The 56,293-nt window shown below is 38.5% G+C and overlaps 1 protein-coding gene across 4 annotated transcripts; it reads right to left on the bottom strand.

Moving 5' to 3' along the window:
* Positions 1 to 4,791: 4,791 nt before the first annotated feature.
* On the bottom strand, positions 4,792 to 35,922 carry RAP1B (RAP1B, member of RAS oncogene family). Of its 4 annotated transcripts, none has more exons than XM_085569594.1 (9): positions 35,827 to 35,922; positions 31,187 to 31,282; positions 16,952 to 17,036; positions 15,500 to 15,568; positions 12,651 to 12,707; positions 11,415 to 11,555; positions 9,354 to 9,497; positions 7,475 to 7,590; positions 4,792 to 6,028 (listed from the first exon to the last, which is right to left on the bottom strand). In XM_085569594.1, the coding sequence occupies exons 3-8, from the start codon at positions 17,006 to 17,008 to the stop codon at positions 7,504 to 7,506; spliced, it is 555 nt and encodes a 184-aa protein (XP_085425720.1). In that variant the 5' UTR covers positions 17,009 to 17,036; positions 31,187 to 31,282; positions 35,827 to 35,922; the 3' UTR covers positions 4,792 to 6,028; positions 7,475 to 7,503. The 4 variants fall into 4 exon arrangements, with proteins under 4 accessions (XP_085425720.1, XP_085425718.1, XP_085425719.1 ...); XM_085569592.1 differs by lacking the exon at positions 31,187 to 31,282 and adding an exon at positions 28,528 to 28,720; XM_085569593.1 differs by lacking the exon at positions 31,187 to 31,282 and adding an exon at positions 28,528 to 28,667.
* Between the last annotated feature and the right edge of the window lie 20,371 nt (positions 35,923 to 56,293).

Genomic DNA, 56,293 nt, shown 5'->3' with positions numbered 1-56,293 from the left:
GAAAACACCTTAGAGGCTCCAGTAAGGGGGCAATGCAGGGGGAACTGGATAAAAACCTGGAGGTGTATTTCAGTACTTTTTGACTGGCATCCCACTTCATATTTAGCTACCAAGACGGAAATAGGAGGAAAAAATAAAGCAAAAAATAACTGAAAATCTCATTAAAGCATCTTATACTTCCAAGAAGCAAAAGAGAATGCATTTTTTTTTCAGTCAGTGATATAAAGGACTCTAAATTCAAATTTATAATTAAAATTCTTACATCTGACCTGAAGTTTCACATATTTGGATCAGATACACTGATCTCAACTCCAGTTGTTACCATAATATCAGGGGAGATAGCAATGTTCCTTACTTACAGGCAGGACACGCAAAGATGACCCTGCAGCTAGAACAACTAACACCAAAACCAGGTATATTTATTGCCAATGCCTAAGGTTTCTCTGCTTCCTAGTACCTTTCTGCAAAGTTAACAGAGCATACAGGATGTACTAGGTTAATTTTGATCTAGTATATTCTGAACTTTAAACAAGTAAACTAACTCAAAACTCCAATTACCCTTTATAAAATACATTTTAAGACTGCTCATAAATTAAATAAATTTTCTTAATGCCCTGCTAAGCTGCATATATACAATCTGCATATCCAAAATCGTGAATTCAGAATTACCAAAAGCAAGAGCTCAACAAAATTCAAGTGCAATGTGTGACAGCAGCACAACTTCACTCAATACAAAGAAAACTGAAAACTACACTATACCTTGCCTTTATGTAAGAGAAACAAAAAAGTACATGTTTTAGCCCATCTTTTCTTAGCTGAAACCCATTCCTGGAAGTATTTTTCCTGGAAGTAAATTTTAATTTTTTCATTTAAATACATGGAAACTTTTTAAAAACCAATCTCAAGAATTTAAGTAAAGCGTTCATGTATTGCTTAGTATTTAAATACATATTGACTCTCAAAATGTTTGCTCAGGTTCTTACCAAACAAATTGATTCTCATGCTCTTTCTATTGAGGCAACTTAGTTAAAAACATTTTTTTATTAAACAGGAAAAAGAAAGAGACAAATTTGTAGCTCATTTTATTTGTGTCTGAAAATCATGACAGTACTGCCAAGGGTCTTTGTTGCTATTGGGTGCATTACAAGCAGTAAACCCAGCTGATGAGAGCTAGGATTTCATACGTAGAGGATTTTTTTTGTATGCAGTATGGGAGTGAAGATACCAAGTCCTCCCTACTAGATTTGGAAGGTTAAAATGCCATATAGTATGAAAAGTTAAAGTATACCAACAAAAGAAGGAACTGTAACATCCACCAGGATTTCACTCAGTATTCAAGACTACAGAAATGGCCCACGCCTCCAAGTTCATGGTAAGCAAAAGACATTACATGAATTAATTAGAAATTACAATGATTCTCAGGTGAAGTTCACCCCAGTCACAACTTCAAAGAAAAAAAATCCTGGTAGTAGTAAACTTTCTTAAAACAATGAAGCTGTAGCACTTGTTGTTTGGCAGAATTAAGATCTCTTGAGACAGGAGTACAGTGGAAGTGCAAAGATATTCTCTTCTCCATTCACAAATCTCTCGCTAAAGAACAACTGTTTGAAAACATGAAGTCACTCTCTGCTTTATGACTCAAACTTCTGAAAATATATGGTTTTGGAGGTTATTTAAAACAAACAAACAACCCCCCCAAAAACCCTAAACACAGAAAACACAGCAAAATCCACATTTATATGTTGTTTGAAGCCCAGATATTGAAATACTGTGAACAAAATCAAGACTACAAAACAACTTTGCTTGTCTTTCAGTTCAAGACTCAGAATGTAAAGTTTTCCACAAATATAATTCCAGATACTTTATAAAATGGAAAATATAGATGAGGTTTTAAAAATCTTCAAGCTGCTAAATAAGCTTTTGGGGAAAAAAAAAGCTTAACATGCTTGAGATTCAGAAAACCTAACTTAATAACTCTGGTACTAATGCTACCTTAGAAAACAACTTGCAACTGCATTTTGTTATATACTTAATCAACTTTTTATTTGTCTTTATCCTCCTCCCCACACACAGGCAAAATAAATGCAATAAATTGAAATGTAGCCTAATGCTGTTGGGACAGCAGTATAAAATTGAACACAAAGTTTTTTGTCTACCCTTGGCTGCATAATCAGATTACAATTGAAAAAGTGCTACATAGCTGTACATAGACTACTTTTGACCATTCACATCCAGTATAACTTTCTACTGCTGATACGTCTGTCTAGAGCTGGTACAGTATTGTGGCCAAATGACTTCCCAGCTAAGCTATTTTCAAAACTGGCTAAGATTAGAAAACTTGGAAAAAAAATTCATGACGTTTAATTCATCCAGTTTGTTGACACCATTTTAAAAGCAGAAAAATTCTCATCTTTACTGTTGACCCATAAGAAAACAGCAATTTTACTTTGTAATTATTACTTTGTAATTGTAATCCCAATTTCAAACTCCTGCCAGCTTTCATTTCTACTATCACAGAATCAGTACATCTTATGAAAAACCTAGTATCTAACTCCACAATACTTTTTTAGAATTTAAGTCTCTTACGTAGGAGAACAGTAGTAGTTTGAGCTTACACTTATTTGGACATCTGAAAACATCTTGCAGTCTCAAAATAGTCTTCTAAGTTGGGCAAGTAACATTCATTTCACAGACTAATTTGAGGATGAAAAAGGGCACTAGGATAAGGTAAGATATAAGAGAAATTTATATTGCAAGGCAGGAGTCCTAATATGATGAGTGCAATTCATATTTCTTGTATTTCAGTATTTCTGGACACAAATAATACTTTTCCCATAGAAGGCTCAGACTTTAAATACTGACATTTATCAGCTTCAGATTAGAGAGGAAATAAAGCATTGTGCACGGTAAGCATAAGATAACTTTACAAGCAGTTACACGTGTATTTAACACTGAATTTGCAAAAATGCCTGCATTAGTTCTCAAAATGTTAGTTATGCATGTTTTAATCTAAAGCTTTAGGAGAAGTTTCTGTACAGGCAATTCAAGTGTGAACTTCTTAAGCATTGGTACATAATGGAATTATCTTGAAGATATGTAAAAGTTTGTTCAAAAATCTCAGCAGACAGGATTCTTTTCTACAATTGGTAACTGCTTACATAGTTCCAATTCCCATGGGGAACTGGGTGCTCACTTCCACAGTGGGAACAGCTTCTTACGCCACAATTATTTAGACATGAAGAGAATTTCAATGTGTTTTTCTTTACACTTCATCATTTCATTAGTAACATTTCGTCAAGCATCTTCCCTGTAACAACTGGGACACTGCTCCCTTGAAGCTTGCCTAAATTTTCAAGAATACTGGGGTTCAGGTGTTACACTGGGTTACAGTGTGCTGGCTTTACATATCTGACATAAGTCCTAAATAGGGGACGGGGGAATGTATTTCCCTTCTTTAGCACAATCTTTAGATGTTAAAGCCTAGAGATTCTAAAAATTTTACTTCCTTAAGGGTTTGTTCCAACTGAATACCTCTAATGCTGAAGAACAGAACCACCAAGAATGCTTTAGTACAGAGCTTTTCAGGATAAAGCCTGATCTTCCCTATCTGGACACCAAGACCAGACCATGGCCCCTTCTATGATGTTCTCAAAAGAATTTTCTCTTACTCCCACCCCATGTCATCTGTACAGCTGCCTGGAAAAGAAACACATTAAAAAGACCGATAAAAGGACAGCCAGGACATAAAAGTGTTATAAGCCCTGAATAAGCAGAGGTTGGAAATGAAGGGAAGAAAAATTCTGCTTAGCTCACTAAAGAAGGTAGGTACCCAATAAAAAAAGAACTAGGGCATCTAGTGCTCCAGTCTCCTTTACTCTCGGGACCAAGCAGGATGGGGATTATAACATTTTAAGATTTCTAATGTTAAATGAAAAGGAATTTCAGTCTTAAATCTGTCTCTGCACAGTAGAAGTATATTACCTACATGAAACAATGGTGATGACTGATGAAACTACCAGCAGGAAGGATCAGTCGGGCTTCTCAATTCACTTGGGCAACATAAACTATCTCAATGCTTACCAATATTAGCTAACCTAATCTGATTGAATTTGCAGGAATGAATTAGAACAAGGTCTCTGATAATTCTGTGTCAGAGAAACAGGAGGCACTAAGGATTTGGGCGTGACATCAATTTCCAGCAGCACAGCCAAGCTTAGGAAATCATCTACAGTCCACGCATTCCACTTCTCAGTCCAACACTATTAATAGGTATTTCAAGTTGGCAAAATTCTACACCCCATACTGCAAGAATGCTCTTCTGCAGATTTCCTTAAAACCAAACAAATAAGGTTCAGTTCATGCAGATATCATGCAGAAAAATCATTCTGTCTGCCAAGATAATTTTTTTTTTTTTTGCTGGACCAAGTAAATGTTAACAATTAATTCTCCCTGGAAATAAGGAAAATAACAGCCAATGTATTTTCAAGTTTCCAAAACAGCCACTGATAGTGTAACCTTTGAAGAGAGGTATTTTTCTGTTAGATGTGTCCTTTTGTTAGAGCTTGGCATATTCCAAGTCCAGAAATAAATTGTATTTCATTCAGTCAGAACTTCATTCATACTAACACATGGGATACTATTAGAAAAAATATCTATGGCATGTATTTGTCAGAAAACAAAGACATAGGGGCTCCTCTTCATCCTAAGATGTATGAGTCTATACTGTGCAAGAGATTTAAAAATCAGTATTTACTAGCACTACTAAAACACAAAACATTCAAGTAGTATAACTGTAATGCAAGCCCTTGCATGGCAATCCAAATTTATTGAACTACTGATGCTAAGTCATACAAAATTGCACCACTTTAATTAAGGCTTTTAGTTTACATTTGGCCACCTCAAAGCAGTTGTAACATTAGGTTGGTCAACTTAAATACTGTGGCTCCCTGTTGGATATACACACAATCTTTACACCCAAACGTTAATGCATACAAAGCAACAAGGCATTGTTAAATAAATCAGCAAAAGTTAATTACTGCAACTTAGGCCCTGTGACCAATTACACATGATTAAAATTACTTCCCACATTCACATCCACAGTACTCTTCCACCATTTAACATCTCAACCAAAACGTTACACATGTAAAACAATCACTAACAGGCAAAAGTACTAAACCTGTATATTTGGTATTGCAAATACACTTATGCATGAGCAAGCAAGGGAATTCACAGTGAGAATCTACAGCTGCAGAAGCCCAAAAATGATTTACAAAAAATTGTTAAATCATTAAAAAATTGTTTTAAAATATACACTTCTTGTTGTAGACCCCCACTGTACACACAACTATAAACATTGTTCCCTATGTAAACAAGGAAAAGGAAACATACAATAAAAGGTTGAAAAGTCTGGACATTTCCTTCCCAACAGATATTAAAGGCCATGTCTTTAGTCAGACATTATACTGAAAGGACTCTTAAAGACTAGGTCACTGTCTCCACAGGTTTTTCCTAAAATTAAAAAACTATATAGCCGTTGTGTTAATCAAAGCGCTTTTGTACAATACGATGATGATGATGATCCTGTATTTCTTTAAAAAAGTTACAATAAGCTACAAATACCGATGAAGCAAAGTTATCTGGAGTAGTCTATATAGGAGCTCTTTGGACTTTCTTTTATTATGCTAAAATAGTGGTGCTTTTAGGATTTACATTATTGTACTCTCCAATAGAAAGTGGGGATTGTTGAAGTATACAGTACACAGTTTTCATACATGTACAACATTGGTGGATGAACAATGTCTCTTATCAGTAATACTGGATTGTAGGCTCTGGTTTTACCAGTTGCATACACAGAATATTTAGAAGTAAAAATCTCTCATGACACTGGAAAGTGATAGAATGTGCAAACTGATGTAGCTTTCATCCATTTCTTAAAGGGTACCACCACAGGAAAGTCCATTTAAGATGTTGGTAGGTTTAATAAAGTTGGAATGCTGGCACTGTTGAATTGGGCAACAGTTCTTCAGACCTGTAACAACAAAACAAGGATTAGCATTAGTAACAACTATTTGTCCTTGTTCTTTACTTAAAACAGCTACAGCAGGAACTAGCATAGTTCATAACAAACAGAAAACAACCTTAACACTTCTCTAATCATACACTTCCTATCGTACACATACAAATAACAGACTATCTCAATTACTAAATTACTATCTTAACTGGATTAGGATACATAGAGGAATCCAGGCTGCACTGTGGAAGTAATATTTGATTGATGGAACTAGTTTTGCTTACCACATGACAGTTCCCTTGGCTTTACAAATAAACAAAAATTGAAGGATCAAAGCTCTTGAATCAAAAGTCCTGTTAAAGAAACGGAGCAACCATTTCTGCCACCCTCAGTTAATGCTTTGGGAACCATTTCAGTTTTACTTTTAAGTGATCTAAGTTGTTCAAACTGAGGAGGTTTTAATATACCAAAAAAGAGTTACATATAGCACTACCTGGTTATTAACAAAAGCCTAGAAAGATTTCTGACAGTGAGATGTCCTACTAGGATCCTTCAGTACATCCAATAGGTCTATTGGATGACAAAATAACAGATCACAGCACTGAAGTAACTGCAGCACTACATGGTCAGTAACACTGAAGGAAAGGGAGGTACCAGCCAACTTTGATGATGTCAGGTCAATCGAGACAGACCTCTGCTCATACTAAGGCTTGGAGATGGAAGAGAAAAAACAACCTGCCCACAAACCTCTCCAAAAATTTGCAGAAAAAAAATCCATGCCTCCTGATTAACTTCTGGAAAGGCTTGCTTAAAGAGCAAGCTGGAGCTTGCTTTATCCTACAGCACCATTCTTTTTGCACATATTAAGTCATGTAGAAATTTAGCAAACTGCAAACAAGAAATTGATCTAGTAACCATCAGCTTCAGGTGAAATATTTGGAGAGTTACAATGACCACTTCACCTTTCTCATCCAAATATACTAATTATAATTTGGTCTCCAAAATATCCACAGTCTCAAGAAAGGAAGCTAAATTCCTATGACATCATACAAGCATATGCAGGAGTTCAAAGTAGAAAGAGACACCGGCATACAAACTACAATATTATACTGTGTGCATTCCAGATAACTGAGCTCTTGTGGTGGATTTTATCAGGTTTAAAAGAGAAAACTGTTTTCCAAAAGCTTTGAAGTATCAGAGGAAACACTTTTAATTTGAGCTCTAGCAAAACCTTAAAGCTTGAGAAAAAGCCTCCCAGACTAGTGTGAACAGTGTATCTTGCACATATTTGTAGTTCTGACTTTGAAATGTCAAAAGACCGACCATTAAACATTTCCATGATCATGTAAATCAATAATTTTCAATGCTGTTCTGCATCAACAGCTACCAGAGCTGTTTATGGTTTAGTTGTTGTTTTGTTTATTTTCAATAGGCATAAAGCACAGAAAAATTTAAAGTGTTTACCTGGCTCAGAGCTACAGTACAGCTATTCATTAAAGTAGCTGACATGATGACTTTTTGCGTGCTTTTCCAGGCACCGGAGTTTTTCTGTTAATTTGTCGCACAAGGTCATAAAAGATCTGAAAAGACAGACATCAGTTGATTATGGTTATTAGAAGACTTTTCTTATAACCTTCATCCTTGAAGTTTCACACATAAGGCACTCACATACTCAAGAACCATTGATGATACCTAGTTACCACAAAGCTATAAATTGTATACTTAGTTAATAACTGGGTTTTTTTTGTTTTCTTGCTAAAGATAATCATCTGCCAAAGGTTCTACAATTTCAAGGAAGCAAACTAGAAAGGAATCTATAACCCACTATATCTATTATAGCTATTTAATCTCTGGGTCAAACTCATCTGAACTTATATGAAAAATGCCACAGTGATCAACTCTCTGTAGTACTACTTTGCAGTTTAGCAGTGAGGTCAAGAAACAGCTCACAGCTTTCTTCTAACTCAAATCACTCTTAGGATATTCTTTTAAAGAAAATTCTAGTGAGTTTTAACTACACATTTTTCATGGTAACTCACATATACTACATATTCATTAATTGTCTCTTGTATTTGAATGAGATCATGCTTTTCCAGATACTTAAAAAATACTGAAGTCTAAAGAAATAATTCCACCTCTCTAGACCTACAGCATGACAGAAGCATAAAATTTCCTAGAGAAGTAGCATATTTATGGGACTCTCACATAAATTGAGTCTCCTAGAATTCTAACTAGAACATGATTTTTTTGAAAGGCTGATATAAAACAAATCAACATACAATGTTTCAACAGTATCTGTTTCATTCATAATTGACATTGCTCCAATTACTTCTGCATCTCATAAACTAAGGAAGCCCTCATGCTAAAGGCATCCTGGCACCTTCCTAAGTGCTGGCTGCAAAGCAGCAAATATTCCAAAAAGGGTTTATAGTATTTGCTGGAAGTTCTAGTTTATTCAATGTATGACTTTTATACAGTTACATTGACTAATTCAAATTTTTAAAAATGCCAGTGGCTTCCAGAAATTCCCACCTAATGAAACACACATTACTTATTTTTAAAATCAGCTGTGTTAAAACCACCATAGTGTTTTGATTACTTGCAAGTCTAGCACAGAGGCCCTTTCAACTTGACTGATGCTGCCAACAATGTTTTCCACATGACCTACTGAACTGCAGGATTTATCATAAAATTCAAGCTGTTCCAGAAATGTAAATACTAACACAGCTTCTTTTTCTATTTTTTTTTTTATCTTTCTTTATGCTGGCACCCCCCACTGGATAAAAAGCCATGCATTATGGCAAATCCCCAAAATGCATGCATTTGATTAATTGTCTAGCTTCTGTTAAATAAACAAGCAGATATATAGTAGAGAGGCTTTTACATCCCTTTTACTTTACAGAGCAGCTAATTTTAACAAAACATTTATTAGTTTTTGTACTTACCATCTCAAACAGTGTTAACACCAAGTAACTTAAATCAAGTAGTTTTAGTGACTTAACTCTCGTAAAGGTCTTTAAAAAATGAATTCTAGCACTATAATCTCAACTGATAGAGATTGTAGCAACTAAGGAATGGAACATGAGAGAAATATTTATCCTAAATTATTACAAAGATAATTCAAAAATTAAAGTAATTACACTAAAATCAATGTAATTTGAAAAAAAATTCCATGTCAAAGCTAAATACATCCTTTAACATAAACATCTCACAACAGCAGGGTACAGTTTTGTCCACTGTAGTGAATATCATTCATGATTTTTAGTTTTTCCTTGACAAAGAGTAAAACGGTTATCAGGACAGTGTCCTGATACCTCTCCCCACCACAGGTAAAATGCCTTACCTCGTTAACATTTATCTTTGATTTTGCAGAAGACTCTAAGAATGCACAGTTATTCCATTGCCTTGCTAGGTTCTGACCTTGTTCCTTTCCCACAACTCTTTCATCTTCCAAGTCACACTTATTGCCAACCAAAATCATAGGCACCTAAAATACAATTCAATGCCAGCAAAGAAACAATTAAAATTTTATAGTGGCACAGTGTAAATGCATACCTAAAAGCCATCTGATTCCTTAGAAGATCCTGATTTTTAGAATAATCAAGCTCTGGTAAAACTGAAGCTTAAGTTTAACAGCTGTGTGATATTTCAATCTTCAAATGAATGTGACTGCATTTTGGGAGGGCAGTAGCAGAGATGGTTTGAGGATTCAGTACACTGCCAATTGAGCAAATTTCATGGGTTTTTTTTAGAGAACTTAATGAGATTTCATTTTAGATGTTTGAGGCATCAAGAAGTCTACTGAAGAATTTACCAAATTATTCTTACAAATTCCAAAAACCTGGAAAGAGTGTCCTGTCCTGGATAGCATGATGAAGGATGATAAAGCTCCTTTCACCATTCCTCTACTCTCAGCATATCACACTGCTCTTATTTGCAAGCTACAGTACACAGAGAACAGGAACATGCTACATTACCAGCATTCCCAACTATAGAAAATGCTGAATTGACCTTTGTAGCAAGAAAACATCATCTATTTTTTCCCTTCTTCCTTTCTTTTACTAATTTAAGGACATAGCTGAAGTCCTCACAGATTCAAGTGTTCAAAAAAGGCTTACAATATTTTGACCACTAAGAAAGCAAGTCATGCCTAAGCTTTGGCATAACTTTTTCTGTGAATTCTGATGCAAACTGAAGTTGCAACATGAAGCTTATTATCTTATTCCTGATACCATGGAATGCCTTTCAGGACTGAGGGGTGCCTTCTAAAAAAATACAATTCCAAGGAAATACCTCCAAAATTATACTAATCAGCATAAATAACCCACAAAGTAAGATTTTAAATATCATTACATTTATCTTGATTTCACTGTACAAAACTAATTTAATGCTAAACAAGGTTATAATGTGGTAGGTTGTGGATGGGAAAGGTCCACACAACTTAAATATTAACCTTCTGAGATACATTTATGGTAATGGGCAATCAATTGCTTCAGGAAGATATCTGCTGAACATAGGCAAAACCTGCAAGAGCTTATGGTCAAGTAAGTGCAAAATGGTTTGTATTAAAAAAATCTTAACTCACTTCCCTGAAACTGAAATTATTAATATATTCTGTGTCTGCTGACAGCAGAAGCATATGCAGATACATGCAGTAAGGAATGCAACAAAGTTATCAAACACAGTTTAAATTATACAATCATGCTTAAAAACTGTTCATTGCTTATTTTTTCTTCAAAAAAAATTATTTATTTATTATTATAAAAAATTATTATTTTTTTTCTGCCCGAAGGCTACAAGTTACAAGGTGTTTCTGTTAAAAACACTTATTGCTTTTTTCACATTTGAAATACTTATTTACCTTTATTAGGGGACCAAGCATTCACTTCCTCCAACTGCTCTAAGGTTTTTTTCATAATTGATAAAATATAATGTTTTAGCCTCACTTTATAGCTTTAATAATGCTAAGAGATGCATAATAGAAATTGTGTGGAAATAGGCTGACCAAACTTAGTTGCAAGCAGACAAAATATAAAAGCTACATAACATGCAAATACAACTTAAAATTTTATGTTTTTAAAATACCATAAGCAGTAGGGATATTGAGCGGAAAACTTCACTCATAGTAATTAAGGCAACAATAGTTGTTTGAGAAATGTTTGCTGCAGTCTAATAAATAAAGTTATAACCAGTTTCAATTAAGGTGTTCTAAAGAAAGATTAAACAATTCTCCATATAACACATGGTAAGTTACACTTCTCCAGTTTACCTTAAGAGCTGCATTTCTGTACTATGCATCTACTGGTTCATACATCTTAATTTAAAACTTGGAGACTACCTGACCACAGCACACTGCAACACGCTAATGAAAACTTTAAGTATTAAAAGCTTTTAGAGATCTTACATCATCAGTGTCTTTGACTCGAAGAATCTGTTCTCTTAGATCCTGTAAATCATTAAATGTGGACTGAGCTGTGATGGAATATACTAATGCAAAACCTTGTCCATTTTTCATGTATAGATCTCTCATCGCTGTAAACTGTTCCTGTAATTACAAAAAAGATACAGATGTTGCATTCAATTTGCATTTTACTTGCACAAACTGCTATAACTTTAGGTCTAGTTTAGAGAAACTAGAGGAATTTCACTGGAGAGAAGTACAGTAGAAGGTACACTGTCATCTGTAGATTACAGAAGCTAAATTACTCCTGAATCTCTCCTAACACACTAAAATTTTCTCCATATCCTGATAGTTCCCTAAAATGGATTATAAAGTGAATGCATCCCTTTTCACAACCTATTTTGTAGTTTGGGAAATTTTCTTATGTTAAAGTCTACATTAATTTTCAAGGAGATGGACTAGAGGATAGAGAAACTCAAAAGACTTGCCACATTTCCATAACTTCAGTGCCAACTATGATATTGCATACAAAGACTCGCTGGTGCACTTTTACCAGTACAACTGTAGAATGACATGTGCTTCTTTCTCATTGGTGATTTGGCTACCTGGTGCCTGAGCAATCATTCCCTGTCCCTTACTGTATGTCAGATGAAAAATGCAATTTAATGCTAGAAAACAGCCACTTCATCTTACTGTATATTAACAGAGTATTAATCTAACAGGGAATTTAAATCAGTTATTATTGTACCAGATTATTGCCACATTTCAGAGAACACATGTTAAACTCCAAGAATCTTAAACTCACTGGAATCAATAAAGGAAATTACTGGTTTCAGTAATTTTCAAACTAGTCAGAGAAAAACCTGACCAGTATGCAAAGGGTCAGCATAACCCTTGTGCTTTGAGCTCCTATAAGCTGACAGAAGCAATACTATTTTTATCCCAATGTCACAGTACATCTCACACACAAAAGAAAAAGGACATCAGAAGAAAGCACGTAGTCTCTACAGCAAGAGAAATCAAACCTCAGTGGCCAGTGGGTCCTAATTTTTTTCTGGGCAACAAACATAAAACAAGAGCACAATTTCTTTTTACATGCTATATTTCTTTCCCCTGTTACAGAATAAGAGCTCATGGGAAGCTTGCAATTCATTTTCTGCTGCAATACTCAAGTTTTTTGTTTTTGGTTTTTTTTAATACACTGTAAATCCGTATTTAGCAAAGTTGATTTTTACATACCGTTCCTGCAGTATCTAAGATTTCAAGCATACACTGTTGTGCATCTACTTCAACTTGCTGTCAAGAGAGAAAGATGCGGTTATAATTTTTCCCCTTGCAACTCTCCCCTCCAAAGACATCAGAAATTGTGTGATTTTTTTTTTTATAAGTAAATTCATAATGCATAAAGCAACATAATGGCTTAAAAAATTGTATGGATATACACTTTGAAAACAGCAGGAAAAAGCATTTCAAAGAGCCCCAGTGACATTTTCAAATGCAGTGTCAGCAGCCAGCTACCACTTTGCAAAGTGATTAGGGATTTTTGATTATTTAAAAGGAGGCTGCTAAATTTGTAATGATGGTTATCAGCAACTAGCACAACTAATTTCCACTTGTTTCAGGAATCATCACAGATTGAAAGAAAAGTACAAGTGAAAGCCAGAAAACTGGATTGGCATATTAAGGCTCATATAATAGTAATTCGTATCTACAAGAGAGTAGTTGTACACAGCAAACAATTAAACAGCCAGCACCAAAAGTGGAGTCCCCAAAACAAGCCTTTAGAAACTCCAATTAGAAAACTGATCCAGCTTAAAGAAGTTGGCAAAGAATGGAAGGTTTGAGAACACAGAACAATTTTTGTTTTCATTCCAGAGTTCCTCTATCTATTGGACATACCTCAAAGAAATGGCCCTGAGGGCAGCAAAAGACATGGAAGTGCCCTCAACCTTCTTCAAGCAGACTACCCACATTTTAGGTTTTTTTTTTTTTCTTTCAAGCTATTGGAAAACTTCCCTTGTTTCCATTTGCATGGAAAATTCCTAGTTAATAGATTACCTCTTCTCCATTTATATCACTAGTTTAATTTGCACCTGTTCTTCTGTAACTAGATTTGAGCTGGGGACAGGGAACAGGAGTATTTCCCATCCTCTCACACCTCCCATCTCCTATGGATAGTGATTCCTTAAAAATAATCACTATTTTAACAGGTATTGTTGTTGAAGTTATTCTGCTAATTAGGCAGCATTTATTCACTTTATGAAGAAACCCTTGGGGAGTAAAACAAGGCATAAAGTTTCAAGACCTCAAGCTCAATTATTTAGATGAACAAGTCATATCCTCTCAACTTTAAATATTACAAAATTACATTTAACATAAACAGCATAGAATTTCAACTGCCAAACCAATATATTTTGAATGCAAGAAGCAAGTTAGAATTGTAATTAACAGTGAGAAGGTGAAAATGACTACATGAAGTGTTGTCCAGCCTTTAGTAAGACTTCAACAATCTGGCTAATTTGAAAAGAAGGCTACCCAGGATTATTACTAGTTATTTCAAGAACAAGCCTGAAAGGAGTATTATAAATCTTTATTAGCAACAATGACAAAAATATGTAGTGAGCAAACAGCAAAATTTCTTAGGACAGCATTACTTTTTTAGGCTCTATGGTAACAGTCTTTGGAAAAATTCACCCAGTAAACATCATGATTCTGCTATGACCTAAAGAAGGTAAATATGTAACAAAGGAAACACTTTAGATCAGCCTGTGAATGTTTTTTGGAGTCATTTACTGGGCCTGATCCAGCAATATCCTGCACCAAACACTGAGATATGGTCAAAAATTCCTGCTTCTCTAATACAGAAAAAGTGTCAACATAGAATTTGGTTCTGCTATTGTGTCTTTAATAAGAGTTCTAGCTTTGGCTGGAAGGCCCCATACTTAAGACAGACTTGGGTTTTTCCAACATACAGTTTACATAAGGTCAAAGAAAAAAATTATTAAATTGTTATTTTGTTCTCACTAATTCATCTTCTGTTCAGAAAATATTCTGGTGACTGTAGGCTGCAACAGTTCTTAATGCACCACTTTTGTTCCAATACAAATGTAGCTCGGTGCTAAAGAGGAGGCATTGCAGTTTGCCCATTCTCAGCTAGGGTTTGTGCATCTTGCCTGCCTTGTATGGACACCATCATTTTTGTGGTCAAATGATGAACATCAGGGTATTAATGCATATGAAAAGTAATTCAGCTAAAAAAGACAGATTAAGAAACTGACATAGCCAAAAACTTATCTCTTGCACCAGTTAATGGTAGCAGTTTGGATATAAATTATCTTTGTCTGGAATCTTAATTGTGGTCTCAGGTGAAACTGAAGAGTAAGCAATACGGAGATGCAAGATGATGCAAGCAGAATCAGACCTTTCAGCCTGTCATGCTGAAGACAGAGAGAAACTAACAGGCCACTTGCTGTAAATGCTGTAAATTTATGACAGGTTTGTGTCAACTCATTAATAAAACAACAACCAAAATAATGGAAGCATATCTAGCAATCATTTGAATTGTTATCAGTACAGTATGATAAATGCCTCTAGTGCTCTAAGGGTGTGAAGTTGTTTTTAGCTACTTTTCTAGTAGCAAAGCAACGTAGTACCTCCAAGTCCACATCTACCTAAAATACTAACACACAAACTAATAATAATATTAGTTTAGTTATTATTATTATTATTATTATTATAATATTATTATTAGTAATAATAATATATAATAATAATAATAATTATTATTATAAAATTGAAAAGTGGCAATTTTTAAAGCTTTTTTTTTTTGCAATCCATGTTTTCAACTCTGACAATGAAATAACCATTTTTTTCTGACTTGCCAGGAAGATACTATGCTTAAACTTTAAAAAGTTAGTCTTGAATTATTTCTTTTAAGCAAAGTTTAGGAGAACATTTGTATTTCAAACTTGTTACCTGGATTAATATGGCATTACGACGCATACCCATTTTCAAGCAGTGACTCACATATTTGACAATATGCATTACAGCTTTAAGTGTATAACACTAGACACATCTTTTGTATATACCTTTCTGTAGGAGTCTTCTATCGTAGGATCGTATTTTTCAACAAATATTCCTTGAACAAACTGTACAGTCTGCAACAAAAAAGTTCTTGTAAGATTCTCTTGTATAGGGATGTTTTATAAACATTGTACACAAATCACTGTTCTAGGTATATACTCTGTTATCCATAACATTTTTTAACATTTTTGTAACAAACAGTTGTCATAACTATCATTTTAAGAAACAACAGAAAGTTAGATGTGTATGCCTATTTAACTGTTAGATGAAGCAATATGAAGTTCCTTTATCCACCAGCACATGGAGGGTAAGAATTAAAGCATGCGTTGATTTAAGGTTTGCCTAACTCTTAGAATCAGTATTAGTTTCTAGTTGACCAGGATACAATACAGCTGCACAGCTTTTACATTTGTATTTAGAATTACTTCATCTTCTGCTACTTATCTGCCAGCACAGGATTAGTCAAAAAAAAAACTGCCAGCTTTTACTAGTCTTAACTACACTCAGTAGGCTGTTCCTGTATACCTAGAATGAAGGACGTTTTTAGCACAAGTCAAATGGAACTTAAGACTCAATGGCCAAGTCAGAGCAGGCACATTCAAATCCAGAAATGCTGCAGCGAGATAAAGAATTCAGAGGTGAATGAAAATGTTATTTCACAATCTATCATGATTTGTCATTTAAGTTTTTCTTTATGAACTGCTGTGTAAGAGAATACTCAAGGAGAGAAGACTCAAGGGAGTGCGGAAGCTCTGGAGCTGGAGGTGCACAATCAAACAGAAAGATGCAAAGTTCTTAGGTGGGCTGAGAACATCATATTTTGCAAACTTTTTAAATTCTAATCTAGATCAGACTAAAACATTCTGTAATTGTTTAACTGTAAATAAAAGAGCTCATGCATTTTAATCATCTACCTGCCACAGCTATATACCTACTCTTACAGAAAGGATGCCGAACACACAATAAGCTTCCCACCAACATGCAAATCTGTGTTTCTACCTGCATAAAAATATTAGTGCTAAAGACACTCCTATCAAACACTAAGCAAACAGCATCCTGAATACCGTTCTAGAGACAGGACTTAGTGGGGCAACCTAGTTGACATCTTTTGAGAGATTCACAAAGGAGCTTGATTTCCCATAGACTGGTAGGTGGTTTATCTGTCAAAGCCAGACACCCCCATAGTGCTGTAGCTCTGCACCTCACTGCATGAGACTGATCAAGCACTATCAACCAAACCCACACAAAACCAGCAGCATTTGAGAATGCACCAATGGATGCAGACGTAGCCAGTAAAGTATCTAGCTACTAGCCATGATGTCTCATTGGGCGTTACTAACACTTACATGTATTTGTGCACAGTTACATAAAGAAATACAGTTCAGTAGAGAGTGTATTAGAGAAAAAAAAATACATTAAGCCTAAAAAAACCCATACTTGAACTGCCTCATACTTACCAGTGCAGACTTTCCAACACCTCCAGAACCAAGAACCACTAGCTTGTATTCACGCATGATGCAAGAGATAAATCACCCTCAATACCTAAAACACATAAAACACCAGTCTGATTAAAACTTGACCTATATGCAGGAAGTACAATAATGACACCACAATCCATTTAACTAAGCATGATTTGATAAAAATTCCTTAGTCAACTTCTTTAATACAGCAGGTATTTTCTAACTACCAACTCTTAATGCAGCTACAATAAAATGCTGCAAATCATCAGATAGAGTATTTGCTCTACCTCATTACTGGTTCTTCCATAAGTATCAAATAAACTCTACTATACTAAAGCTAACAGTTACTATTCATAAGAAATAATTAGCCAAGAGGAGGTAGCATAAATTTTATCATTCTGAAACACTTGAGCACTAAACAAGGAAGCACAGAGACTTTTACAAGAAAATTAAGCAACAAACAGTTCTTAAAAAGAACAGCAGGATCCCAGAAATAATTTAAAAAAAAAATCCCTTCCCTAGTCTGAAAAGTGCTTAATGTTCCACTAGATCTATTATGACTTATTTAATGAGTAAGTGGTAGCAACCAAAAGAGTATTTTGAGACTATACCTCTTCTACAAGCTAGATCTGCTTCACTAGCTGATGTTGCTACCAACAACAAACTATAAGATCTGCTTATTCATCTTTGTTGGAAGCTGATCGATGAAACCAAAACAATGCCGCAGATTTTGAGATGTACCTTTGGGTCATACCACTCAAAAACTCACACCACCTCTTGCAGTCTGGATGACAACTGAGCTAGCAGGACTGTTACTGCTTTCCCAAGGAAGGTTTCAGTTCCTTTCCTGCAGGGACTCTAGCACTTATGAGATTGAGTTACCCATTTTCTCCCCTCTCCACCCCCAAAGAAAGATGAAACCCTCCCCAACTAATGAATACTCTACAGGCCAGGGAAAAGGGAAAGTGCAAGGATACAACTCAGGTGCTTGTAAAAGATAAGCAGGGAGGAAAGTAAGGTAAGAAACATCCTTCTCATCAGCAGTAATTTGACAGCATCTGTGAAATCTCTGAAACACCATCTGTTAGGTGTTGAGCACAAAATGCTAAAATGATTTATACAGAAATTAAACCACCATGGTAGAGTCCTGCCTTAACCATCACTGATTAAATCTACCGATTGTCAGAAGACAGAGAAATCAAGAGACCAGGTCCTGTATCTTCTTGCAAATGCATAATCTTTCAATTATCTAAACTGTCCCTCACAAAAGGAACACGAGTAAAGAGTCTTAAGGAAATAATTGACCTGATGTCCAGCAAAAGAGATGTCTCCTCAGGCTTCCATTACCAATACATTTTGAGACTCTTTGGTGATTTTCACACCTAATAGGACATCTTTTCACTCCTGACTTAAACTCTTTCTCTTTGTACAGAATTTTTTGCAAACACAGACGATGTCAACCATTCACACCACAAGTTTCATCTATTTTGCACCACTGTAAATGCTGTTAGATCCACAAATCTGTAAATTGTCCAGTCTTTCCATAAACAGGATTGTTTCCAACTATCCTTAAAGGCACCTCTCAAACTCATAACAAGACTGTAACTATATTATTGTCATTTATTGAAAATAAACATTCAGTTATTGTTTTATTTTTGTAAGGGTATCACTAGAATGATGAATACATCGCAGGTGTAGTGTGAATCCCAGTACAGTAATCTGAGTGAACCGCAGCAATTTCATTGTCTTTAAAAGAAAAGTTTAAATTGAATTTTTCAGTCCTCAGGCTGAAGTTAGCAACTAAATATGAAGATATCAATAATGAAGGCTGACAGTAGTTTAAAAGTAACAGAACTTCAGCAGCAGGCACCACATATCTGTTTTAAGTTATTTCTGACTTTTTCTTACTTGATGATCTACAATTCCAAATCCTGAAGTAAACAAACTTTGTTTTAGTGAGAGACTGCCAATTTCATTTTTAGCTCCGAAACAACAATTCAGGAATTCAATGCAAACTGAAGCATCTTTCAGCATCCAGATTTGAAAGTTCAACCCTAAATATCCAATCACTGTACAACATTCTGTAGCTGATTTTCCTACTTTAAGTTGTGGCACACAAAGCATATATATATATATATATATATATATATATACATATATACACAGTATTACAGCTTGGTTAGGCAATCTTCTCAATCAATGAACACTTAAGTAAAAATCTTTTTAAGATCTTTGAAGACAAAGGCATGCTGCAGTATAGGTTAAACATTTTTCTGACCTTCCCTCCAAACTCGGGTGAGGGAGAATACAAGTACTAACTTCTTTCACCAGGACAATTTTTTGTCTTTTGTACAGTTACTCTTTAACTCACCAAGAGCACAGAGTAATGTTTAATATATGCACACACCCATACAGCGTTGAGGTAGCCTGGCATCCCTGCACTGATGTTATCTGGCCATTACACCTTGGAACGGAGCACAAACTACTGTATCCTCTAAAATAGTTTAAGAAAGCTAACCTGGACATCCCTAGCAGAGCAGGCAGCAGAAGCACCTACTTCCTGCTTATAGTCTGCTGCCACTTACACTACCACCCCACTACTTTTGAGCAACAGTACTGATGTCACTTGACCTTTCTCTTACTGTTCTCTAACAGAAAAGAAAACCTCAAATCCTAGCTAAAAGAACTTTCTTAAGAAAATTTTCCTGCTTGCAAGTCTTTGCCTCCTCATCCAGAAAATCACTGATCACGTAGAATACTGCAGTCTGCCACGCTATTTGACACTGTTAAAGCCTAGCACATGCTTATTCATTGACCACTATGCCTGATGGCTGCAAGCATGCCCCAGACTCAGCTTCAGCTTGATCCTTCCTGAACTTGACTTTCCAGTGATTCCCAGCTAATCTAATCTAGATCAAACCAATTTTTCCAAATCAGATCTTGTAAAAACTGCTGGCATCCTAAATCTCAATCATGCTCATACTTTATTTTTCAGTTGATACAATGATTGACTCTGAAAAGAATAATGTATCCAGATTCATCTAGTGCCAACATGATTTCCTTTTGACTCATTAATGACAGATGAGTGAGGGAAAAAGCAGAAGACAAGTCTAAAAGAGGAGGTTTAAGCCATACAACACCGTGTCTGGCTGGCATTTGTAGAATAAGTTAGGATCAAGTCCAACAACAGTATCTGTCTGTAGTCCCCAGATCCCTTTGGGGATACAAAATGAGTATACTTGAACAGGCACAACAGAAATAAAGATAATAAGATATGGGAACAACAGATAAGCAAGACATCCTCACATTTATTTGATCCTTGAGACATAGCTACCTAACCACCCAACAATTGCATACAATTAAGTTTAAACTTATTCCTAGCAAATATAACAAGTAACTTGTTTGAATCCCCCTCTTAATTTAATGGGAGTTATTTCAAGGGGGAAATTTTGCTTTAAAGGCTGTCTACCTAGGTGACTAATCTGCAAGAAAGGAGAGTAATGCCAACTTCCCTTTGCTTTTTCATTTTTCCATTCCCCTACCTTTAGAAAGGAAAATACTGTCAACTATAGCCTCTATGCAAACGGTAAAGTGCAAGAAGATAAGATGCATGTTAAAAAAAAGACCTTCTTTTTCATTTAGTTGGAGCAGGTCCTACCTTCTAACAGCTGAGTTGAGTATTTATATGCAGAGATCTATCTGACATAACTGAACTGTTGAGATGCCTAATGTAAGATCTAGCTAGAAAAAATAGATAGAAGCTACTCTTTAAAAAACAGCACTATCTCAAACTTGATTTTAATGCTGTCTTAAGTATACAATCTCTCAAACATACAGAGCTCAATTCTAGACTGCCTCCATGCAGTTGCCAGTGACACCCCAAGAACTGCCTTCCATAATTCCCGAGATGCAGCTGTCCATAAAATCACTGTATCTGTGCCTCTCTCACTAGTCTGTTCATATTACCTTTTGTACTTAGTGCATTAGTGCATTGTATTAAGCTAACTGCTTAATTCTACTTCTTCATGATATAATTAAAATTGAAGTACTTGATAAACTAGAAGAGCACATGCACACAGACACTTTTCCCAACAAAGATTCTCTGAAGGATGAGCAGCACATCTTTGAATAAGCCTATCAGAACAGAAGAAAGGTTAACCAGGACAAGTCACTGAAAATGCAGCATTTCAAAAGTTTCACATCTGACAAGGACTGTGAACATGGAATTTGCTTTCTGCTCTGTCCTTCTCAGATAAACCAGAAAAAAGTACCTCCTGGACATTTCCTTCAATAGTTTCTTGAAGCATGTCTCCATGCAAACCAAAATGCAAGCCAAAGATGATGCTAAGGAAGTTGAGGAATAAATAACCTTACTATAGATGTGAATGGAAAAAAACCTTGTAAGGCTTTACTAAAAAGCAAACATGCAATGAAGAATTCAAGGAAATTCATATACCATTAGTAATTGGGCTTGATGTGATAATTGTCAAAGTGGGGTGGTTTTTTTTATTTAGTTTTCCTTAAATTCTTCAGTTTAATTCTTCAGTTCTTTAAATCCTTCTGATTGAACTTTGTTACTGAAGGGATGGGAAAGGTAATAATCCTATTCTTTCAAGTGATATTAAGCCATATGAAACTGTAAGTGGAGCTCAGCCCCAGGCCGAAGACATGAACTAAGTACAGTCACTTACCTGAAGATAGCCCCAAGACTTACTTATATTAACTAGTTGTTCAGGTGTGGAATTAAATAAACTGGCCCTCCCAGAATCCTTATCATTTTCAGAAGGAATCATGATTATTTAGCACTTCATAGACACCACGATTCTTGTTCAGACCCTGACATTTTGGTTGCACTGTATTAATTAAATTTTTCCTAATACTTTTTCCTCAGAGCATTTAGCTCTGTGGAAAAAAGACTTTGTTAGAACCACCTTGAGAACAGCACTCCTAAATCAATCACAAATATTTGCAAGAGAAAAAAAAGAGTCAAACACTAGATTGACAGAGGAAACAAATTAACTGACAGGTTTACCTGCTTATAATTAGAAGTGGTGGGGGAAAAAGCCAAGGGAAAAAAAATCCAATCTTTTTCTCAGAAAGGGGATACTATCCTTGTGACCAAACAAAATAACAATGGTCAGACATTTGGAAAAATAGCACTAGTTCAGTCACGGGAGTAGCCAAGCTCAGAGGATTACGTTTTTTTCAGAGATGTTTCCCATTTCTGCTGCTGGAGTAGTCTCAGATGGCCAAACTATCCCAGATTCCACTATGTTTTTAATCTCCTGGTTTAGAATCTTCTCTTCAGGTAAGCAACTAATTAAGAGATGATGTGCGCTGTTCTTAGTATTCCCCAAACACTGACATGTGAGATGTCCTAATTCTTATCTCTCAACTCTGAGGAGGGCTTCCCCCCTCTGGAATAATTTCAGTGCATAAACAGAACTTTGACAACATAGCCCAAAGTGGAAGCCTGTTCATTTTCACCAACTTTTAGAGGCTTTAGAAATTCAAGCAGTTCAGATAACCCTTACTCATTGGTAAGTATATAACTTATAAAAGAGAAATTAAAATATTCCATAGCTGACTTTGACACATACATAAAAATTCATAAACAACATTATTAATAAATCAATTCTGAAAAGCTGATCAGGGTCTAAAAAAGACTTTCATACTCAAGATTCCTGTAAGTACAGCTATCAACTGTTCAGTAAACAAAGCTAGAGGCAAGTTTTATTTCTAGTTTTTACCTGCTTTTGATAGTTTCTGGTCTTGACAATGTATTTCATCAGTTGAACAGCTAATTCTTCTGGGCACTAATACTGTAATTTTTCTTGGATAAAAATAGCTCTTCAATTATGTTCAAATATTTTAACTGATGTCATACAATCTTCAGAGGACTTTCAAAAACCTGTCTGGGTGGTTAAGCTTATTCAGTGATAGAAAATCATACTGACCACCTGAGGAACAGCTAGGGACCTGCAAACAAGCTACTGCAGCACAAACATGGCACCAAGGTTTAACCCGCTCCTTGAACAGCCCACAAGGACACTTACACAGAGAAAGCTTAAACTTGGTTAAGTTTAAACGTTAAAGGCTGTCTTCCTCCTTCCACTGAAGGGAGCTACCTTGATTAATACTGCACACAGGGACCATTTCTGCAAAAGCAGCTAACAGCATTTGACCTTGTGAGACTAGTTCCACTGTCTATAATTAGTATAGCTGAATAAAATCCAATTTTTTTTTTCTTAAGTCAAAGTTAACTCCCAGCTAGATCTTAAATCCGAACATAAATTTAATGGATGTTATAAGGGTAAAAACTGCCTGCTTAAAGTCACTGATATCTCAAGATGAAAGCTTCCTGATGTGAGAGACTAGCAATCATGTGCAACTTGCAGTAGATTCACACAAAATATAAAAAGCATTTTCAAAGCAAGTGATGTAATGAACATTCTTATGATACTAAGAATATGCTATGCTTCAACACTTACCGAGTTAAAGTTTTGACTTGGTGCAAAAATTCTAATGTGTCAATTCAAATGTGGAATACTTTATAAAGCCTATGCTATAAAATCTATTTAAGTTTCAAATGCAATTTGTAACATTTATCATTATTGTGGCTGTTTGCCACAATCTTGCATTTTCTCCCTTTTCCTGTCAGTCACCATCCTCCAGGAAAGCTGTTTCTGAATGTCCTACCAGCCAGACTTGTAGTTAAAATTATGACCTTGGAATTCCTGAACAAACTGAATTGCAAGTAATTTTTATGCTTGCAAAGAAAATCCAGGCAGGCAATAAACAGAAACAACACAGATTTAAGAAAATACTACAAGTGTACTAAATTCAGAGAATGCTAATTACTATGTTACAGTATCTTGCTATATATAAGCTAGGTATTCAGTCATAACTCAAGTTCTAAGAACTGAGCCAGCAATTTGAGGCTGTGAATTTGGCTCTACTGTCATTACAGAGAAGGATCAGTATTTAGCTCTACAATTTTTCCAAGTTAATGGATTGCCACATTACAATATATACACCATGCTTTACCTGATATGCCTGCTTCTGGTTAAAAGCAGATGTAACTGTTTGTCCCCATAATTGTTACACTAAATTTTATCTTTCAAGCTTCAAAGCAAGGTAAAACCCAGCAGGACTACAAGTAAGGCACTTTAGTTTTTCGAGTTATTTCTTTTGTAAGTGCAGTTTGAAAGTTACTTTAAGCTTGCTAGCTGGCTTAAGATACTCTTCTTTGGAAAAAGGCATCTTAATTTCTCTTTCAGAAGCAAGACCTAGTCTCAAATTCCATCTGGTATCTGCTTAATATCTGGCAATCCTAGCTCTACTTTGATTGTGACACTGGCTGCTGAACTAGTAAAGCCCAGTATCAGGTTTCCTTCTACAGATGTAAGCCAATGCTGGGTTTAACTGCAATTCCAGGATCACCTTTTGTCTCTCCTCTTTATTTTTCTCCATAACATACAATCATATACACCCCTGGCAACACCAGAGCTTGCATGCCAATGTATCATTACTTGCACTATCTTCACTGTAAGAAGTTCCAGTCTTATTCACGTTTGTTTAGATTACTAACACATAATCAAGGCACAGATATAAAGATTTCCTACACTGTATGATGTTTTGTTACTGGCCATTTAAATCCAGCTACTGTACAAAGTATCCTTCTGCAGTACAATTTACAGTATTTCTATTACTAATCAGATTGAGAGCCAGAGAGAAGTCTTACAAATTCCCACATGTAATTTTAATTAAGATTAGAAGTTTTATCTGTTGAAAAGACACAGATTCCATGCAAATTGAGACTACTCACTACTAGCATTCATTAACAGGGATAAAATTATCTCCTTCATGATAACTGAACCATACCAGCAAAGTCCCAAGTAATTCTAACTCATGTCTGTTTTGACTTTCAATACTTCCTAATACTTCCCTAATAGAAACATGGTATTTGGACATGAGCAAACCTCACTGAAAGTCACACAAATTACACCAACGGTTCTTTTGTTACCACTTCAGACATCTTCCCGAGGGTAACCTGAAAAAGGCATACACTGACATCCAGCAACAACCACTGTTTTCTGCCACATGGTTTTTCTACATGTGCAATGATAGAGGTGCAACCTTAACTGTTTCTTTTCACAATTAACTTCATTAGCTGAATCCACTGATGAACGTAAGTTTCGAAAAAGTCTGACATGCTTAACTGAGAAGGGTGAAACTTGGGCAAAAAAATCCTGTTCTCTCTCTGGCAGCAAGGCAGTACCACTTTGAACCTAGCGATGGTTGCTCCGCAGACAACGTCCAACCTACAAGCAAACCTTAACTAGAAGACGACAACTGCAGACATTGACCTTCATACCTCTGCCCATACGGAGATGCACAGACAACTTGGATGTTTCTTAGGCAACTGTTAAGTTGCTACAAGCTTCAGAAGAGGGTATTTAAGAAAAACCCCAAACACAAAAAATGCTCAACTAATTAAAACTAAACCACAAAGAAAAAATCCCACCCACTAAAACAATTCCCCATCTCCATGTCCCCCCCCCAAAAAAACCCAACAAAACAAACTCAACACAAAAAACAAAAGTCCACATAAAAAGTTCTAGCTAGTATTTGCATGCAAAGCTGTGAACTGCCATAGCTCTACACCTGCTCTGTGAGCAGCTGATGCACCTTAGCCCCCCAGAACTCTCATTTAATGTGCCACAAATTTTCAAGAGGTGAAAGATCTGTGAGTTAGGAGCATAACCCCAAAGGCAAACAAATCACACTTGCAAGCCTGAGCTCATGTCCTGTCCCATGAGGACACCTACACAAAAAACTGAATAATTTTAACCAAATGAATTTGAATTGCACTCATCCCCACACCACTTTCAATTACATGGACTAGATCTTTAGTAGAGAGTTACCAAATTAATGAGGATTAACTTGTTTAATCAAGTCTCCACAAGATTCTATTTCAATCTTAAGATCACTAGTTCATGTTTAGGCCATAATTCTCTGAATCTTCAAATCTTGCCATTTTTTATAGAAACCTGTCATACCTCAAGACTCACTTTGCTAAAAGTCAAATTTTATTTGGTTTGCATGGCAATGTTTAGTTAGCTAGATGGCTTCTGTGAGAAGCTGCCAGAAGCTTCCCCCATGTCCAGGCCAGATGGGCTTCAGGACAGACCCATTGCAGGTCAAAGCTGAATCCACTAGCAACAGTAGCACCTCTGCAACAACATATTTAAGAACGGGGTTGGAGAGGTCAACTGCTGGGCGAAAAACAGCAGCAGAGAAAGGAGCGAGAATATGCAAGAGCAACAACTCTGCAGACACCGAAGTGAAGAAGGAGGGGAAGAAGATATTGCAGGTGCCTGTGCAGAGATTCCCCTGCAGACCATGGTGAGACAGGCTGTCCAATTACAGCCCATGGAAGTGCACAGTGGAGCAGAGATCCACTGGCAGCCCATGGAGGACCCCAGGCCAGAGTAGATAAATGCCTGAATGAGATCGTAACACTGTGGGAATGACATGTTGGAGCAGTTTGTTCCTGAAGGACTGCATGCCCAGAAGGGACTTCCACTGGAGAAGTTTGTGAAGGACTATCTCCCATGGGAGAGACCCCACACTGGAGCAGGGGAAGCATGTGTGGAGTCCTGCTGAGGAAGGAGCAGCAGAGACAACATGGACATTCCCTACCCCTCTGTGCCTCTAAGGCAGAGGTAGTAGAAAATTTAGGAGCTAAGTTTAGCCTGGGAAGAAGGTGTTATTAAGACTTGGGTTCATTTCTCATTATCCTACTCTGATATGATTTGCAACAAATTAAACTGATTTCCCCAAGCTGAGTCTATTTTATCCCCATGACAACAACTGGCAAGAGGTCTTCCCTGTCCTTATCTTGCCCCACAAGCCTTGAGCTGTATTTTTTCTATCTGTAGTGACTTGGCCCTGGCTGGATGCCAGGCACCCACCAAAGACTCTTTATCACTAGCCTCTGCCCTGGACAAGGGAGAGAAAAGATAATGAAAGGTTCATGAGCTGAGGTAAGGACTAGAAGAGATCACTCACCAAATCAAATCAGAGGCAAAAAAAGCTGGAATTAGAGATATTAACTGAATTTATTACTAACAAAAATCAGAGCAGGATAATAAGTAGTAAAGTAAGACCTTAAAACACCTTCCCCTCACCCCTCCCTGCTTCCTAACTTCTACCTCCTTCCCCAGCAGCACAGGGAGAAAGGAATGGGGGTTATGGTCAGTTCATCACAGGTTCTTTCTCCCTCTGCTCAGGGACAGAAGTCCTTCCCCAGCTCCAACGTGGGGTCCCTCCCACATGAGATAGTTTACCATGAATTTTTCCAATGTGAGTCCATCTCACGAACAACAGTTCTCCATGAATGGCTACAATGGGAGTCCATTCCATAAGCAACAGAACCCCTCAAACTGCTGCAGCGTGAATCATTCTTCCATGGGGTGTAGTCCTTCAAGGACAGGCTGCTCCAGCACTGGTCCCCCACAGGATCACAAGTTCTACCAGGGCACTTCTCCAGTGTGGGGCTCTTCTCTCCATCAGTCTGCAAGTCCCTGCCAGAAGCCTGCTCCAGCACAGGCCTCCCATGGGTTCAGTCTCCTCTCAGGAATCCACTTGCTCTGTGTGGGTGTCCTCCACAGGCTGGAGGTCCTCATCCTACATTCTCATGATCTTTCATGGGCTGCAGGAGCACAGCTGCAACCCCATGGGCTGCACCAGAGGCTGGAGAGGAATCCCAACTTTGGTGCCTGGAGCACCTCCTGCCCTTCTCTCTCTACTGACCTTGATGTTTGCAGAGTTGTTCCTCTCGCATGTTCTCACTCTGCTCTTCTCTGGCTGCAATTACAAATGTGCAGTAACTTTTTTCTTTCTTCTTCCTAAATCTGTTATCACAGAGACATTACCACCATTTCTAATTGGTCAAGATTTGACTAGTGACACGTTCATCTTTGGAACTACCAGGGACTGGCTCTGCCAGACACAAAAGAAGCTTCTAGCAGCTTCTCACAGAAGATAAGGCCCTATAGCCTACATACTACCAAACCCTGGCCATGCAAACCCAATACACTACCCCATATAGTTGAGGAGGGGAGTGATAGAGCAGCTTTGGTGGGAACCTGATGTCCACCTAGGGTCAACCCACAACAAATCAAACACTTTGATAAGGTAACAGAAGATGTCCAAAGGTTACTGAAATGTAAAATTGACTCTAGGGTTTTAGATGAGCAGACCTTTCTAAACAAAATCTGCACGTCTGTCTTCTAAGAGCCATCTATTATTTATGCTACGACAATCACAATCACCACAGCACTTGAATGAGCATCACTGCTATATCCTTAATCTTTTACTGAGGAGTTTTACTTTTAGCAAAGTACAAGCTGAAAAACAGCATGTCAAAACAATCTGTATTTTGGGCAAAGCAGATGAATGACTTTTCAGTCTGTCCTGACTGTCCCAGCAAAGCAAGTTTATTCTTCAGGAAACCAGTCTTTCATTCCCATGTTGCTTAAGGTGCCTGCAGTTTACCAAATGCTTACTCTGTTTAGGTTCATGTGATCGATGACTTCAACCTTCTGTACACAAGCTTGTGAATGTTTCCTTATTTTCACTTCCACCACAGCAGATTCAGCATTCAGCTCAGAAAAGAGGCTTCAGGTTTCTTCTGTGAAACTTAGAGCTTATTTAAAAAGTAGTCGCACAATAAGATTAAGTAAAAAAGAACTGTATTACCTGTAAATACAAATATTTTCAAATTGACATATTTGTCTTTGATAAACATTTTTGCAAACTAGATCTTAAGATCTTGCCTCTGGCTAGAAGCAGAACTAGTTAGCAAGACTACACATTGTTCAAAATATTGGTTACTGCAGTTTAATTATGTTCAAACTAACGCACACTTAATGGTGCTTCTTCACCTGTTTCCTGGCTAACCAGGGCCCAGATTTCTAGCAGAAAAGGAGGGCTTCAAGATGTTTTTGTTCTTCAAGCATAAAAGTGGACAACCTACTAGTATCTTTCTGTTCCAGGCTCCACATGAAATATTCTTACTCTCTCACTCTAATTTGTACTTACATTGATATAGCACTCGTCTTCTGAGATTACTCTTAAGAGCTTGATGAAAAGCAACACACAGATCAAAAGGATGCCAAACACAAGCACACAGAGCAGCCTAAATTGTAAAACCCCATTTTCAACTCCTTGGTCTTCGTAGAATTTCAGCTACCACACTTAAGTTTTCTCTGCAAGATCTCTGGCTGAGCCTCAATTTAGCTTTGGGCAATTCTTGAAATAAAAGGTTTAGGGAGATCAGGACAAAAACCAGAGAATCATTAAAAATATAAGCAAATATAAAAATTTAAGCTCAAATATAAACAAAGGTGAAAAGGCAACAATAAAATAAGGGCATACAGTAAGTACAGGTATACATAGCTATAATTTAGAAATGTTTGCTTCCCTCTCTAGTATTCAGATTTAAAAGCAAGTAGAAAATTGTACACTAAAAGAAAGAACATTTGAAGACCAAGCATCCAGAAAAAAAAAAACAACTAGTTAAAAGTGCTTGCTTATTATAGTATTACAGCTTCTCTCTATTCGTCTCCAAACCTACTCAAGACCCACAGAGAATAAATTCCAGGGTGTCTCTTTGTGAAATCCCATCTAATCTGCTACTAAGTCAAAAAAGATGTATCAGAAAAACAGAAGAGTGATATTCTCCAGCATGACAGTCAGCTATTCTTGCCTCTTCATCCTCCTCGATGCCACAGGACTACTACAGTCTCTTTGATTCCACCAAGTGACAATTTGATGACAATTTGGCATCAGTTCCTAGAAGCATGGCACATTCTTAAATAACTTATCTTGGTAGAGGGTTAGATTTTTGCACATAACAGTTCACAAAAAGCACAAGTCCAAGGCATCTCAAACTGTATACTTGTTGATATAAAACCACCTTGGAAATTCCTCTATGGATTGATATTATATTTGTAAGAATTCTGAAGGAGAGTTCACATTTGACACAAACTCATTTTTGACGCTCCTCATCACAAAACCCATGAAAACAACGTTGCATAGTCTGTATGCTTCTACCAATATAAACAACAGACAGTAAATAACAAAAGGACCATTCCCTGAATGGGGATAAAATCACCAGACTCACAGAATGTCTACTGCCCATCAAATCTCCATTTTAAACAAGTCAGAAGAATCACAAAAAGACAGTATGATATAGCCTTAGTCATACTAACTATATAAATATAACTCCAGAAGTGCAAGAGTCAAGATTTTGCAAGCTGTATTAACTTATATACTCTCCCAACCAAAAGAAAATCCTTCAGCAATATTTTATGCAAAATGCAACCAAATAAAGCCAAGTAGGCTGTTATGGATGGTCAACTTGTACATCAAGCTTTCAGAATGTTACCTTGTAGGTAACTTCACACTGAAAGATCACAGGAGGGTGACTGCCCGCATCTTACAAACTCTAACAATCCCCCATAACTGCTTCATATGTACAAGATTAATAAAAGAGGTTCCTGTATGTTGTTGGGTTGCCCACACACACACCTGGACACAGCCACGCATACAGAATGGCTTGAGTAGAAAGGGATCTAAAAGAAGATGTAGTTCTGCCAGACACAGACAGGGATACAGCCCCCTAGATAAGGTAGCTCAGGGCCCCATCCAGCCTGGCTTTGAACACTTCCATTACTCAGTATCAACAGTAAATGTCACCTGATAAAGAAATCAATCTAGTCCTAAACACTGCAGAGAGTAAGATTTTTAGGTAATTTCCACTTCAATTAAGATTAATTCCACTCCATGTTCCAGTTTACCCTTTGGAAACAGTTTGCAACTTTCCACTCTTCTAACAAACTACTTCTAGGGGAGGTATTGCACCAGATGTTATAGAAATTTGATTAACTGCAAACAAGGATGGTACAGTTTCACAACTCAACTATCACTGTAATCTGGATTCTGATTCAGTTTAACTACTGTTCAGCACACTACCTTCATCTAAAATAAAAAATACTAGACCATACATGAACCCTCAAAAAAAAAAAAATTCAAAGTAACTGGTCTGACTCTGCAATTACCAAAAACACTTTCACTTCTGTAGTGTTGAAGTGCCACTCCTAGTAACAGGTTCTCCTTCTATCTCCTGTACCTCCCCTCTGGAACTCCACATAGATAACTCACAAGTGTCTGCAGCTCATCCTTGACAGAGATGTGGTGGGACTGATTTTTTTGCTTCCTCCTGATAGACGAAGCATGCTTTTAAGAAACTTTTCTTCACTGCAGACATAAAAAAAAGTGAAGGCACAATTGGTTAGCTTTCAGAAACAGAGACTGTGAGTGGGAAAAATAGGACAAGACTTCAAAAGCTAAGACAACTAAAGCAGAAAAACAAAAAGTTGCAAAGACTGTGTTGACAAATTATTTCAGACTACCTGAAGACAATGTCACAAAGTTATAGAGTAAGCCATACTAATAGAAATGCTAAAGTACATATTTTCTTTTAATCCAGATTACCTACTGAAATTAGGTAATAATGTTATCATTAAAGCTAGTAAGAGTCACTTCAATGTTAACAAATCTTGATGCAAAGAACACATTCCCCTGAGTTTTTATGAAAAAAAAATTTAATGACATAGCCTTGCTTTGTCTTCAGTTATGAAAATAAACTGTTCTCCTGTTCCAGGTTTTCAATACTGCCCAAAAATTTAATGATGTAAGGTTTCTCACAGCTCTACAATTAGGGAATTGGAAATTATTTCATGAATGAGTAACAGTGGCACACAATATCCTTTTTGCAAAGACCTGGTCAAGTAATTCATATTTAGGCCAGCTTCCTGTGTTGCAACAGCTGCAGGAATGATACCAAGTGATCTAAGAAAGTACAGATTTCCTGAAGAGAATTTCAAGCTGGGGAGAAACATGAGATATTGCTTGTCTGCCACAGGATGCAAACACCAATCCACTAGAAGGGCTAGGCTGTCCTACTCCTGCATTGCAGTCTAGCCTTCCTCTCTTGGTCAGGAATGAACTAACCATGTGGACTTACTTGGCTGTCTCTTTTAGTAGTTGCATAGCCAGGATTTACATCAAGTCCTCAGATTAATAACTATAGAGTGCTGACTGGGACAGTGTACAAGGTATTGTCAAATGCTTCCTCTTCTTCCTGGTTCACCTCTAAAAAGACTCTAATTCTATAACACATATTTCTCTAGTGTCTTATAGTGACTTTCACTCTACTACTTCAGTAGTAAAAATCACTATTAAAACACTGTTCTTGAAAAAGAAGCATCCTGAATAGCTACAGGGCCCCCAAATAATAAATTTTATATTTCAAAAATTGCCTAATAGGCAGATTTCCAACCTAGTGTTTACAGCCTTCCTCCCTTTCCTTGCTGCTAGAAGAGAAACATGCAGTATGTCAGGAGCTCACAACAGCATGCATGAGCAGGCACACATAAAAAGAAAAAATTTTCACTTTTAGTTGTCCAGTGTTTCTTTATACATTCTAAAGCTTAAGAAATGAGAGTTTCCAGTAGCCATAACCAACTACTGCTTTTAAAGGTAGCCTCATTCAACAGCTTCATGAAGAAAGTCTGTACCAGCAAACAAGGTCTTTGACTTTTTTGAAATAGCATTTGTCTACTACAAGCAAACTGCCATAACTTCATTAAAATATTACTTCTACTATGCCTGTCCACCCAGTTGCCTCATGGATGACAGGCCTTAAGGAAAAAGGCATGCATTAGATGCTCTAAGGTACTAAAGATCTACTACATGCAAATGTTAAACAACTACGAAAACTCAGCTTGAAAATAGGTCTATTAATTGCATTCAAGTACAAAAGCACTTCTTTTTTCCGCCTGCTTTATGCAAGAAAAATAGAAACAGACCATCTTAACCACATCTGAGCAGGAAAACAAAGTTTGCCTTGAAATAAGAAGGTGTAGTTACTGTAGATACTCCTTTCATCTCTCTGAACAAGGAGGCTGTCTAAAATATCCCTCTACCTGACCTAGATGCAACAGAACACAGCAGAAGCCTGCCCCAACTCAGCAGGGATTCGGCACACTGACACCACACAGTGCACTTCGGTCTGCTTTTGGATTAGTTCTGAGGTAAAGGAGTGGCAGCATTCACAACCACAAGCTAAACACGGACTTCTGTCATACAGCTTGTGCTGAGTGATCTGTTTTACTAAGGGAGCAAATTTGATTAAAACTCCCAACTGGAGCCTAACCTGACGAACACTCTCAAATGTCAGCTAGGTATCTGAAAGTCATCTAAGCATTACTTAGAAAGGCCAATTCACAAAGGATCCGCCTACCCTCTCAGCATACATCCAAGGACAAGAGTGCCTGTTTTTATCGGTAAGATATTCTTATCCTTAAGAGCACCTCTCTGTACCTAACCCTGAGCAGCCAGCAGAGCTCTGTGGATGACAGGATTGGCACAGTAGCAGTAAGCGTCAAGTACTCAAGTACTTCTGTGACTCTTGCACTTCCCACATCCCAGATGATAGGTGGACAACTGTTTATTTTAGTTCCTTGTCACATTTACTAACTGCGAGATCACAAGCTACAGTGTAGCCTTCAGCACACTTCCTTCCTCAGCCATAGAAGCAATTTCTTTCTCCTTTTGTAGGACCTCACCTAGATTCCCATCTGTTTGCCTCTGCTCCAGAAAGGCTCTCAATTAAAAAGACAGTCAGTTTTACTCTGCAAAAACTGGCACAGCACAAAAAGAACTGTCATGGCTCATTTCAGATTTATTTTTGATGAACTGTCCTACAGGAGAGCTTTGGAACAAAATAGCACAATTTTAATTCCACTCAGAAAACTTATCTGGTGCACATATATTGTAATAGAAGCACAGGTACAGACAGTAAAAAGTCTATTGCCCACCCCCACCTCCCCATTTAAAAGTTCTGGTTTTACTTTTTTTTTGGTCTTTCAACTCTGTTTAACAGATTATTTCACCCCTAGGCAGAGAGGTGCTCCAAGTATGATCATCCTTGCTGCAAAAAAGATACATGGCATGGCACTTATATTGCACAGTGTAATTCCAAACTCAGTTACTTGGGTACAGATAGCAATATGGTTTTACACTACAGCTCTAAGTTAAACCTGAAGTAGCTCATAACGCTACAAGAAACAGAGGTACTAAAGGAATAAAACATCACATCTAATTAGTTAATTTTTGCAAAGCTTTTAATGTGAATAGTATAAATATCCCTCACTATTCACAAAGTCTACAGGATAGATTTTGAGCAAAAGTAAAAAAAGATGCAATGAATAATAGAAATGAAAATATTAAACTCTACCAAGTCTCGTTTGGTTTCTTCCCCTCCCAAAAGCTTGTGATTTTAATATAGAGGCAAATCATCCAAAAAGTAGTAAGTTAAAGTTTCAAGTTTTTCACAGAGATAAGAGACTCTTTCCAAAGCGAAATACACTTGTTTTTGAATGGTTATTCTTAAAGGCAATGTGATTGCTTCACTGCCTTTTAATTATAATTCATGGAAAGGAAGAGTGTTTCTTGTCTCCCTTTCTTATAAGAGTAATTTCAACATATACTTCATTGTGAAAAAGTACTGAAAAGTCTTTGTCATACACTGTCTACACATCTCATCCTGGGGTAAGATGTAGCTGTTATGTGCGGAAAATTACAATTACACTAATCAAAACGTCTAAATGCAAGAACACGTATGAAACCTGCATGATTTTCAACCTGGGCATACCTGACATACCGTCTCTTTGAAGTGTACTTCCTTACTATCATATCCCAAAGCAGTACAGAGAAAGACTTTCCTTTTTTTGTGTCATTTACCCTGAGCAGCATAATCCATGCCTTCAAGATGGAAACAGGAGTAAAAGCGTGGTATTCTTTTTTGCAAAAACCTTGGTTTCTCATGCTCTTTTGTAATCTAGGGCCAATGCGAGAACATTCAGATTTGGTTTTATTCTCTCCTCTGCAAACTTTGTTTTCCTTCCACCACCTCTTCACCAACGCACACAGAAGGGTACGACGACCTCAGGCTCATTAGACGGGTTTGGCGCAGGAAGTGTCAGTCAAATTCTTCCATTTGCTTTGACACGGGTGATGGTGGGGTGTTTAGACGAGGCGAACATCCCTGTCATTTCCTTTTCATTTTGTGATAAGCAGGAAGGGAACTTGCAGGCCCCCGCGCTGTTTGCTTGTCCCACTCCGTGGCCCCCCCAGGCACAAGCCGCGCCCGGCCTGCCCCCCCGCCTCGCCCCCACACACCGGCCGGAAAGAGCGAGCGGCTTCTCTCCCGCGGCCGGACTAGGTGGGGCTCGCCTCGGACTTCCCGCTGACAACGCCGGCGGCCGCCGGGCTCCGTCCCCTTCCCCGCCCGCGGCGGGGCCGAGCCGGGCGTCACCCGCCCCTCCCCGCGGCCGTCCGGGCCCCACGTCGCGGCCCCGACCCGCGGGGTTACAACTTTCCGCTTCCGCTCCAACTTCTGCTCCGGGGACCGGCGGGCGGGGGGGATGCGGCGAACGGCAGGGCCGGGCCCTGGGCCCGGCCGCGACGGCTGCCCCTCAGCGCCCCGCTCCCCCCACCCCCTCGGGGTCCCACCACGCCTGAGGCCGGACGAGGCGGCGGCTCCCGGTTCCACTTCCGCCACGTTCCGGGCTGCTGCCCCTTCCCTCAGAGCGCGCCGCTCCCCGCCGTCGCCGCCGCCACCCCCCTCTCGCCGCCGCCGCCCCCACCCCACCCCGCCCCGCCACCTGTACCAGAGACGCCGCGCCGCTCCCCGCCACAGCGGCGCGGCCCGGCCCGCGCTGCCCGCCGCAACCCACCGGACAGCGCCTCCGCTCCCCGCCGGCCGATCCCGCTGCGCTGCGCCCGCCGCGCTCCGCTCGGCTCCGCTCGGCTCGGCTCCGCTCGCCGCCTGTGCCGGGGCGCGGCTCGGGGCCGTCGCCGTGACGCCGCACGCCCAGCCTCGCTCTGGCGCGGCGGGGGCGGAGGGAGGGGCGGGCGGGGGGAGGGCTGACCCGCGCGCCGCCCCCTGCGCACGCGCGCGGCCGCCCCGCCCCACCCCGGGGCCGGGGTCCGCCGAGGGGAGCGGCGGCCCGGGGCCGGCTGCCCGTGCGCGCCGGGCGGGAGAGCGTGCGCCGAAAGCGCTTCGTGGTTGCGTAAAGTTAATTAAGAACGTAAAGAGCTGGAAAAGTAAATGCCACTGCACTGTTGCCTGCATTTCTAAAGAGGTGTTGAGACCCGCTGGTGAAGGGCTTTTCAGAGATGCCGCATACTGCTGGTTTGATGTGGACCAGTATGCCTCTGGATATGAACAGCCTTTCATTAGTCTTGCCGATACAAAGCAGGATTCCCAGTGCCTGCAAATAATCAGGGTATTAGCTTTTCTGTTATTTTAGTCCTAAATACATAAATCACGTTTCCCGCCCCCCCCCCCCCCCACCGCCGTCACCCATATTTTCCAGTTACAAAATATTTAGCTGATAAAGATTTAAAAAAATAAATGAGCGTTTAAGTTTCTAGGAAACACTTAGTAAGCAAAGAGTTAACGTGGTGCTTTCAGACAAAACTTGTGCTCTGAGGAAGTCCACGTTACTTCCACACTTGCACAAGAGTGCATAAAACTGACAGGAAGTTGCAGTGAGGCTTCTGGCAAGGAGAGTGGGTGTGGAGGAAGCAGTGGCTTTCTGTCTATAGGACAGAGATAGAAAATGAGACCGTATGAGTTCAAGAGAATCTGTGGGAGATGCTAAAGCTCAGAGCAGGGTCAAAGGATGACCAGGGAAATGAACTGCCCTTGGTAGGGAAGACTTCATCAAGATACAGGGCATCCAGAAAGCAATGCACTTTAAAAAATATTTTTTCTTTTACGGTGTTGCTCCCAAATCCTGAATGTCATAAAATCTCTTCCAAAGTCCAGACAAATCTCTTGGTGTTTTACAGCTTAAACCCGTGTGCAGTCCTTTGATAATGAATCCCCGTAAATGATGGATAATGCAAGACAGCTCTGCTTGTGAGAAGTCCATAGAAACCAGTCCTTTCTTGGCAAGGCATCCTGTGCAGGACAAAAATCATTAATGAGATGAATAGGTGAAATACAGCCTTTCAAATGAAAATCAGAAGAGCATTTCATGCAATTATTAGCTGTGTAGCATATTAGCTCACCAGACAGAAAAATACTTGTATTCTTACTTTGTCCTGTCACTAGATAACTGTTATCAGCACCCAGAAATATTTAGAAGAAAAGAACAAAATAAATATCCTCAACCCTCAGAACTTTCTTCAGTGAACTAGGTTAATCACAAATAACTTGCAGTGTTCCAGGAACAGATACATGTCATTAATGTGATAGAATTTTACAGTGTGCCTTTAATTGTTCTGTGTTTTATAGGCTCTGGGGCAAAAACTCCTCTTTGCTATACAATAAGAAAAGAGGAAGGTGGCCTTTTGGAGTCTTGACTAAATCTCTGTGAGCAGATCGTGGTGTTCTGAGTTTCATATAGGAGTATCTGAAACCTAGTATTTTACAAGAAGTGTATATATACATATATAAATATATGGTTTGCTTAATTTAGACATGTTTGGAAATCGATCTCTGTAACCAGAAAAAATAGTCAATTAGGATTCATTCTAAGCAAGAGACCAAGTGTTCCCTCTCCCCAACTCTCTCCGCCACATAGTTTTAATATAAATTGGGCCTTTAATTTTGGATTTTCCTATGAATCATCTAGCTAATCCTCAGCTCAATTCTTAAACCGGCTTTACTGATATCAGTGTGACTGGCAAAGAGCAATTGGTGTGCTAACAAGGCATACTCACCCAGTACTTCACAGGGGCTTGTTCTGCTCAGCTTGCTCAGAGTTTCTACCTGCCTAATCGCTGACGGTCACTCAGGCTGCTAACAAGTGCTGAGGTTTCCCTATGACAGAGCAACACCCCAGAGAGCTAGGAGTATGGGAGAAATGAGGCGGATACGGCTGCAGCACTGTTGTGTTGAATAGGAACAACACAGATACATCAGCTTGCTTTAGTGGGGCTGCCCATGCCCAGCATTGATCTGGAATTTTTAAAAGAAGAAGGTCAAATACTCAATTGCCTGTTTACTGAGACCTGCTTATGCACATGAATCTTAATATCAAATAGACCTTCCTAAAGCACTGTAACACTTGTCCTTTGTGCTGTAACCTCTGTCTCCCAATTTACCAGTTGCTGCATGTACTTCAAAACCCTTTTATTTCAATGACCAGTGCTTAGCTGTAGGTATTTCAGTCTGCTCATTACTAACACAATGAGCTACCTGATAATGTCATGGCTCTTGTGACCCCCTCATGAAGAAGATCTTCCTCATGGAAAATGAGGAGGAAAATACTGACTAATCTTGTTAAAAAGTTCAGTGGAATTAGTGGGGGAATAAGGTGGGGGTTGACAGATTATTTGCAGAAAACAAAGTAATAGTTTTTAAATTATTCTTTAATAAAAGCTTGTCAGGGTAGCCTTTGGTCACCTCTGTGTAATTTTCCTGACTTTACCTGCTTTGTTTTCATTGGGATTGCATGGGTGTTGGAGTGAAGAATGTAGCAGTATGTGTATTGCAGTTTCATTACTGCTGAAACACAGCCATCTCTGGGACAGAATGCAGAGCTGGCTTGTGCCAGCAAACTAAAGTTAAAAGGGTATGTAGTGCCAGGGAATACAGTGCTGGCTGCATGCCAACTATCTGTGAGCTTTTCTAGAAATTTGCCACGATGGAAAAAGAAACGCTGTTTGGCAAATCCTAATAGGATGCTTTACTTTCAGAGGGGAAGCAAATTCCTCATCTTTTAAGGGGAATGGACTGAAGGGGATCAATTCTTAGCTTTACAACTCGGCTGTTCCAGCAAAGAATGGTTACTAGATTAGAATGTGTTTTGGATCATGAGAGCAATAAAGAGAAAACTTCTTTAACACTAAAGAAAAATAACGTATTCTTGTGACATAGATATGTGAAATGTTTTTTCATTCTGTATCCTTCAAAATTAATTTTATTTGTTATTTCTCCATACTCAGAAGATTTAGTCACACAGAGTGGGAATACCTGTCTGTCTGGATAGAACCTTGAGATGTTTCAGGGATGTGTCTTCCCCTCCAGACTCTTTCACCTGATAATTATTAGTTCTACTTGTTCATCATCTTCCCTTCAGACATAGCATCCATTATGCAGTTCTGCTTCTTAATGTCTCTTCATTGCATCTTCTTGATATATTGCTGTTTGTTAATCAAAGGTGTTTAAATATTGGTTTAATCACAAGCTTGACTGAAACTTAATATGAAGACTTTTTTCTCAATTTTTTTTTCACTTTCCATGCATTTACCTCATTGTTGAGGAAAATTCTGTCACTTCGCTCCTCTTTCTCCTTCAAACCATCTTGAGTTAATGCTTTTTCTTATCTCTGAGTGATGCTCCATGACTCTTCAATTTAACTGCCAAAATCTCTTACTGAACTAGCCCTTTTCCTTATCCTTGGCCAAAATCCTATTATTTGTTCATACAATATTGTCCTCCCTTTATCTTGTGATTTGTCTCCTTCCGTACCCTCAAAGTGATAACTGCTTTGAGATGCAAAATTTGCTATTGTTTTATTAAGCTGGTGTAGAACAGGCAATGGACACTACTGCAATTTAAACTGTAAATGTCAGCATTTATTTACAGGTATCTAATTTTTTAATCTATTTTCTTCTGTCTTTGGGAGACTGCTTTTATATCACTGCAGTTACTCCAGATAAAGCAAGGAATAGCTGTTTCACAACATAGCTGCTGTGAAAGCAAAGTACTCTGAATTGCAGAAGAATTCAAGAAAATGTCCCAAGCTTTGGAAATTAAAACTCTTAAAAATTAGGATTCGTTTAGTAAAAGGAAAAGCCTACTTTATTTTATCCTCTGTGGAAAATCCTTTTTCAAATTGCTTTGGACAACTCATCAGATAAGGAACAAGATTGTCACAGCAACATAAGTGCTTTAAAAGTTTAAATTAAGAATAATGTATCTACTTGAAAATAGAGAATGAATATAATTACCTGGAGGAAAACCTGTCTAGGATATGGGTGATTATTTCTCTCAAAAAAAAAGTTGAAAGTCACACACAAATTTTCACAGTTTCAAAGCTTCAGAAGTTTCACTTCCCTGCTTTTCCAAGAGAACATTTCTAGCAGTGCATGATGCAGAAAGGTGGTTACTACTTTCTGAATCACCAGCTGCTGTGATACCTGGATAGTTCTTCAAAGTCTTCCATAAAAGGGCTGGATGCAATGGCATTGTGATGACTGATCACAATGTGTCAGTATAAAGCTGTAAACCAACAGTTTCCTAATTTATAATTCCGCACTATTCCCAAGAATGTCCTTCTCCACCCCATTACATGATATTTCAGAATAATGTATGAAGCAAAGTAGAACAGCCTGATTAAAGATAGCACTGAGTCCATAGTGGTACTGCTATCAAGTACAGGGAAAGTGGGTACTTTTCATTCTGCTTTATGAGAACATGAAAGTACAGGATTTTTACTTGGTAAAAATGTGTTTATAATTATAAGTGAATGTTAGTAATAATATTTTAACAATTGTACCCTTCTTTTGTTGTTTGATTTTTTTCCCCTTTTTCATTGCTACTTGTTTCTAGCATACTCATTTGTATCCAGATTCTGAAGAAAGGTTCCTTTGATTTTAATAAGCTTTATACCAGGACCTAAATTTATCCCTTGAGCGATGTGCAATATTTAGTAATACTTGCATTTAAAATATATATTCACTTCTCGTTCATGTCAATATTAAGGCAGGAACAAATACATTTAACAATGACAGGCCTAAAAATACTCAATGTTTTTGTCCTGCTTTCCCTAGCAGCCGAATTATGTACCAATTAATACAGCAATTTACACTGACATAAATGTGTAAGCGACTTTTCATTGCTTCCTTTTTTGTCTCTATCTGCTTCAGAATCAAGCCTTAATTAACACAATGGGCCAAAAGCATTCATGGGAAAATAATTATTTACATTAGTAGTTCATTAGTTTTGGTAACTCAGTGTTTGGTTAGAAAAACAAAATATACAGTACAGAAAGGAGAATTTATTTCATAACTTTGCTAGATCATTATCTTCTTAGCTTTCTCTGTACATGTGGCCTTGTTCTTCTATATATTTTCTCTGGCCATGGAAACTGTTACTGAAACTACAATCATGAGAGATGTCTTAATAAGTACAGTTAAAGTCTACACCAAGGAATAAACATATTCCTTGCCTTTTAAAGCTAGCCAAAAAGCAGGTTAATTTTTCCTGTTATTATTTTTTGGTTTTTTCCAAAATGAATGCATCACAAGTTTTTTAGAGGATAAAAATTTCTGGTTTGCTTCTTTCTTAAAAAGTCCATAAATTGCAAACCCCTGAAATAGTAATTTCATTAAAGTGTTTGCCAGAGTGTTTATCCAATGGTATATGTTATAGTTAGAAGAAAATATTTTAGTGAAATTTTGTATAAAATAACCAGTGTAAAACCAGGAAAATGTTGATTTTGAATCAATGCATATATTCAGACCATCTCCAGATAAGATGTTACATGTGGCACAGGCTGTTATATCTGTTCACAGTCTGATCTGGAAAAGTTCAGATGTTTTTTCAGTCGTATGAGTGCAGTGATAATCAATGGCATCAGACCTGTGCAGGGACGTGGTGATGCCCCACTCTGCCTCCTCTCGCTCACTCTGTCTCGTCACACTCTTCAGCTTGTTTTCTTCACTTTAGCCTGACTTTCAGGGTGGTTTAACAGCTAGTAGGTCTTTAACCCATTTGCCTCTTTCTGCTGTCACATTTAGAAGGACTCAGGGGTCAAATCCCTTCTTGTTCCTTAAGAGTCCTGAAAGTCTGAATAGAAGATTTGTGCTATAGATTTATTTTATGAATGCTTTCATTTTACTTCTGCTGTACTATGCAGTTCTGTTGAACTTAAAATTGAAGATTTCATAATATCCTATTCACATGAGATATCTTTGTTGTAATATTCACTTTTTATCAATAAAAACATGCATTTGAAATTAAATTGCTGTCCTCTTCCTTTCTTAGAAATTCAGAAGTCCCCAGACTTTTAATTGCCTCTGCACTACACAAAATCTTCTGTTTCAACCTCAAGCAGCATAAAATTTGAACTCCAGACAGGATTTTAACATTCAGAGAAGGTTGGTGAAGAGGAGGCCTGTGAATCACTACAAAAAGATAGGGACAGAATGGAAGCTGTTGCCCTGGTGTTGCATTTCTTCCCGTGAAAATGATACTCCTGTTGCCCTGGTGCTGTGTTTCACATGCTAAGGTGATACTCCACCGGCTATGCTAGTTGTGCAGCCTGTTTGTGTGCCCTGTGTGGCATTTCCAAATTCAATTCAAATTAAAGAAGACACAGGGGCATGATTTTAATGATGTGACATAAAATAAAAATTCTAATTTGTTTTAACGGTGTTAACACTTGAATTGTTAGTTTTCCTCCCTGCTTTTTCTAATTTTTGTTGTTTTCTACATTTTTCCTTTTCCATTCTTCCTTAAAAAATCATCAAATTATATGAGTTTCAGACCCCATTGAGGCCATAATGAATTCAAGTAATGGGTTTCATGGTGTCTTTCTCTAATTCCTATAATTGTGTCTATCCTTTATTCTACATAATCTCATTATTTTATAAAATAGCAAGTTTCCTTTCCCACTTCTTCTCTTTATCTTTTATCTTGACTCCCTTTTTGCTTCAAGATGGTATTTTAAAGACTTCAAGTTAGTTCTAGGGTGGAGTTGTGTGATATAATCAACTTCAAAATGTTATTTAAATTTCCTCTCATCCACTACAATACAGAAATTTATGCTCAGAGATCAGCATTTACTCTTACTGTATTTTTTAATGCTTCTTCAGTGTTATAAAGAGATGACTGTAGCTTTTTTTGCCTGAAATTACTCTTAGATTAGTACCTTGTTATTTAACAATTTTGGTACATAACAGTAGATTCAGAGAAAGAGCAGTGCCTTGTAGATAACCAGTTCTTGCAAATAGCTTTTTATCAATTAAGTGGGGTTTTTTTCTGTCTCTGGCAGTTCAGTAATGGAGGAAAAGTCCTCAGGGGGTAGTCCTTCCTTTTAAAGAAGAAATTCTGAGGTGCTTCAGGATTTCCCAAGTTAGCCCATTTCTTATTCTCCCTGTATCTGCCCTGTTCTAGGCATAACATTGTATTTTAGTTCCCAGGAACATGCTGTGCATGGCTTAGGCTGTTTATGAAGGTGCACGGACCCCAGAAAGTGAACACAACTGCCCACAGTATTTAATGTACAGAGAACACAGTGTCAACAACTCACAGGACCAGTAATTCTCAGAATTTTGCATACACGGGATTTTTGCTCATCTAGGCCAAGTGTGATTAGTTGGCTTTCTCAGATGGCAATGTAGGGAGGGCAGTCAGTCATGATTCCTTGCCACATACGTGATACCCGTGATGAAAAACTGAGCATGTCCAAGTTATGCTCTGGAGATACATTTTTTAATGCTCTATAATAAGCTACCTGTGCACAACAGAGTCATGAACCATTCTGTCATATAGACTCCTGTCAGCTTGTTACAGCTTGTTCCAGATTTGCTAGTATATGTCCAAGGCAGCTTGGTCCATAATTAGGAATCCTAAATACACCTAATATACCTCGGCCCCATTTTCTTTCAGAATGTATCAGTGGCAAAAAGCTTGCCAGCTGAACATATATATAAACTACAATTTCCCTAAAAGATAATTCAAAGCATATTATATACTCGCTGTCCTGTGGTTTGGTACCAGTATCACATAAAACAAGTTCCATATAGTTACATGGAATTTGTAAGATGGACAGATGAACCTTAATTCTGCCCTCCCATATAAGCAATAGCATAATATGTAAGCGAATTACAAAATTAGTGAAAGAATATTTTTAAATGCATCTCCAAAGTAAAATTGATTTTGTTACTTGCTTACCCACACACTTCATAAACACATACATGCAGGCAAAAAAACAAATGCACAATTTTGATACATCAGTTTCCTAATGATTTGTCTGTGGTCTAATGGGTTTTCAGTGACAACATAATAATATTTGGGATAATGCACTGTACCTATATACATGTAAACATTTAGTTAGAATTGCTTTGGGAATATTATTTTTGAATTTCCACCCTTCTTTGCAAAGCAATGTTTGACCTTCATGATGTATTAACATGGAGGGTTTTTTTTAAATTTAATATACCGATGAAATTGGGGCAGAGAACACAGATGACTGCCTCTGAGCCCTCAGGCTCCTGATTATCTCAGGATAGCTGTGCCTTCCTGGAGTTGCTCAACTGCTGCATTAACAGTCTTTACTGTGAAGAAAGCAATGTTAGATAAACATCATTCACAAGGGTATCTCTAATTGTTTGAGCCTATGGAAATAGTATGCCCCAAGCATCAGCCGTAGATAGGTGTGGTTTTCAGATCATCAAGAAATGTTTTTGGCTAGTATCAGCTCAGTGCTGTGTCATCCTCTTGTTTTAATTGACAGTGAGTGTATCACTTGCTCATTCTAATGTATTTACAAATCTTGATTAAGTCACAATAGTTAAATGTCAATATATTCACAACAGTTTTATAGGCTAGGGAGTTACCTGCCCTTTTTTGTGTTTGAATACCTCATGCAGAGACAGCAAAAGACGTTTGTTTATGCCCGAGTATTGGCCAGTGCCAGCAACAGCTGTCAGCAGCTGAGAGTGGCGCTAGGAAGTTGCAACACTCAGATCCAGGTGAGCAGCTTTTCGAAGCCCTGTGCTTGCAGTCATTACAGAGAACAAATCCAGGGAGTGAGGAACTTCTAAGCCATTCAGAGTCACCACACGGTTTCAAAACTGGTCGATAACTCTACTGGAGCTGAGGACCTTGTGGTTGCCCTCTCTGTGTGTTGTTGACAAAGGAGTGTTTGGAAGATGACCTTCTTTGCCTCTCGTATCTTCAGTGTGTTTGCTCCTTTTTACACATCCACCATCTTGTCCTCCTGCATATATCATGCCAATCTTCTCATAAATGTCCTGCAATTCTCCTTGCTCAGCCGCAGAGGCTGTGCATGCTGTGTCACTGCACCTGCAGCTCACAGCTAATGTAACTCCTGCACAGAAAATAGATATATATACGCTATAGGAAGCTTGGTGAAATGAAAGTATTGGGGTGTGTGGAAACTCCAACTGGAAGGTCTATCCCACATAAATGAGGGCACTATTCCAGTAAATTGCATCTATTTCGGCTGTGTAAAACTAGGGAAATTTGGTTTCTTGGGACCTTGATGTCCTTCCAGATTAATTGCATCCAAATTAAATAGGAGGTGCTGATATTATACTGGCAATATCAGATGGTCCTGTTTCGTTTGCTGGTATACAAGTTCTGTTATATTTCCCCATTAACGACAAGTGGTCTGGTGACAGTTCCTGAATATGTTGGAATCTATCTGAATACAGTAAAAATCAAAGTCATTCTAAGGGGGAAGAAAAAGAAAATATAGCTCGATTGTTGATGACTATTTTCTTTTTTGGGTGGTTTTATCCTAACTTGTCCTCAAAAAATATTTTATCATTAACAATTTGGATATTGATAGAATATCTTTACCACAGCTCCTTTTTCTTATACTCTGTGTCAAAGTACCCATCACTGCCTTGTGCATATCAAATAATATATATATCCACTAATGTTTACTATTTATTTATACAACTCTTTATATACATTAGTACATTGTTACACAGTACATTGTACAACATTGTACACATACTAACACATACCTATACCATATGCAATTATTATACAGGGCTATGTAATAATAATAATAATTACAATTGTTTATAAATTGTATGTGATGAGAAAGATGATAAAAGGATTGCATCAACATCCTAGCTAGTGCTAGTGGTACTTATTTATAAGGAGAAAATAAACTAAAATAACTGAAGTGGATTATGTGTGCCTGAAAAAGTAGTTGTCCTGGAAATGGCATACTTTAATCCAGAGAAATGTTATGAGGTACAAAAACCTCCTTATTATTACTAATAGCTTCCCCACAAGTTATGAGGTGTATGTAGTGAACATTTATCTGCAGACAGAAGTTAATGTACCTTTTACAAAGTCAACACAGAACCACAGAAAGGCGTTAGCACTTCAGCTCTAACACTGTGGTTTGTGAACACTGATGGCTTGTGAAGCCTCTCCTCTTTCCAGGGCAAACACTCACAAATCTGCTGCAAGAAGAGATAAATACCAGACTTCAATCCTAGTCTGCTTCCATTCCTCCGAACGGCTCATTCAGTAGCACTCGCTTTTACAGACATTTTGTCCTGAGGCTTTTATCGCTGAAAGGAAGTGGCGACTTGATTTCCCTGTTCCCACTGCCAGCTCCCTGGTTGCTCACAGATCTGCTGCTGCAATAGGCTGTAGTCATGTTTCAGCAGCCAATATGAAACAGGCCATTGCTATAACAAACAGAGAAAAAGGAATAATAATAATAATAATAATAATAATAATAATAATAATAATAATAATATCATCTGTTCTCAAGGTGACATACATCCATGAAGTGCTGCTGGTATTTTGGTTGCAAGATGATGATACAAGAACTTGTTAAATTGATTCAAAATAATCTCCTATAATTACACTGATTAAAATGGAAAGGATACAGACCACGCATTCTTGTATCATAAAGTGAAGTTTTAAGGTTTGAAATCATTTGTTCTGTCTCAAAAAAAAGTTTCTATCAGTGCAATGCTTAGCAGTTTAATGATACCTTCATTCTATGCAATACATAGTCCTCTATCTAAACAAGTTAAGGGTCTGATCATACATTTACAACCAAGCTATAACTTTCAGAGCTGAGAGTGCACAACGAATGTATAATCACATTTTGGGAGACTCAGTTCTACAGCTCACAGCTGCCTTGAGTATCCCTTAACAACATATATTCATTCCTAAGGCTTCCTCCCAGCTCAGATGGAGAGGAAAAGATATTAATTAAGGGTGCTATACCAGACTGAGATCCAACCTAATAGTTATAGTCCACAACAGAAACAAGAGTGTTAATGGAGCTCTCCAAGATACAGATGCTAATTACCCTGAACATAATTACTGGGTGCAATGGTAGAAGGTGATGAGTACTCTTTACTTACAGGAACCTGTGGGCCAAGTGTAAAATGGTGCTGGCTGCATGCTACTGGCTGGCAAAGTATGAGAATCACTGATACTCAGCAATGCTAAGGAAAAAGCCCTAGATGAAAACTGCATATACATTAACCAGCAACTCTTTGGAGCACAGCAGAATGTTCATATTTATATTGATAGTCAAAATGGGTGCATGAAACTGGCTGTTGGATTTTAAGTATTGAAACTTTATCATTCTCTCCTGCCATATTACAGTAATCTAGTAGTTTTTCTGTGTTTCTTCAGTCCATGTGTCCCATATTGTGCTCACAAGGTTTTCTCTTGCAATCAGAGACGTCAATCTGCTAAGATTCCTCTGGACCAGAAGATAACTTGGCACTATGGCCCATTATGGTCATCTTGACAATCATTTGCCTAAGTGTGACAGAAGCTTTCCTGAATGCCCTCAGTACATTTATATCATTAGTGCCATATATTCATCCCTCATTTGTAGAAAAGTTATGCTCACTGTGAGATCAGGCTGTTGGGAGCCTTGCACCTGCTGTCCTGATAGAGATCAGAGCAGGAGCTCTCCAGAGAGGGGCAGGGAAATGTGTGAGGCGTGTGTCCAGAGGCATTGCTGTGCCGACCCTCTGACTGCCTTCCTCCGTGCCCACCGAAGTGAAAAGCACAGCAGAGTTTCCCAGGGTGGGACCCCAAAGCCAGGCACAAGGGTGTGAGCCAGCTCAGCCAGCTTAGATCTAACAGCTGCAGTGACTGTGTGACAGCAGTCCCTTCTGCCTTGCCTTGTGGTTGTGCTGCTCTGCAGCTGGGGTAGTCAGTAGTTTAAAAACTGCTTTAAAGGCTGGCTGTTAGTGATCAGGAGGAGGGGAGCCACAGAGTTCTGACTTCAGTCTCTGTCATGTTTGCCACTAAGAAGGGTTTGGCCATATCTACAGGTTAACAGTCCTTCGTAATGAATGTTCATGTAAATTGAAACCTTAATTTATTAACTGAGCTGCTGAAAACTTATCTCCTCTCTACCATGCACATTTAAAGGCTTCTGTGAACAAATAAAAAATCACATCCAAAATACTTTCCATTCCCCAGGGATCATACAGCACCTCCAAAGTCTGTTTTACTGTCATTCTCCCAATCTGATTTGCACTTCTGTTGAACAGAGATTGTACCTAGGAACAGTTCTTCCAGAATGCTACATGACACCTGTAGGTTCTCCTGTTGTTTTGTATGTCTTGAACTTAGTGCTCCAAGGACATAAACAGATTTGACATAAAGAGTAAATGCAGTAGAAGGTAATATCAGTACAACTGCAGGAAAAATTAAAAATAAATCTGCATTGTAAGAGAAATTAAGCTGTTAATTATTTATGTAAATTCATCACCTGCGTGGGACAGTAGAGCTTTGTGATTTATTAGAAGGCTAATTTTATTTTGAATTTTGTTTCCAACCTAAACAATTATATAAACCGCTCCTATAGGCCTTTCAGCCTCACACCCTGCATGCAGCTCTGCCCTGCAGGCACAATTTCAGTGAAAGCCACAATCTTTTTATAAGCTATATATTATTGAAAGATAAGCCTATCCTTTGGGCAGTGTTCTTCCTAGTCTTGCTGTGTGTGGGAAAATGTCAATGATCTCAACTTTTCAGTATCTCCTCCATTGCAGAGGGAAGTTAGAGGTGAGTCCTTGTTTCCTCCCCAGTGAGGGAGCAGGGAGCATACCTGCTGCTTCATGCAGTAAAAATAAACACACCCTGTACAAGGCCTTCCTTTAATTTTTTACTGGGGTATCATGGGAAGGTCAGATGAAATCTGGCCCTACAGCATTTAATCGGACTAATTTTTTTTGTACGGCTACTTTCATGTAAACAGTACAGTAAAACACTTTGCAGAACAAAGGAGTATTTGAGAGGCCTGCTAAAGATCAACATCTTGATCTTTAGATCAATTAGATTCACATAAGGCTCATTAGATTCACATAAGGCCAAATTCTGTTCTTTAGGACACACCTTTCATTAGTAGTTAGATCATGCATCTGGGGAATGGAAATTATCTTTTAATGCAGTTGTATCAAAGAAATTCCATTTGACAATTTTCTCATTTCTTTCCACAATTAGAAATGCTAGCAAAAGCCCTAGAACCCCTTCATTTTTCCTTTGATTTATTCCATGTCTCAAGCTTGTTGCTTAATTTTTGAATAATTCTATATGACCGTAGGAGAGCCCCGTTTCTGTTGGCAACTTGCAACTGGCTAATTTTCCTCTCCTGCCTTCACTCTTCTACAGAAACCAGTTCTTCAGTTTCAAACTATTTATTGGAAGAAGAAATGTTGCAGAACAAGAAGGAAGACATTGTTCTGGGAAGGGACCCACATGCTGTTTTGCATGGCCCAAAGTCAGTTTCTGAGTCAGCTGAGTCTTCCTTGCAAAGATGATGGACAGTGGGAAGGCTCTGTTATGTTACACAAAGGATATGAGAGGTTGGGAAGTTGGAATATATGAGCAGGACAAAAAGAAATGAGGCAGATTTGCAGATAAAATGTCAGTGAACATGCTAACAGCACTAGGCAATGCACCATCAGACGTGCTACAACAGCAATTCTCTTGCTGGGAGATGTAAAAGAATGGGATGCAGAAAGTGTCTAGACTCACATCCTCACCATGAGCAATATCCTCCACTGAAGACATCTCCACTGAAGACAAAACACTGAATAGGATGTATCATTAGTTTGACTTGGTGGGTCATTTCTGCTGCTTTCAATTAGGAGCAGATATTTGAAAAAATTATTGTTTTTCAGTGAAATTTTCATAGCACTTAGATTGTAATAACCATCAGGAATAAAATGAAATAACCAAAAGTTATGTTTGTCCTAGTTTTTATTGCCACAGGATGTGTTAGTGTCTTGTAGGTGCTTTTTTACTCTTCATTTACAGCATGTCACATAACAGCTATAGGGGGCTCAGTCTGTATTTTGGGACGCGGGAGCAGTGCATCTAAAAGCTGGCTTGCTGGAGAAGGGACAGTGAGAGAGCAGGAGGCAGATAATGTAGCAGATGTAGGCTCTTTCTTGTTAAATCCAAAATTTCTATTCCAATTAAAAAAGAATATTTTTTATTACAGGTAGAGGGTGATCTAGTCTGACACACTGAGTTTTTTCAGACTCATATTCTGTTATCAATTTGATTTACCTCACTTAATCCCTTTGGAATCTGTATCTGACCTAATTTTTTCTTCAGTGAGTCTCACGGCAAGAACAAATAATAGGGGTGACCCTGTGCATTACTGCCATATCTCTTTCTCTGTAACGTGGATCACTCCAGTTTCAATTCACATTTGTCTGTGAAGAGAGAAAGTCAAAGATCAGTTCAAAGCAGTGATACATTCTTGCAAATTCACATTTGGCAGCACTCGAAGTGGGTAAATATTGCCAACATGTATTGATTGCTTTTCCTGCCTCAGCCAACAGATCTGAAGTTATCTGCCAAATATATTTTTTTTTTGTAAATTACACCTCATATTGCCTGATGTTGCATGAGCTATATCAATTTACTGTGAACTTCACCCGCTCTGAGAGTTGGCTCTGTAGGGGATTCTTCTTTCTTGACAAAAGATTTTGTGATTTCCTCTTTAATACAAATTTAGCAGAGAAAGAATGCGGTAGTGAGACTTCCAATTATGCCCATTTGCCACGTTTTAGGAAGATGTCTGTCCTTGAAATTGCTGTGACACTGCATGGTGGAAGCATTATAAATCACTTTTATCCCTCTTGGGCCACTGTTACTCTTCCTGCGTGCGTGTGTGCCCTTGTGTGTGAGTGTGTGTGTGTGTGTGTGTACTTGTGTGTGTGTGTAAGTGATAAGGTGCTTCAAAGTCTCTTCTGTTAATAGGCCTTCTGTGTTGCTCCTGCTGCAGCCAGCAGCCAAGCTGCCCTCACTGCTTGTGGTGGGTGATGGAGAATGCTCAGAATGCAACAATGCAACAAGTATCTGCTGACTCAGCTGCCTTTTTATCCATGGCAAAAGCAGGCTGGCAGTGTGGAGGAAAGTGTGCTGTGCTCCAAGGAGAAATAGGCTAGGCTGCTGGTGGTGTTGAGGGAGAGGTTCTCTTGAATTCAATGACAGATAAAAAACCCAAGTGCTCTCCAGAGAAGTTCCTTCTCTTTGCCAGAAACAGATCTGGTTAATGAAATAGCTGTGGAGCTGGATGCTGTTGCATCACCAGATATGGAAGCTGAGATAAGAAAATAATTTTTATACAGTTATATTATACTCGTACAGATTATAAAATAATTATGCCTTCTATGATGAGGTCTAATAGGTCCAATATCAATGTCCTTGATATTAGAGAAATATGGCAGAGACATACCCTATTTTAAGAAAGACACAGGCCGTTTCAAGAAGATATGGAAATCCATTATTGCTGCTTTTGACATGACATTAGTGGTTATTGTGAAGACTTGTATGAATAAACAGTCAATAATGCAATGTGAATGCCTCCCTATAACAGCAACCACTGCAATGAAGATTATTTTAGAATCCTTTGCTGGACTGGAAGGTATACAGTGACTTATAAATGCTTTCACTGCTGGTTCTTTTTCTGCCATGATCATTAATCAACTCAAAGACTCATTTAGCTTTCTGTTACAAGGAGAATTATGCCTCTTGTATTACAATAGCTGCAGCTTGATTGGGAACTTCAGACTCTTCCTGCTCTCAGAAAACTCTTCCTCAGTGCCTCTGTGCAGTGACTTAATAGCTCCTGGCCCAGAGAGTATTACCTCGATTAGTTGGTGGTACTGAGAATTGCCCATCTGGAAAAGGCTTGAATATCACCCCTTCACATCACTCCACACTTTTTCTGTCCCCCATTCCCAAAATATGGGCCTGAACTAGGAGCAGTGTAATTCTATAATGAGATTGCTCTTGATTGGATCAGTTTCTCAAATAGAAGAAATATCATCTTCAAATTTAAAATGTTTGTGGTGCTAAAATCCTGGGTTTCATTTTTATTTTATTTCTAAATGAAGGAAAACTGAGGCAGAAAGGAACAGTAGCATGAAGCTCAAGGCTTCAGTAGAGTGGTCTTCATTTTTATGCAGTGGGACATGGAGGTCCTCATGTGGAGTCCTTGTGATAGGATGGATAGTGCAAGCTGCTGATTGACTGTTTTGAGCAGGCTTACAGTCTGCAGTTGGATGGCTAATGGTAAGGAATTATTACCTGCTCTTGGATCTCAATTATGCCATCTTTTTCTCTGGTCTTCTGTGAAGCAAGAAAATTGAAACTGAAATGAAATTTATTATCAGCTTTGTGAAAGTAGTAAATGCTGATGTCTTATTGCAAATGAGGCATTTGCTAAATAGAAATGCTTTTAAAAGAGTATAATCCTTCACTGTCCCTCCAGGACAAACAACTGGAGAGCAGTGATTGCAGAAATCATTTAGGTCATGCAAATCAAACTCCAGCAGCAGTGTTTCATACAGTGAGAAGGGAAAGCTAGACCATCTTATTAAGAACGCTTGTAAGGATAAACATTATTAAAATAACGTAGGACAAATTATGAAGTGAGGGTCAAGAAGGGCTAAAAAGGGCAAGCTGATCATGGCAATGTATTTTTAAGTGGACTAATTCCAAAGAAGTGTGTTTATCGTAGTCACACATAAATGGCTGAACAATAATCACACCAAAAAGATGCAAAAATCATAGTCCTTACGAGGTCTGAGGGTAGTTTAGAAGCTTTTTATAGACAGAGCTGATTTACATCAAGTGACATAGGGGCCTAAAATTCTCACGTAATGTTTTCACAAAAGATGACAATCAAAGCTTTCTTCTGGGCTTAAATTTAAATGTCACTTGGAAGAATATCAATATTGTATGGTGTAAGCAGAATGTCAGGAAAGGTACTGCAGGTAATGCTGTCTTGTACAGGGGCCAGCTCTGTCATTTAGATATCCTGGAGATGAATTTCCTTTACAGTGGTGCTGGCCTGCCAGTGCAGCAGGATGAAGACAGTAATTGCTTTCTTTAATGGGACTAAATAATCTGGGATATTTTTTATGTGTGGTAGTACCTGGAGGAAACATATCATCAACCAAACACACTGTTTGGTGACAACGGGCTGTGCATTGACTCTTTTCAACTTGCAGAGCACTGAATCCTCAGTGCTACTGCACAGCAGAGCTGGGAAGTACCTCTTTGTAGGCTAATGGTTACAAACCAGATTGAACAGCAAGCTGTCTCTTGACAAACACTGAGAAGCATGTCTGTTTCTCCTCCTGCCTCCTTTCCAGCCACCCCTTATTTCACTTCTCAGAATTATTACTATTTCAATTTTTCAGAGGTTTTGGTCCTGTGGGCCCAAGGGTGGTTCTGGTGTGTTCAGCTCCCTGAAGTCATCAGCACCAGCCTGAAATCACACGCACACCACCACTGAAGCTCGGCTTCAGACTTGCCAGCTCCAAATAGGTTTTGAGGAATGCAAATTTTTGATGATTTACCAAAGCAGGAAGCTGGCCGGCTCTGAAGCTACATCAGCTACCTTCCAGCCTTCCTCGCTGAAGACATGTGGATGTAAGGGAGGAGAAAGGAGGACAATGTTTAGTAGGACAAAGGTGATTGCCAGCACCAAGGGGAAGGGACAGCCAAGGCATTGTCTTTGGTCTGGCCATGGAACTGTAGCAGGGAAATTGAGAGGCCAATTAGATCTTTACCCCACAGGATGATGAGGAGCACACGAGCTAATTAAGCGGTGTTACTGTGACAACCCACGAGGCAAGAGCAGGCTGAAAACAAAGTACGGAAATGTAAAGTTGAAACCAGGGGAGGGAAATAAGAGAGGACAAAAAACATGAAAGAAAGGAGAAAACAAGTACAATAGAAGCAAGAGCAAATTAAAAGGTCACAATGCATTTCGAAAGGATAAGGGAAAAAAAAAGTAGGTAGTGAGGGGGCACCTCACTACTAAGAGCATGATCAGACATTAAGTGTCTGATAACCTGGTTAGCAAATAAGATGCCAGGATGTGGTATCTTCACAGCAAAGTCTCAGAGATGTTTTGGGTTGGGTATTTTAATCTGACTTTAACCATCTCAAAATTTAGATGTTCAGCCTGAGGAGGTTTCCTAGGCTCTGTCAAATATTTTGCAGAGAGAAACAAGTACCAGGAGAAGTTCAGTCATTCTGCACTCAGTGAGGACATGGTGGCTCCACAGATGTTTTCTTTGCTGTCAGCTATGGCTTTAATTAAATTGCAGCTCTTTTGTCTTCCTGCCTTCTTCCTCCTCTGCACTGCTGTATGACTGGTGCTGGTGAAGCTGTTGTTGAGGGACACAGTGAATTATGTTGGGAAATCGAGGAGAACTCCTATTGGTCCATGTTGGTTATACAATCTGGTGGCCACAGAGCAGCTACACAGAATGTCACTGAACTGCCGGGAGAATCATGTGGAGCCACAAATGAATGCCTAAAAGAAATGGCAAGACCTGGTTAAAGTGTCACTGTCAGTGGAAAAGCTGGCTGCTTGCTGGCAGTGGTGACTTGTGCACTGGAGGTGTGTCAACAGGGAGAGCTCTAATGGCTTGTCTGGCTCGGCAACCTCTCTTTTCCACGGCCTTACTCTGCAACTAGCACTTCAGGTCCATTACTTGTTGCAAAAATAGTATGTCTGAACTGCTATGTGTATGGCAGCTAAGTTAGCCTTGTGACAGAGGGGGCCAGGAGAGAGTGAGGGAGCTGCTCCTGAGGAGTGCTGGTTGGTTGTGGTGAACCATGGCATTACTCACCTGGGACATGCTGCACACCACGTGATTGCTGCGTAGCTCTGACCAAAACCATCACATGGCGTTTCATCTTGCCGGAGTTCACTTCTGTGAGTCTTCCATATTTCCTCCTGCTCATTTTTCTACTGAGCTAATCACTTTGGCAGCGCTAGTGCAAAGACCACCAGTGTCAGCTACCTTTCATATTTAAACACTGCTCATATGTACAAATTTGCAGTTACTAATTACAGAAAGGAAACTCTGATGCAGCAGCTGTCAGAGGGCAGTGAGAATTAATGGAAACTAGTTCAGTAAAACAGCCTTCATTTGAAACAGCTAAAATGCCTTTTTGATTTAAGTACCTGGCCATGCTGGAGTAAGTAATCTGTGCTAGGCACAGACCTTCAGAAGTCACTGGACCACTAATGAGAAACAATTCTCTTGTTATAAAATCATTATCAGTCAATAAAATGAGCTCAAACCACAAAATAGGAGCAAAGTTCAAGGATCTAAGAATTCATAGTTTAACTCCATCTGGGAAAATGTCAGGAAATTAAAAGAAGCTCTATGTAAGTCTCCATACAGTGGAACCCAATGCACAAAAACAATCCCTGAGTGCCATGGCAACTCTTATGGGCTCTTCTGAATCAAACTGCAGTTTCCTAGGTGAAAGAATGAGGCCTTAATCTTTGCTCCCAGTTCTCCATGTACACCTTCATCCCATCAGTATGGTTCATGCAGCTGCTAATTATCTAGCAAAATGCAGACAGGGAAGACAGAGGTCAATGCTTGGCTTGAGGAAAAAACAGAAGAGCAATATGGTATCTAAATTATGGTTTAAAGACATACAGTAAGAGAAAACTGAGCTAGCATTATGCCTACAGGTGGTCATAGTTCCCTCTGAAGGGCACCCACTGCCTCTAGACCTGACCTGGGCTTGTGCAGAGTTGTCTCAGGAGTTACCAAGAGCCGGATGAATAACTATAATTAGTGATGGCCAATTGACACCTGAGTCTTGCTGAAGTTTACCGTGAAAGTAGCTGGTGATTGATTTTTCTCAACAAAGGTTGTATTAGAGGAAGAGTTTATTACATTACACCTCTCATTTGGTTAGGATCTGCTCCTCAGGGCAGGGCTTGGTTTATTCAGCACTTTCTTTCCCTTCAATTTTTTCAAAGGAAAGAGATCACACTTAGGCAGCTTCAACAGCTGCATGCCGGGACTGGTCTGGTCCTAGCTTCCCAGAAGGAAGCCCTTGGTCTGCCTGGTTCTCCCTCCTGCACACGTGGCTTTCTGGTCACCTGGAGTACAATCAGGCAGGCCATTGTTTATTTGCAGATTATTTGC

This window comes from Lonchura striata, chromosome 1A, assembly GCF_050655825.1.
Source record: "Lonchura striata isolate lonStrDom1 chromosome 1A, ASM5065582v1, whole genome shotgun sequence".
In the NCBI taxonomy this organism is placed as follows: Eukaryota; Metazoa; Chordata; class Aves; order Passeriformes; family Estrildidae; genus Lonchura; species Lonchura striata.
The sequence above is the reverse complement of the archived record's forward strand: the minus strand, read 5'-3'. Positions and strand labels throughout refer to the sequence as shown.

Coding starts and splice junctions, on each gene's coding strand:
- RAP1B (XM_085569594.1), bottom strand. CDS start 17,008: ATGCGTGAATACAAGCTAGTGGTTCTTGGTTCTGGAGGTGTTGGAAAG. Junction 15,569..16,951: donor GTGTTGGAAAGTCTGCACTG/GTAAGTATGAGG, acceptor TTTTTGTTGCAG/ACTGTACAGTTTGTTCAAGG. Junction 12,708..15,499: donor TAGAAGACTCCTACAGAAAG/GTATATACAAAA, acceptor CTCTCTTGACAG/CAAGTTGAAGTAGATGCACA.